This window comes from Pelodiscus sinensis, unplaced genomic scaffold (assembly GCF_049634645.1).
Source record: "Pelodiscus sinensis isolate JC-2024 unplaced genomic scaffold, ASM4963464v1 ctg155, whole genome shotgun sequence".
In the NCBI taxonomy this organism is placed as follows: Eukaryota; Metazoa; Chordata; order Testudines; family Trionychidae; genus Pelodiscus; species Pelodiscus sinensis.
The window spans coordinates 1,208-68,690 of NW_027465812.1; the positions used below are offsets into that span (position 1 = coordinate 1,208).

At 72.1% G+C, this 67,483-nt stretch overlaps 2 protein-coding genes across 2 annotated transcripts; one reads left to right on the forward strand and one right to left on the reverse strand.

The window, feature by feature from the left end:
* Nucleotides 1-5,842: 5,842 nt before the first annotated feature.
* On the forward strand, nt 5,843-36,513 carry LOC142823433 (obscurin-like protein 1; the record flags this gene model as incomplete). The annotated part of the gene is given in 14 exon segments (XM_075914481.1): nt 5,843-6,118; nt 10,732-11,007; nt 12,617-12,892; nt 12,965-13,231; nt 15,660-15,929; nt 19,658-19,680; nt 19,682-20,285; nt 22,072-22,167; nt 22,170-22,208; nt 24,765-24,869; nt 25,595-25,694; nt 25,811-25,892; nt 25,894-26,077; nt 35,768-36,513. Coding segments are annotated over 14 exon segments (2,606 nt in total), but the record flags the coding sequence as incomplete, so codon positions are not given.
* Nucleotides 36,514-43,775: 7,262 nt separating this feature from the next.
* On the reverse strand, nt 43,776-53,389 carry LOC142823434 (transmembrane protein 198-like). The gene is given in 6 exon segments (XM_075914482.1): nt 43,776-45,225; nt 45,421-45,498; nt 45,500-45,612; nt 46,627-47,202; nt 51,094-51,339; nt 53,193-53,389. Coding segments are annotated over 5 exon segments (1,077 nt in total). The 5' UTR covers nt 51,257-51,339; nt 53,193-53,389; the 3' UTR covers nt 43,776-45,078.
* Nucleotides 53,390-67,483: the final 14,094 nt, after the last annotated feature.

Here is a 67,483-nt window from a genome sequence, read left to right on the forward strand (position 1 = left end):
GGCCCTGCGCTCCATGGGAACCCCCTTTCCCCGGCGTGCGGCGCGGCGGTCCTGGGGGCAGGCCCTGCGCTCCATGGGAACCCCCTTTCCCCGGCGTGCGGCGCGGCGGTCCTGGGGGGAGGCCCTGCGCTCCATGGGAACCCCCTTTCCCTGGCGTGCGGCGCGGCGGTCCGGGGGGGAGGCCCTGCGCTCCATGGGAACCCCCTTTCCCCGGCGTGCGGCGCGGCGGTCGTGGGGGGCAGGCCCTGCGCTCCATGGGAACCCCCTTTCTCCGGCGTGCGGCGCGGCAGTCCTGGGGGGAGGCCCTGCGCTCCATGGGAACCCCCTTTCCCCGGCGTGCGGCGCGGCGGTCCTGGGGGGAGGCCCTGCGCTCCATGGGAACCCCCTTTCCCTGGCGTGCGGCGCGGCGGTCCTGGGGGCAGGCCCTGCGCTCCATGGGAACCCCCTTTCCCCGGCGTGCGGCGCGGCGGTCCTGGGGGCAGGCCCTGCGCTCCATGGGAACCCCCTTTCCCTGGCGTGCGGCGCGGCGGTCCTGGGGGGAGGCCCTGCGCTCCATGGGAACCCCCTTTCCCCGGCGTGCGGCGCGGCGGTCCTGGGGGGCAGGCCCTGCGCTCCATGGGAACCCCCTTTCCCTGGCGTGCGGCGCGGCGGTCCTGGGGGGAGGCCCTGCGCTCCATGGGAACCCCCTTTCCCTGGCGTGCGGCGCGGCGGTCCTGGGGGGAGGGCCTGCGCTCCATGGGAACCCCCTTTCCCTGGCGTGCGGCGCGGCGGTCCTGGGGGGAGGCCCTGCGCTCCATGGGAACCCCCTTTCCCCGGCGTGCGGCGCGGCGGTCCTGGGGGGAGGCCCTGCGCTCCATGGGAACCCCCTTTCCCCGGCGTGCGGCGCGGCGGTCCTGGGGGGCAGGCCCTGCGCTCCATGGGAACCCCCTTTCCCCGGCGTGCGGCGCGGCGGTCCTGGGGGGCAGGCCCTGCGCTCCATGGGAACCCCCTTTCCCCGGCGTGCGGCGCGGCGGTCCTGGGGGGCAGGCCCTGCGCTCCATGGGAACCCCCTTTCCCCGGCGTGCGGCGCGGCGGTCCTGGGGGGAGGCCCTGCGCTCCATGGGAACCCCCTTTCCCCGGCGTGCGGCGCGGCGGTCCTGGGGGGAGGCCCTGCGCTCCATGGGAACCCCCTTTCCCCGGCGTGCGGCGCGGCAGTCCTGGGGGCAGGCCCTGCGCTCCATGGGAACCCCCTTTCCCTGGCGTGCGGCGCGGCGGTCCTGGGGGCAGGCCCTGCGCTCCATGGGAACCCCCTTTCCCCGGCGTGCGGCGCGGCGGTCCTGGGGGGAGGCCCTGCGCTCCATGGGAACCCCCTTTCCCTGGCGTGCGGCGCGGCGGTCCGGGGGGAGGCCCTGCGCTCCATGGGAACCCCCTTTCCCTGGCGTGCGGCGCGGCGGTCCTGGGGGGAGGCCCTGCGCTCCATGGGAACCCCCTTTCCCCGGCGTGCGGCGCGGCGGTCCTGGGGGGAGGCCCTGCGCTCCATGGGAACCCCCTTTCCCCGGCGTGCGGCGCGGCGGTCCTGGGGGGAGGCCCTGCGCTCCATGGGAACCCCCTTTCCCTGGCGTGCGGCGCGGCGGTCCTGGGGGGAGGCCCTGCGCTCCATGGGAACCCCCTTTCCCTGGCGTGCGGCGCGGCGGTCCTGGGGGCAGGCCCTGCGCTCCATGGGAACCCCCTTTCCCTGGCGTGCGGCGCGGCGGTCCTGGGGGGAGGCCCTGCGCTCCATGGGAACCCCCTTTCCCCGGCGTGCGGCGCGGCGGTCCTGGGGGGAGGCCCTGCGCTCCATGGGAACCCCCTTTCCCCGGCGTGCGGCGCGGCGGTCCTGGGGGGAGGCCCTGCGCTCCATGGGAACCCCCTTTCCCTGGCGTGCGGCGCGGCGGTCCTGGGGGGAGGCCCTGCGCTCCATGGGAACCCCCTTTCCCTGGCGTGCGGCGCGGCGGTCCTGGGGGCAGGCCGTGCGCTCCATGGGAACCCCCTTTCCCCGGCGTGCGGCGCGGCGGTCCTGGGGGGAGGCCCTGCGCTCCATGGGAACCCCCTTTCCCAGGCGTGCGGCGCGGCGGTCCTGGGGGGAGGCCCTGCGCTCCATGGGAACCCCCTTTCCCAGGCGTGCGGCGCGACGGTCCTGGGGGGAGGCCCTGCGCTCCATGGGAACCCCCTTTCCCTGGCGTGCGGCGCGGCGGTCCTGGGGGGAGGCCCTGCGCTCCATGGGAACCCCCTTTCCCTGGCGTGCGGCGCGGCGGTCCTGGGGGGAGGCCCTGCGCTCCATGGGAACCCCCTTTCCCCGGCGTGCGGCGCGGCGGTCCTGGGGGGAGGCCCTGCGCTCCATGGGAACCCCCTTTCCCCGGCGTGCGGCGCGGCGGTCCTGGGGGCAGGCCCTGCGCTCCATGGGAACCCCCTTTCCCCGGCGTGCGGCGCGGCGGTCCTGGGGGCAGGCCCTGCGCTCCATGGGAACCCCCTTTCTCCGGCGTGCGGCGCGGCGGTCCTGGGGGGAGGCCCTGCGCTCCATGGGAACCCCCTTTCCCTGGCGTGCGGCGCGGCGGTCCTGGGGGCAGGCCCTGCGCTCCATGGGAACCCCCTTTCCCTGGCGTGCGGCGCGGCGGTCCTGGGGGGAGGCCCTGCGCTCCATGGGAACCCCCTTTCCCCGGCGTGCGGCGCGGCGGTCCTGGGGGGAGGCCCTGCGCTCCATGGGAACCCCCTTTCCCCGGCGTGCGGCGCGGTGGTCCTGGGGGCAGGCCATGCGCTCCATGGGAACCCCCTTTCCCCGGCGTGCGGCGCGGCGGTCCTGGGGGGAGGCCCTGCGCTCCATGGGAACCCCCTTTCCCCGGCGTGCGGCGCGGCGGTCCTGGGGGGAGGCCCTGCGCTCCATGGGAACCCCCTTTCCCCGGCGTGCGGCGCGGCGGTCCTGGGGGGAGGCCCTGCGCTCCATGGGAACCCCCTTTCCCCGGCGTGCGGCGCGGCTGTCCTGGGGGGAGGCCCTGCGCTCCATGGGAACCCCCTTTCCCCGGCGTGCGGCGCGGCGGTCCTGGGGGGAGGCCCTGCGCTCCATGGGAACCCCCTTTCACCGGCGTGCGGCGCGGCGGTCCTGGGGGGCAGGCCCTGCGCTCCATGGGAACCCCCTTTCCCCGGCGTGCGGCGCGGCGGTCCTGGGGGGAGGCCCTGCGCTCCATGGGAACCCCCTTTCCCTGGCGTGCGGCGCGGCGGTCCTGGGGGGAGGCCCTGCGCTCCATGGGAACCCCCTTTCCCCGGCGTGCGGCGCGGCGGTCCTGGGGGGAGGCCCTGCGCTCCATGGGAACCCCCTTTCCCTGGCGTGCGGCGCGGCGGTCCTGGGGGGAGGCCCTGCGCTCCATGGGAACCCCCTTTCCCTGGCGTGCGGCGCGGCGGTCCTGGGGGCAGGCCCTGCGCTCCATGGGAACCCCCTTTCCCCGGCGTGCGGCGCGGCGGTCCTGGGGGGAGGCCCTGCGCTCCATGGGAACCCCCTTTCCCCGGCGTGCGGCGCGGCGGTCCTGGGGGGAGGCCCTGCGCTCCATGGGAACCCCCTTTCCCCGGCGTGCGGCGCGGCGGTCCTGGGGGGAGGCCCTGCGCTCCATGGGAACCCCCTTTCCCCGGCGTGCGGCGCGGCGGTCCTGGGGGGAGGCCCTGCGCTCCATGGGAACCCCCTTTCCCGGGCGTGCGGCGCGGCGGTCCTGGGGGGAGGCCCTGCGCTCCATGGGAACCCCCTTTCCCCGGCGTGCGGCGCGGCGGTCCTGGGGGGAGGCCCTGCGCTCCATGGGAACCCCCTTTCCCCGGCGTGCGGCGCGGCGGTCCTGGGGGGAGGCCCTGCGCTCCATGGGAACCCCCTTTCCCTGGCGTGCGGCGCGGCGGTCCTGGGGGGAGGCCCTGCGCTCCATGGGAACCCCCTTTCCCCGGCGTGCGGCGCGGCGGTCCTGGGGGGCAGGCCCTGCGCTCCATGGGAACCCCCTTTCCCTGGCGTGCGGCGCGGCGGTCCGGGGGGGAGGCCCTGCGCTCCATGGGAACCCCCTTTCCCTGGCGTGCGGCGCGGCGGTCCTGGGGGGAGGCCCTGCGCTCCATGGGAACCCCCTTTCACCGGCGTGCGGCGCGGCGGTCCTGGGGGGCAGGCCCTGCGCTCCATGGGAACCCCCTTTCCCCGGCGTGCGGCGCGGCGGTCCTGGGGGGAGGCCCTGCGCTCCATGGGAACCCCCTTTCCCTGGCGTGCGGCGCGGCGGTCCTGGGGGGAGGCCCTGCGCTCCATGGGAACCCCCTTTCCCTGGCGTGCGGCGCGGCGGTCCTGGGGGGAGGCCCTGCGCTCCATGGGAACCCCCTTTCCCCGGCGTGCGGCGCGGCGGTCCTGGGGGGAGGCCCTGCGCTCCATGGGAACCCCCTTTCCCTGGCGTGCGGCGCGGCGGTCCTGGGGGGAGGCTCTGCGCTCCATGGGAACCCCCTTTCCCTGGCGTGCGGCGCGGCGGTCCTGGGGGCAGGCCCTGCGCTCCATGGGAACCCCCTTTCCCCGGCGTGCGGCGCGGCGGTCCGGGAGGGAGGCCCTGCGCTCCATGGGAACCCCCTTTCCCCGGCGTGCGGCGCGCTGGTCGTGGGGGGAGGCCCTGCGCTCCATGGGAACCCCCTTTCCCTGGCGTGCGGCGCGGCGGTCCTGGGGGGAGGGCCTGCGCTCCATGGGAACCCCCTTTCCCTGGCGTGCGGCGCGGCGGTCCTGGGGGGAGGCCCTGCGCTCCATGGGAACCCCCTTTCCCCGGCGTGCGGCGCGGCGGTCCTGGGGGGAGGCCCTGCGCTCCATGGGAACCCCCTTTCCCTGGCGTGCGGCGCGGCGGTCCTGGGGGGAGGCCCTGCGCTCCATGGGAACCCCCTTTCCCCGGCGTGCGGCGCGGCGGTCCTGGGGGGAGGCCCTGCGCTCCATGGGAACCCCCTTTCCCTGGCGTGCGGCGCGGCGGTCCTGGGGGGAGGCCCTGCGCTCCATGGGAACCCCCTTTCCCCGGCGTGCGGCGCGGCGGTCCTGGGGGGAGGGCCTGCGCTCCATGGGAACCCCCTTTCCCCGGCGTGTGGCGCGGCGGTCCTGGGGGGAGGCCCTGCGCTCCATGGGAACCCCCTTTCCCCGGCGTGCGGCGCGGCGGTCCTGGGGGGAGGCCCTGCGCTCCATGGGAACCCCCTTTCCCTGGCGTGCGGCGCGGCGGTCCTGGGGGGAGGCCCTGCGCTCCATGGGAACCCCCTTTCCCCGGCGTGTGGCGCGGCGGTCCTGGGGGGCAGGCCCTGCGCTCCATGGGAACCCCCTTTCCCTGGCGTGCGGCGCGGCGGTCCTGGGGGGAGGCCCTGCGCTCCATGGGAACCCCCTTTCCCCGGCGTGTGGCGCGGCGGTCCTGGGGGGAGGCCCTGCGCTCCATGGGAACCCCCTTTCCCCGGCGTGCGGCGCGGCGGTCCTGGGGGGAGGCCCTGCGCTCCATGGGAACCCCCTTTCCCTGGCGTGCGGCGCGGCGGTCCTGGGGGGCAGGCCCTGCGCTCCATGGGAACCCCCTTTCCCTGGCGTGCGGCACGGCAGTCCTGGGGGGCAGGCCCTGCGCTCCATGGGAACCCCCCCCCCGGCCCAGCGGGGTCGGCCTTGTAGGACTCGCCTCCCTGCTGGCTGGGTCTTGCCAAGTCTCGCCCAGCCTGCCTGGAACGTGCGGCTCTTGCGTCCGTCGGGCAGCCGCCTGGCTGGCGTCCCGGCTGCCTGCCTGCGGTCGGCCCCTCGGGCGCGCTGGTCTGGGCGCTGGCCCTGCTGCTGCCTGGCCGCGGGTGACGCTGCCTCTCTCCGACTCCCCAGAGCCCCCGGTGTCCGTCGTGAGGAGCCGGGCGGGCCCGGAGCGGCAGGGCCTGTTGGCCGGCGAGGACTTGGTGCTGGCCTGCGAGGTGTCTCGGCCCAGTGCTGCCGTGCGCTGGCTCCGGGACGGCCAGGAGCTGGTGGCCAGCGAACGCGTCCGCATCGAGGCCCAGGGCACGCTCAGGCAGCTGACGCTCCTCGGCGCCCAGCCCGGGGACTCTGGCTCCTACGTCTGTGATGCTGCCAGCGACCGGGTGGCGACGGCTGTGGAGGTGGCAGGTGAGCCGGCAGGGCCAGCCAGGGGCGTAGCAGGACGCTGGCCGTCCCCTCGGCTCTCGTTGCCAGGCGGGGCTGACACGGGCAACCCCTGGGACGGGCCCGGGCCCCCGGTCGTGGGAGGGCCAGGGCAGTGCCCCAGGGGAGGGGCAGTTCGCCCAGTCATAGCTGAGTGCGGGCAGAGACCAGCCCCGACTCGACCATCCCAGCCAGAACTCTCCAGGGATGGAGACTGCACCCCCGCCCTCGGGAACCCCTCCTCGTGCTTCCCCACCCCGAGGGAACCCACTTTTCCCAACCATGTTCTGCTTCTAAAAAGCAAAGAGGGGAGCAGGCAAGGCCACGCTGAGTGAGAGTACAGTGTGAAAAGCAGCGTGCAGACAAGCGCAGACACAGACAGGCGGACACACACGCAGACGCACAAACACATGCACAGACGCGCACACAGACAGGTGCGCGCACACAGACGCGCAGACACAGACAGGCGGACACACATGCAGACGCACAAACACATGCACAGACGCACACACAGACAGGTGCGCACACACAGACAGGCGGACACACATGCAGACGCACAAACACATGCACAGACGCGCACACAGACAGGTGTGCACACACAGACGCGCAGACACGTGCGGAGAGGGGCACACACACAGACACACACAGGTGCATACAGAGACAGGTGCACACACACAGATGCGCAGACGTGTGCAGGCACACGCACACACACAGACTCGCAGATACATGCGCAGATGCACACACAGACACATATGCAGGCGCGCAGACACGCGCAGGGGACACAGACACAGGCGCACAGACACACAAGTGCACACACAAACACAGGTGCACAGACACTTGCGGAGAGAGGCACACAGGCGCGCAGACACACACATGTGCAGACACAGGCGCACAGACACACAAGTGCACACACAAACACAGGTGCACAGACACGTGCGGAGAGAGGCACACAGGCGCGCAGACACACACATGTGCAGACACAGGCGCACAGACACACAAGTGCACACAAACACAGGTGCACAGACACGTGCGGAGAGAGGCACACAGGAGTGCAGACACACACATGTGCAGACACAGGCGCACAGACACACAAGTGCACACACAAACACAGGTGCACAGACACGTGCAGAGAGAGGCACACAGGCGTGCAGACACACACATGTGCAGACACAGGCGCACAGACACACAAGTGCACACACAAACACAGGTGCACAGACACGTGCGGAGAGAGGCACACAGGCGCGCAGACACACATGTGCAGATACAGGCGCACAGACACGCACAGGCGCCTACACAGACACAGACGCGCACACACTGCCGATGGTTGAGACTGACTGGTGAGGAGTCAGGCCTGCAGGGCCAAAGCCAGAGGCTGAAGGCAGAAGCCCCCCGTTGGAGTCTGGGTTCGGGGTTGAGCTGCCGTCCCCTATCCCAGCATTTCCCACTTCCCCTTTGCCGGCTCTGCCAGGCTCCAGCCACGTCCCCGGTTTGCGTCTTGCTCGGCCTGTCTCCAGGACTCTGCGGTTCTGCTGGTTCCTTCAGCCTCAGAGCCCTTGTCTGCAAGGGTCCTTGTGCTTGGCCACCTGCGCATCCGTGGGGCTGTCCCCCAGCCCTGCAGACAACGGGCGACAGTCCCAGAAGGCACAGCCCAGTGTGCGTGCAGAGCAGGGCACCGCTGAGGGCGCACGGGCTGGTCATGAGAAGCCGACAGCTCATAAGCCGGTCGCTCTACAGGGCCTATCGCCTTCCTTCCGCTTACAGCCTCCAGTACCCAGCCTAGCTCTCCCCAGCAACGTGCCACGGTTGCTCCTTGTCCTGCCATCTGCCACCCCTGAGAACAGCCTCCTTGGAGCCTCCCTGCAGGGACGTGCAGGCTGCTCTCCAATCCCCCTCGCTCTGCTCTTCTGCAGACTGAACAGACCCAAGTCCCTCGGCCTCTCCTCGTAGGTCTTGTGCTCCAGCCCCCGAATCATTTTGGTCTCCTCCGCTGGACCCTCTCCAATGTGTCCACGTCCTTTCTGTAGTGGGGGGCCCAGAACTGGACAATACTCCAGATGTGGCCTCCCCAAAGCCGAATAAAGGGGAATGATGACATCTCTGGATCTGCTGGCAATGCTCCTCCTAATGCACCTAATATGCCATTAGCCTTCTTGGCGACAAGGGCCCCTGTTGACTCACGTCCAGCTTCTCATCCACTGGAACCCCCAGGGCCTTTTCTGCTGACCTGCTGCTCAGCCCGTGGGTCCCAGCCTGTACCAGTACTTGGGATTCTTCCCTCGCCAGGGCAGGACTCTGCCGGTGTCGAACCTCATCCAGTGTCTTTCGGCCCAACCCTCCGATCTGTCCAGGCCACTCTGGACCCTGTCCCTGCCCTCCAGCGTATCTACCCCTCCCCCGGCTTTGTGTCAGCTGCGAACTCGCTGAGGGGGCTATTAATGACCTGGTGGGGACGTGAAGACAAAACCGGCCCCAGAACTGTCCCTTGGGGCTCTGCGCCTGGTACCAGATGCCTTGCTCCCTGCCGGCTGGGCCCGACAACCCAGCCAGAGCAGCAGGGCGCATCCCGCTGAGCCGCACCTGGCTCCTCTGCTCGCCTGGGGTCCCCTGCTGGGCCCCGTGTCCTGGCCGGATCTCGTTCCCCTGGGGCCCCTCGGCCTCCCCTCCGACCCTTCCCATTTCTGCTCTTGAGTCTTTGTGCTGCTCTGCCCCAGCCCAGAGGCAGCCTCGGACGGTGCTGGGGTGGGGGGCTGGCTGGGCCCCTGAAGGACAGGCCCCTACACAGGACTGCCCCCCGCTCCCGGGCAGCCTGGCCTGGGAGCCCCCCTGCCCTCCAGGTCCCAGCAGGCTCTGGGCATCGGCCCCTGGGAGCAGGCGCAGGCCTGGGGGAGCAGCCGGAGCCTGCGGGGGCTGGGTCAGCGTGGCCTTGGCCGGCTCCCAGGCGCCGCGCTGGGCCCTTACCAGCCGGGGAAGAGGGCTGTGGGTGAGGGGTCTGGCTCCAGGCCAGGCTGGGATCCCGTGACGGAGCAGAGGAGCCAGGGGCTGGCTCAGCGGGATGCGTCCTCCTGCTTTGCTAGACCAGGGCCTCTGGCCCCCGCCTCAGCCATCGCGCCCGGGCGCCCAGCCGCCTGCTGAGCCAGCAGCAGCACCAGGGCAGGGGCAGCTTGCACCTGGGGCCGCTAACAGCCCCCCAGCGCCCCCTGCTGGGTGAGGCAGGGCTGGAATCACTGGAAGTGCCCCCCCCAGCCAGTGCCCTGCTCCCCCCCACATCCTGCAGTAGCGTCCGGGGCTGCGTGATCATTGTCACGTTACTGGATCTTGAGGGGAGCAGCCAGATCACTGCTGCACCCATAGGTGGGGGTGTTGGCCCCAGAAATGGTATAAAAGGGGGCCATGTGGGGTGCTGAATAGAAGCTTATTATCTGATAATCCTATGTAAGGGTATGTCTACACTACAAAGTTAATTCGAACTAACGAATGTTAGTTTGAATTAACTTTGATAGGTGCTACACTAGCGCTCCGCAAGTTCGAACGTAATTGGAGCTAGCGGAGCGCTTAGTTCGAACTAGGTAAACCTCATTGTACGAGGATTAAGCCTAGTTCGTACTTACTAGTTCGAATTAAGGGGTGTATAGCCCCTTAATTCGAACTAGTGGGAGGCTAGCCCTCCCCAGCTTTCCCTGGTGGCCACTCTGGCCCCCTCCCGGCCCCGGAGCCCTTAAAGGGGCACGGGCTGGCTACGGTGCCCATGCCAGGTGCAAGCCTGCCAGTACCCAGCCAGCAGACCCTGCACCTGGCACGGCTCGAGCCACCCACCCGATGCCCCCCAGCCCTCCCCCTCTTCCCGGGACCAGGCTGGCGGCTCTCGGAAGCCTGGCCAGGACCGCAAGAGGCGGGCACCCACCTGGGCTAGTGCGGACATCGTGGTCCACGTGGTCCACGAGGTCCTCATTCCACGAGGAGTACAGCTAGTTCAGATAGGAAGCCTAATCCCAACTAGCTACTCCGTGCCGTGTGTAGCCGCGCGGCACGGGGTCCGAACTACCCGGCATTTAAAAATGGCGCCGTCCGGCTTTATGCAAATGAAGCCTGGGAAATTCAAATCCCGGGCTTCATTTGCAACTCCGTATGACTACATTACCCTCCTAGTTCGAACTAGGGGGGTAGTGTAGACAGACCCTCACTCTCAGGCTTTTCTTTCTCGTGGTAATAAACCTTTAGATATAGATTCCAAAGGATTGGCCCAGCGTGATTTGTGGGTAAGGTCCAGAGGGGAAATTGACCAGGGATCTGTGGCTGGTTTCTTGGAACCGGACAGGACTTGTTCGGGGTAGGTGGGATTGGGTGCTAGGACCCCCCACCTGTGTATAGGCCCGGGGCCATCTGGGGCACGGATATTGCTGGGGTGTCGGAGGGGTTTTGCTCGGGAGGCTTCAGGCAGGCAGCTGGCGCGCTCTGTGGGACTGGTTTGTGGCCGGTTTGGAGAGGTCGCCAGTCGGGGGCTGTAAGGAGCCAGGATTTGAGCAATTCGCCCTGAGCAGGCGCCCTCAGCTGTGCCCAGACACGGCCCGGTCCGTCACAATCATCTCCTCTTGTTCCAGCGCCCCCGGTGCGTGTGGTGAACAAGGAGGCGGCCCAGGTGCCTGTGGAGGTCCTGGAAGGGGAGAGCGTCACACTGGTTGCCCGGATCTCCCAGGAACAGGCTCCTGTCCGATGGCTGAAGAACAAGCGGGTGCTGGGCTCCGGGGCGCGGCTCCTCCTGGGCAGCCAGGGGCCCTCACGCAGCCTCACCATCCAGCAGACGGAGCCGGGCGACAGCGGCACCTTCAGCTGTGACACGGGGGACGATGAGGTGCACTTCACCCTGCGTGTGAGGGGTGAGCCAGGCTGGGGGATCGTCAGCGCCTGTCCGGCTCCCTGCCAGCTCCTGTGGGCACCCGGCTCCCTGCATGGCTCCCTGCCAGCTCCTGTGGGCACCCGGCTCCCTGACAGCTCCTGTGGGCACCCGGCTCCCTGCCGGCTCCTGTGGGCACCCGGCTCCCTGCATGGCTCCCTGACAGCTCCTGTGGGCACCTGGCTCCCTGACAGCTCCTGTGGGCACCTGGCTCCCTGCCGGCTCCTGTGGGCACCCGGCTCCCTGACAGCTCCTGTGGGCACCCGGCTCCCTGCCGGCTCCTGTGGGCACCCGGCTCCCTGCATGGCTCCCTGCCAGCTCCTGTGGGCACCTGGCTCCCTGACAGCTCCTGTGGGCACCTGGCTCCCTGCCGGCTCCTGTGGGCACCCGGCTCCCTGCATGGCTCCCTGCCAGCTCCTGTGGGCACCCGGCTCCCTGACAGCTCCTGTGGGCACCTGGCTCCCTGGCAGCTCCTGTGGGCACCCGGCTCCCTGCACGGCTCCCTGCCAGCTCCTGTGGGCACCCGCCTCCCTGCAGGGCTCCCTGCCCACTCCTTTGCCTGGTTCTTGCCTGGCTCCCCTGCCCACACTTGGCTCCCATGCATGCCCGGCTCCTGCCCGCCTGTTCATGGTTACACAAAGGGTACGTCTAAACTACATGCCTCCGTCGACGGAGGCATGTAGATTAGCCAGATTGGCAGAGGGAAATGAAGCCGCGATTAAAATAATCGCGGCTTCATTTAAATTTAAATGGCTGCCCCGCTCTGCCGATCAGCTGTTTGTCGGCAGATCGGGGCAGTCTGGACGCGACGCGCCGACAAAGAAGCCTTTCTTGATCGGCACAGGTATGCCTCGTGAAACAGCACGGTCAGAGCCAACAGGGCCGCCCGGGCTAACCAGCCAGTAAGAGAAGCAGAGAAAGGGCAAAAGGCCATTCGAACGCTAGAAGTGAAACCCTAGTGAGGAAGAGAGAAGGGAGCGGAAACACCGTGTAAAAATAGAACTAGGAAGGCAAAAGGAGTTTGGGGAGCGGCCGGCCAAACCCTCAGGAAGTAGCAGCAGCCTATTTGGAAGAGCACCCCGAGCAGGGCGCTGCCGGGCCGGGGCCAGGCGCTGGGGGAGCTGGCGGGGCCTCCGGGCCGATGGGCTCGTGGGGAAGGGAGGTGACGTGTGCTGAGGAGACGGGGAGATTCCCGGAGCGGAGCCGTTCTCTGTAGCCGGCAGGGCTGAGGGGCGAGAGGAGAACAAACTGGTCCACACCCGGGCGGAGGTGGCCGGCCCCGGTGGCATCACCCGAGGGTCTGGGCGAACTCGGCCGGGAAGCCGCTGAGCTACCGAGCGCGGTTTGCACCCTGCCCTGACGCCAGCGCTGGGTGGGCGGCTCCGTGGGCGCCAGGCCTGGAAAAGGCTCTGGGCCCCGGCAGTGGCAGGCGGGGGGGTCCAGCAGCCGCAGGGCATGTTGGCTGCTGCCCGAGGGCAGAGCGGCACGGCCCCGTGCGGGGGGAGCCTGGCTGCTGGGCAGGCAGGACGCTGCCAGATGAGCCCGTGCCCGAGCCAGCCTGGCCGCCCCACGCTCCCCGCTCTCTCCCGCAGAGGCGCCGGTGCTGTTTGTGAACAAGCAGGCGCGGCCGGAGAAGCTGCTGGTGCTGGAGGGGGGCAGCGCGGTGCTGTCGGCCATCGTCTCCAAGGAGCAGGCCTCCGTGAGCTGGCGGGGGCCCGAGCGGCCCCTGGAAGCGGGGCCACGCTGCGAGCTGCGCCAGGAGGGCCGGGTGCACAGCCTGGTGCTGAGCAACGTGGGCAAGGCCGACGCCGGCCTCTACACCTGCCTGTCCCGCCAGGACCAGCTGCAGTTCGACCTGAGCGTCAAAGGTGAGGCCGGCCTCCGGGCAGGGGAGGGGCGGCCCTGGGGCCCTAGCGCTGACGGGCCCTGCTCTCCCCCAGAGCTGCCGGTGAAGTTTGTGCGAGGCCTGTCGGACGTGCAGGCGCACGTGGGCGAGCCGGTGCTGCTGTGGTGCGAGCTGTGCAAGCCCCGGGGCCAGGTGGTGTGGCTGAAGGACGGGCGGGAGCTGGCGCCCAGCCCTGGGCGCGAGATGAAGGCGGAGGGGCGGGAGCGCTCCCTGGCACTGAGCAGCGTGGGGCCCGAGGACGCTGGCGAGTACTCCTGCGAGTCCAAGGACGACCGCACGCTGGCCATGCTGACCGTGCAGGGTGAGGCGGGGCCGGGCGCTGACCAGGGACGACCCCCAGGCCCTGCCATGCCCTGCCTCCGGACCAGCACCAGGGACTGACCCCCAGGCCCTGCCCTGCCTCCAGACCAGCACCAGGGACTGACCCCCAGGCCCTGCCCTGCCTCCGGACCAGCACCAGGGACTGACCCCCAGGCCCTGCCCTGCCTCCAGACCAGCACCAGGGACTGACCCCCAGGCCCTGCCCTGCCTCCAGACCAGCACCAGGGACTGACCCCCAGGCCCTGCCCTGCCTCCGGACCAGCACCAGGGACTGACCCCCAGGCCCTGCCCTGCCTCCAGACCAGCACCAGGGACTGACCCCCAGGCCCTGCCCTGCCTCCAGACCAGCACCAGGGACTGACCCCCAGGCCCTGCCCTGCCTCCGGACCAGCACCAGGGACTGACCCCCAGGCCCTGCCCTGCCTCCGGACCAGCACCAGGGACTGACCCCCAGGCCCTGCCCTGCCTCCGGACCAGCACCAGGGACCGACCCCCAGGCCCTGCCCTGCCCTGCCTCCGGACCAGCGCCAGGGACTGATTCCCCCAAGATCTGGCAAAGGGGCCAGGCAGTGGCGGGATGGGCCCAAGGGGCAGGACAGTGGGGGGGTGGGGCCAAGGGGCAGGGCAGTGGGGGGGGCGAGCGGGACCAATGGTGGGAGGGGGTGTTTAGTTTTTATTCTGTTACAAAGTTTGCCTACCGGAGGCAAAACCCTCGGCCCCGGGGCCAAGAGCAGCCCCTGCCCCCAACCGTCACAGACCAGCTCTAGGCAGCTTCCAGCCCCACAGACACAGCCTCTGTGACCCCAGCCCTGCACTGGGGGAGGCGGGTGAATGAGGGTGGTGGGAGGAGAGAGATGGTTGGGGGGTGGGGGAATGCAGGTGTGTGAGCAGGGGTGGGGGAGGTAAGGCAGACAGTTAAGGGAAGGGGGGTGAGTGGGGGTGGGCATGCGAGAGGGGGAGGTGAGATGGTTAAGGGAAGGTGGGGGCAGCGGGCAAGTAGGGGCAGGGAGGTAAGGGAGACGGTTGCAGGTGGGGGAGGTGGACAAGCGGGTGAGGGCAAAGGTGGGCAAATGAGTGGGGGGAGCAGGGAGGTAAGGGAGACGGGGAGGAGGTGGGCGTGGGGGGGAGCAGGGAGGTAAGGGAGACAGGGAGGAGGTGGGCGTGGGGGGGAGCAGGGAGATAAGGGAGACAGGGAGGAGGTGGGCGTGGGGGGGAGGTCAGGGTGACGGAGGAGGTGAGCGTGGGGGGGAGGTAAGGGAGACGGAGGAGGTGGGCGTGGGGGGGAGGTCAGGGTGACGGAGGAGGTGGGCGTGGGGGGGAGGTAAGGGAGACGGGGAGGAGGTGGGCGTGGAGGGGGCGGTCAGGGAGCGGGGGGAAGTGGGCGTGGAGGGGGCGGTCAGGGAGCCGGAGGAGGTGGGCGTGGGGGGGCGGTCAGGGAGACGGAGGAGGTGGGCGTGGGGAATGGGGGGTAAGGGAGACGGGGAGGAGGTGGGCGTGGGGGGGAGGTAAGGGAGACGGGGAGGAGGTGGGCGTGGGGGGGCGGTCAGGGAGACGGAGGAGGTGGGCGTGGGGAATGGGGGGTAAGGGAGACGGGGAGGAGGTGGGCGTGGGGGGAGCGGGGAGGTAAGGGAGACGGGGAGGAGGTGGGCGTGGGGGAGGTAAGGGAGACGGGGAGGAGGTGGGCGTGGGGGAGGTCAGGGAGCCGGAGGAGGTGGGCGTGGGGGGGCGGTCAGGGAGCCGGAGGAGGTGGGCGTGAGGGGGCGGTCAGGGAGCCGGAGGAGGTGGGCGTGGGGAGTGGGGGGTAAGGGAGACGGGGAGGAGGTGGGCGTGGGGGGAGCGGGGAGGTCAGGGAGACGGGGAGGAGGTGGGCGTGGGGGAGGTCAGGGTGACGGAGGAGGTGGGCGTGGGGGGGAGGTAATGGAGACGGGGAGGAGGTGGGCGTGAGGGGGCGGTCAGGGAGCCGGAGGAGGTGGGCATGAGGGGGCGGTCAGGGAGCCGGAGGAGGTGGGCGTGGGGGAGGTCAGGGAGCCGGAGGAGGTGGGCGTGAGGGGGAGGTCAGGGAGACGGGGAGGAGGTGGGCGTGGGGGGGCGGTCAGGGAGCCGGAGGAGGTGGGTGTGGGGGGGAGGTCAGGGAGACGGGGAGGAGGTGGGCGTGGGGGGGCGGTCAGGGAGCCGGAGGAGGTGGGCGTGGGGGGGAGGTCAGGGAGACGGAGGAGGTGGGCGTGAGGGGGCGGTCAGGGAGCCGGAGGAGGTGGGCGTGGGGGAGGTCAGGGAGCCAGAGGAGGTGGGCGAGGGAGGTGGGGGGTAAGGGAGACGGTTGGGGGAAGGGGCGTCGGGGTTAAAGCGAGGTGTGGGGGGAGCGAGGCGCAGGGAGCCCAGTGCCCCCCCTCTCACCGCTCTGCCCCCAGTGCCCCGGCGGGTGGAGATCATCTCAGATCTGCACAGCCTGACGGTGCTGGAGGGGGAGGACGCCACCTTCAAGTGCCTGGTGTCTCCGGAGGACGTGGCCCTGACGTGGCAGCTGAGCGGCCGGGCCGTGGCCCCCTCGGAGCGGCTGCTGGTGTCCCGGAACGGGCTGTGCCACGCCCTGACCCTCCGGCGCTGCCAGCTGGGAGACGCAGCCACCGTGGCCGCCTGTGCCGAGGGCGTCGTGAGCACTGCCCGGCTGAGCGTGCAAGGTGAGGGCCTGGGGGGTCTGCCCGGCTGAGCGTGCAAGGTGAGGGCCTGGGGGGTCTGCCCGGCTGAGCGTGCAAGGTGAGGGCCTGGGGGGGCCTGCCCGGCTGAGCGTGCAAGGTGAGGGCCTGGGGGGGTCTGCCCGGCTGAGCGTGCAAGGTGAGGGCCTGGGGGGTCTGCCCGGCTGAGCGTGCAAGGTGAGGGCCTGGGGGGGCCTGCCCGGCTGAGCGTGCAAGGTGAGGGCCTGGGGGGTCGGCCCGGCTGAGCGTGCAAGGTGAGGGCCTGGGGGGCCTGCCCGGCTGAGCGTGCAAGGTGAGGGCCTGGGGGGGCCTGCCCGGCTGAGCGTGCAAGGTGAGGGCCTGGGGGGGCCTGCCCAGCTGAGCGTGCAAGGTGAGGGCCTGGGGGGCCTGCCCGGCTGAGCGTGCAAGGTGAGGGCCTGGGGGGCCTGCCCGGCTGAGCGTGCAAGGTGAGGGCCTGGGGGGCCTGCCCGGCTGAGCGTGCAAGGGGAGGGCCTGGGGGGGTCTGCCCGGCTGAGCGTGCAAGGGGAGGGTCTGGGGGGTCTGCCCGGCTGAGCGTGCAAGGTGAGGGCCTGGGGGGCCTGCCCGGCTGAGCGTGCAAGGGGAGGGCCTGGGGGGTCTGCCCGGCTGAGCGTGCAAGGTGAGGGCCTGGGGGGCCTGCCCGGCTGAGCGTGCAAGGGGAGGGCCTGGGGGGGTCTGCCCGGCTGAGCGTGCAAGGGGAGGGCCTGGGGGGGTCTGCCCGGCTGAGCGTGCAAGGGGAGGGCCTGGGGGGGCCTGCCCGGCTGAGCGTGCAAGGGGAGGGCCTGGGGGGCCTGCCCGGCTGAGCGTGCAAGGGGAGGGCCTGGGGGGTCTGCCCGGCTGAGCGTGCAAGGGGAGGGCCTGGGGGCCTGCCCAGCTGAGCGTGCAAGGGGAGGGCCTGGGGGGGTCTGCCCGGCTGAGCGTGCAAGGGGAGGGCCTGGGGGCCTGCCCGGCTGAGCGTGCAAGGGGAGGGCCTGGGGGGTTCTGCCCGGCTGAGCGTGCAAGGGGAGGGCCTGGGGGGTCTGCCCGGCTGAGCGTGCAAGGTGAGGGCCTGGGGGGGCCTGCCTGGCTGAGCGTGCAAGGTGAGGGCCTGGGGGGTCTGCCCGGCTGAGCGTGCAAGGGGAGGGCCTGGGGGGCCTGCCCGGCTGAGCGTGCAAGGGGAGGGCCTGGGGGGCCTGCCTGGCTGAGCGTGCAAGGTGAGGGCCTGGGGGGTCTGCCCGGCTGAGCGTGCAAGGGGAGGGCCTGGGGGGGTCTGCCCGGCTGAGCGTGCAAGGGGAGGGCCTGGGGGGCCTGCCCGGCTGAGCGTGCAAGGTGAGGGCCTGGGGGGCCTGCCCGGCTGAGCGTGCAAGGTGAGGGCCTGGGGGGCCTGCCCGGCTGAGCGTGCAAGGTGAGGGCCTGGGGGGCCTGCCCGGCTGAGCGTGCAAGGTGAGGGCCTGGGGGGCCTGCCCGGCTGAGCGTGCAAGGGGAGGGCCTGGGGGGGTCTGCCCGGCTGAGCGTGCAAGGGGAGGGTCTGGGGGGTCTGCCCGGCTGAGCGTGCAAGGTGAGGGCCTGGGGGGTCTGCCCGGCTGAGCGTGCAAGGGGAGGGCCTGGGGGGTCTGCCCGGCTGAGCGTGCAAGGTGAGGGCCTGGGGGGCCTGCCCGGCTGAGCGTGCAAGGGGAGGGCCTGGGGGGGTCTGCCCGGCTGAGCGTGCAAGGGGAGGGCCTGGGGGGGTCTGCCCGGCTGAGCGTGCAAGGGGAGGACCTGGGGGGGTCTGCCCGGCTGAGCGTGCAAGGTGAGGTCCTGGGGGGCCTGCCCGGCTGAGCGTGCAAGGTGAGGGCCTGGGGGGGTCTGCCCGGCTGAGCGTGCAAGGGGAGGGCCTGGGGGGGTCTGCCCGGCTGAGCGTGCAAGGGGAGGGCCTGGGGGGGTCTGCCCGGCTGAGCGTGCAAGGGGAGGGCCTGGGGGGGTCTGCCCGGCTGAGCGTGCAAGGGGAGGGCCTGGGGGGGTCTGCCCGGCTGAGCGTGCAAGGGGAGGGCCTGGGGGGGTCTGCCCGGCTGAGCGTGCAAGGGGAGGGCCTGGGGGGCCTGCCCGGCGGGAAGCCCCAGCCCTGCACCCCCGTCCGCTGCCAGAGTCGAAGGGTTATTGGTTCCCAGAGCCGCCGCGGGTTTGGGGTCGCTGTCGCCGCAGGGCCAGGGCAGGCAGCCTCATTCACGGGCCCTGAACCCCCCTTCCTGCTCCCAGGCTGCTCTCCTCACCCTACCCAGCCGCCTCCTCCAGTGCCCTGCCCCCCAGGTGCTCTCTGCTGTCACAGCCTCAGGAGGGGAGAGGCTGCACATACCGGCCTCCCTTTCCTCATCAGTTAGTGCTGCAGGCCCGGGGAAACTGAGGCGCGCACACACTCACACACCCGGCACTCCAGAGCAGCATAGGGCAGTAGGATCACATGGACCCCCTCAGACACACGGTGACCGGCATTGCCAAAGTGGCCTGCCCCCCACCGTGGCCCAGCGGGCAAGGGGAGGCCCTGGGGCGGGACCGGCCCGGCTGAGCATGCGAGGGAGGTGAGTCTGGGGGAGGTCTCAGGAAGGTCTCGGGGGGATCTCTCACAGGCTGTGGGGGATAGTCCCTAGGAGGTTGCCCGGGGGTCTCTTGGGACCTGGCCAGCGGGGGCAGGGTGCCCGGGGCTCTCGGGGCCTGGCCAGCAGCGGGGGGGTGCCCGGGGGGTCTCTCGGGGCCTGGCCAGCGGGGGAGGTGTCCGGGGGTCTCTCGGGGCCTGGCCAGCGGGGGAAGTGTCTGGGGGTCTCTCAGGGCCTGGCCAGCGGCGGGGGGGTGCCCGGGGGTCTCTCTCTGGGGCCTGGCCAGCGGGGGAAGTGTCTGGGGGTCTCTCAGGGCCTGGCCAGCGGCGGGTGGGTGCCCGGGGGTCTCTCTCTGGGGCCCGGCCGGCGGGCAGGGTGCCCGGGGGGGTCTCAGGGCCTGGCCAGCGGCAGGGGGGTGCCCGGGGGGTCTCAGGGCCTGGCCAGCGGCGGGGGGGTGCCCGGGGGTCTCTCGGGGCCTGGCCAGCGGCAGGGGGGTGCCCGGGGGTCTCTCGGGGCCTGGCCAGCGGCGGGGGGGTGCCCGGGGGTCTCTCGGGGCCTGGCCAGCGGCGGGGGGGTGCCCGGGGGGGTCTCAGGGCCTGGCCAGCGGTGGGGGGGTGCCCGGGGGGTCTCTCGGGGCCTGGCCAGCGGCGGGGGGGGTGCCCGGGGGGGGTCTCAGGGCCTGGCCAGCGGTGGGGGGGTGCCCGGGGGGTCTCTCGGGGCCTGGCCAGCGGTGGGGGGTGCCCGGGGGGGTCTCAGGGCCTGGCCAGCGGCGGGGGGTGCCCGGGGGGGTCTCAGGGCCTGGCCAGCGGCGGGGGGGTGCCCGGGGGGTCTCAGGGCCTGGCCAGTGGCGGGGGGGTGCCCGGGGGTCTCTCGGGGCCTGGCCAGCGGCGGGGGGGTGCCCGGGGAGTCTCAGGGCCTGGCCAGCGGCGGGGGGGTGCCCGGGGGTCTCTCGGGGCCTGGCCAGCGGCGGGGGGGTGCCCGGGGAGTCTCAGGGCCTGGCCAGCGGCGGGGGGGTGCCCGGGGGGGTCTCTCGGGGCCTGGCCAGCGGCGGGGGGGTGCCCGGGGGGTCTCAGGGCCTGGCCCGGGGGTCTCAGGGCTCCTGGTGCTGGCCGTGTGGCAGTGGCAGCTCTGGCCTGGTGCTTACAGAGGCCCAGGTGCGGTTCGTGCGGCTGGCTGCAGGACGTGCGGGCGGAGGAGCTGCAGGACGTGGAGCTGGAGGTGGAGCTGAGCTGCGAGGCGGGCGAGGTGCAGTGGCTGAAGCAGGGGGTGCTGGTCCAGCCGGGCAGCAAGTACCAGCTGCGGGAGGCCGGGCGCCGCCGGGGACTGACCATCCGCCGGCTCAGCCCCTCGGACCGCGGCACCTACCGCTGCGAGAGCCTGCACGACCGGACCCAGGCCAGGCTGAGCGTGGAGCGTAGGTGCCCTGCCCGGGCGGGGGAAGGGAGGGGTGGGACCCACAGTGGCCATGGGGAGCCGAGCAACTGCCCCGAAGCTCAGGGGCCGTCCTGGCCGCTGGAGCCGTTCCCCCCGGAGAACTGGGGGCATATGGCCAGCCCATCCCCCGCTGCCATCCCCCCGCTGCCCCCCCGCGCCGGTCCGGGTGCAATCCCACCGCTGCCCCCCCGCGCCGGTCCGGGTGCAATCCCACCGCTGCCCCCCCGCGCCGGTCCGGGTGCAATCCCACCGCTGCCCCCCCGCGCCGGTCCGGGTGCAATCCCGCCGCTGCCCCCCCGCGCCGGTCCGGGTGCAATCCCGCCGCTGCCCCCCCGCGCCGGTCCGGTGCAATCCCGCCGCTGCCCCCCCGCGCCGGTCCGGGTACCATCCCACCGCTGCCCCCCCGCGCCGGTCCGGGTGCCAATCCCACCGCTGCCCCCCCGCGCCGGTCCGGGTGCCATCCCACCGCTGACCCCCGCGCCGGTCCGGGTGCCATCCCACCGCTGCCCCCCCGCTGCCCCCCCGCGCCGGTCCGGGTGCCATCCCACCGCTGCCCCCCCGCGCCGGTCCGGGTGCCATCCCACCGCTGCCCCCCCGCGCCGGTCCGGGTGCCATCCCACCGCTGCCCCCCCCGCGCCGGTCCGGGTGCCATCCCACCGCTGCCCCCCCGCGCCGGTCCGGGTGCAATCCCACCGCTGCCCCCCCCGCGCCGGTCCGGGTGCCATCCCGCCGCTGCCCCCCCCGCGCCGGTCCGGGTGCCATCCCACCGCTGCCCCCCCCGCGCCGGTCCGGGTGCAATCCCACCGCTGCCCCCCCCTCCGCGCCGGTCCGGGTGCCATCCCACCGCTGCCCCCCCCGCGCCGGTCCGGGTGCCATCCCACCGCTGCCCCCCCGCGCCGGTCCGGGTGCCATCCGCCGCTGCCCCCCCGCGCCGGTCCGGGTGCGAATCCCGCCGCTGCCCCCCCGCGCCGGTCCGGGTGCCATCCCGCCGCTGCCCCCCCGCGCCGGTCTGGGTGCCATCCCCCCGCTGCCCTCCTGCGCCGGTCCGGGTGCCATCCCACCGCTGCCCCCCCGCGCCGGTCCGGGTGCCATCCCACCGCTGCCCCCCCGCGCCGGTCCGGGTGCAATCCCACCGCTGCCCCCCAGCATGGCTCTCTTGCAGCCCGAAAGGTGTCCGTGCGGAAGCCGCTGTCGGATGTGGAGACCTTTGAGAAGGAGACGGCCACGCTGCAGCTGGAGCTGTCCCACGCCGACGTGCCCGGGCTGTGGACACGGGATGGCATCCGGGTGAAGCCCAGCCGGACCTGCCGGGTCAGCGCCACGGGCTGCGTGCACAGCCTGACGCTGCTGGGGCTCACGCTGCAGGATTCAGGGACCATCACGTTCACTGCTGACACCTTGCGCTCCAGCGCCCGCCTGACTGTCAGAGGTGGGGCTCCGCTGTGGGTCGCGCCACGTGTCAGACCTGGGGGGCCCAGGAACACAGGCTCCCCCTCAGCCTGACGCTCTGCAGTGCCCAGCCAGGAGCTCCCTGCTGTGAGCTTCCCCACAGCAGTGTCCTGTGTCCCTCTGGTCCCCTCCTCCTGCGCTGACCCTTGGGCCTGTGTCTCTCCCCACAGAGCTGCCCGTGGCCATGGTGAAGGCCCCCCGGATGTGGGTGTCCCGGAGACGGGGCTGCCAGCTTTGAGTGCGAGCTGTCCCGGGCCCTGGCGGAGGTGAAGTGGTACAAGGTGAGGGCGGGTGCCTGGTGCCAGTCGGGCTGGGGGCTCGCGGGACGGTGCCCCAGGGGGCTGCAGGTCTCAGCCCCTCGGGCGGCCCCTGACTCCGTGTCCCTGCAGGACGGGGCAGCGCTGCGAGTGGGGCCCCGGTGCCGCATTTACTCCGTGGGCCGCCGGCGCCTGCTGCAGCTCAGCCACTGCCGCCTGGAGGACGCGGGCGAGTACGTGTGCGACGCGGGTGACTGCCGGGCCGCTTGCCAGGCTGCGGGTCTACGGTACGCGGGCAGCCTGGGGCGGGGCGGGGGGGAGACGGGGCCACCCTTAGGCCCCCAGGGCTCTGTGGCTCCGGGACTCCAGGGTTCTGTTGCTGGCCTGTCCCGTGCAGAGCGCCTGGTGCAGATCGTGCAGGAACTGGCCGACGTGCACGTGCGGAGGACGAGAACGCCGTCTTCACCTGCCAGGTGTCGCACGAGGACGTGAAGGGCGAGTGGTTCAGGGGCAGTGAGAAATCAAAGCCACAAGCACGGTGAAAATTCGGCAGGAGGGTGAGTGTCCCTGCCCCCCCCACGTGTGTCCCCGTGTCCGGCTGCTGCCCTTACACCGACGCGCTCGCCCTGCGCTGGATGGGGGGAGGAGCCCTGGCAGATCCCGGGGCTACTGGCAGGAGTGCACAGCGTGGGGCCTAGTTCAGACAGGTGTGCTGTCGGGCGCACGCACACACACACACACGCTGTGATGGGGCACACACCCACACACATCCTATTGCTCCCCCCCCCACACACACACACCCTATTGCTCCCCACACACACACACACACCCTATTGCTCCCCACACACACACACACACACACCCTATTGCTCCCCACACACACACACACACACCCTATTGCTCCCCCCCCACACACACCCTATTGCTCCCCCCCCACACACACACCCTATTGCTCCCCCCCCACACACACACCCTATTGCTCCCCACACACACACACACACACACCCTATTGCTCCCCACACACACGCACACACACCCTATTGCTCCCCACACACACGCGTGCGCGCGCACACACACACACACCCTATTGCTCCCCACACACACGCGTGCGCGCACACACACACACACACCCTATTGCTCCCCACACACACGCGCACGCGCACACACACACCCTATTGCTCCCTACACACACACACACACACACACCCTATTGCTCCCCACACATACGCGTGCGCGCACACACACACACACACCCTATTGCTCCCCACACACACGCGTGCGCGCACACACACACACACACACACACACACCCTATTGCTCCCACACACACGCGTGCGCGTGCACACACACACACACCCTATTGCTCCCCACACACACGCTGTGCGCGCACACACACACACACACCCTATTGCTCCCACACACACACGCGCACGCGCACACACACACCCTATTGCTCCCTACACACACACACACACACACACACCTATTGCTCCCACACATACGCGTGCGCGCACACACACACACACCCTATTGCTCCCCACACACACGCGTGCGCGCACACACACACACACACACACACACCCTATTGCTCCCCACACACACGCGCGCGCGCGCAGCGCACACACCCTATTGCTCCCCCCCCACACACACACCCTATTGCTCCCCACACACACACACACACACACACACCCTATTGCTCCCCACACACACACACACCCTATTGCTCCCCACACACACGCGCGCGCACACACACACACCTTATTGCTCCACACACACACACACACACACACCCTATTGCTCCCCACACACACGCACACGCACACACCCTATTGCTCCCCACACACACGCGCGCGCACACACACACACACACACACCCTATTGCTCCCCCCCACACACACCCTATTGCTCCACACACACACACACACACACACACACACACACACACACCTATTGCTCCCCACACATGCACACACACACCCATGCTGTGATGGGCACGCACTGCACGCACGCACGCACACACACACACACCCTATTGCTCCCCACACACCGCGCACACACACACCCATGCTGTGATGGGGCGCGCACACATGCACACATACACCTACGCTGTGATGGGGCACACACGCTGTGATGGGGCGCGCATGCGCACACACACACACCCTATTGCTCCCCACACGCGCACACACAAACCCATGCTGTGATGGGGCGCACACACGCTGTGATGGGGTGTGGATGCACACACACACACCCTGTTGCTCCCCACACACACACACACACACCCTGTTGCTCCCCCCCCACACACCCTATTGCTCCCCCCCCACACGCTGTGATGGGGCGTGCGCGCACACACATGCGTACACACCTTATTGCTCGCCACACACGCACTCACACACAAACACCCCCCATACACTCTATTGCTACACACAAACACCACACACACACCCTATTGCTCCCCATACACATGCGCACACACCCTATTGCTCCCCATACACACACACACAAACACCCCCCACACACTCTATTGCTACACACAAACACCACACACACACCCTATTGCTCCCCCCCACACACTCTATTGCTACACACATAAACACCACACACACACCCCTATTGCTTCCCCCCCCACACACACACAAACACCCCCCCACACCCTATTCCCCCCCCACAAACACCCCCCACACACTCTATTGCTACACACACACACAAACACCACACACACACCCTATTGCTCCACACACACACACACCCCCCCCACACTCTATTGCTCCCCCCCCCACAAAAACCCCCCCCACACTCTATTGCTACACACACACACACACACACACACACACACACCCTATTGCTCCCCACAAACACGCTGGCTGCAATTCATCCAGGGCCACGTGCTCTGCCCACTGCTCCGTGTCTCAGCCCCGCCTGGCTGACCTCCCAGCTCGGCGTCACGTCCCCAGCCAGGCCCAGACCCACCGTTAGCCCTGCCTCCGTCCCAGGCGCTTTGCTGTAGGGGTGGGGCAGGGGCCCTGCCCCGGGGAGATGCCCCTGCAGCCCCCCCAGGTTGCCCTGCAGTGGTGAGGCCGCGGCTGGGGGCGTCATGCCAGCGCCTTCCCCCACAGGCCCCCGGCACTTCCTGCTCATCTGCAGCGTGCGGCCGGAGGACGCGGGACGCATCCGCTTTGTTGCCAAGGCGGCCGCCTCGGAAGCCAGCCTGCACGTGGAGGGTAACCTTCCCGCGGCCCCGGTCGGCAGCTGGGGCAAGCGGGGGACGGGCTGGCGGGGCGGGCGGGGGGAAGCGTCTGGCGGGGGATGGGCGGGCGGGGGGGAAGCGTCTGGCGGGGGACGGGCTGGCGGGGCGGGCGGGGGGGAAGCGTCTGGCGGGGGATGGGCGGGCGGGGGGAAGCGTCTGGCGGGGGATGGGCTGGCGGGGCGGGCGGGGGGAAGCGTCTGGCGGGGGATGGGCTGGCAGGGCGGGCGGGGGGAAGCGTCTGGCGGGGGACGGGCTGGCGGGGCGGGCGCGGGTGCGGGCGGGAAGCGTCTGGCGGGGGACGGGCTGGCGGGGCGGGCGGGGGGAAGCGTCTGGCGGGGGACGGGCGGGCGAGGGGAAGCGTCTGGCGGGGGACGGGCTGGCGGGGAAGCGTCTGGCGGGGGACGGGCGGGCGAGGGGAAGCGTCTGGCGGGGTGGGCGGGGGAAGCGTCTGGCGGGGGACGGGCCGGCGGGGATGGGCCGGCGGGGGTAGGGATATTAAATGGCGTTTCATTGCTCTTTGACTAGTCGATGGAATTTCCATCCGCTAATCGGTTAGCTGACAGGGGGGAAGTGCGGGGTTGGCTCCCGGCCCCGCCGCGGCTCTGCCCTCCCCACGTCTCAAGGGCCGCCCAGCGCAGGGCCCTGGGTGCGAGCCGGGAATCAGCTGGTTCCAAGCCCCCCTCTGCCTCCCCTGCGCAGATGGCGCTGGGCGGTGGTTCGGCTGTTCACCGGGCTCCACCAGCTCCTGGTCTCCGCCCGCTTGCTGCCCCTCTCTGACGGAGTCCGATGCGCTCGCCTGGTCGCTCCCTGCCTGTGGGCGGGTGCAGGGCGTGAGGGGAGTGACCCCCGCCCCTCGCTCGGCCCCTCCCCACCCCTCCCCTGCCCGGTGGGCTCACGGGTGCCTCTCCGCGGCAGCGCTCCCATCCGGATCGTGAAGCCGCTGCGCGACAAGACGGCGCTGGCGCGGCACAAGGCCACGCTGGAGTGCACGGTGTCGCACGCCCGCGGGCGCTGTGCGCTGGTTCCGCGGAGACACCGAGATCTTCGCCAGCGACAAGTACGAGATCTGCAACCTCGACTGCTACCGGACCCTCGTCATCCACCGGGTGGGGCCGGACGACGAGGCCTCCTACACCTGCGACGCCTTCGACGACCGCTCCTCCGCGCGCCTGCTGGTGGAGGGTGAGGCGCCCGCGCGGCTCCGGGCTGGGTGTGGGGCGGTGCCCCCGCCGTGCTGGGCCATGCAGCCTGGGCAGGTGTCGGGGGGGCCGGGCTGGGTGTGGGGCGGTGCCCCCGCCGTGCTGGGCCGTGCAGCCTGGGCAGGTGTCGGGGGGGCCGGGCTGGGTGTGGGGCGGTGCCCCGCCGTGCTGGGCCGTGCAGCCTGGGCAGGTGCCGGGGGGGCCGGGCTGGGTGTGGGGCGGTGCCCCCGCCGTGCTGGGCCATGCAGCCTGGGCAGGTGTCGGGGGGGCCGGGCTGGGTGTGGGGCGGTGCCCCCGCCGTGCTGGGCCGTGCAGCCTGGGCAGGTGTCGGGGGGGCCGGGCTGGGTGTGGGGCGGTGCCCCCGCCGTGCTGGGCCGTGCAGCCTGGGCAGGTGTCGGGGGGCCGGGCCGGGTGTGGGGCGGTGCCCCCGCCGTGCTGGGCCGTGCAGCCTGGGCAGGTGCCGGGGGGGCCGGGCTGGGTGTGGGGCGGTGCCCCCGCCGTGCTGGGCCGTGCAGCCCGGGCAGGTGTCGGGGGGGGCCGGGCTGGGTGTGGGGCGGTGCCCCGCCGTGCTGGGCCGTGCAGCCTGGGCAGGTGTCGGGGGGGCCGGGCTGGGTGTGGGGCGGTGCCCCCGCCGTGCTGGGCTGTGCAGCCTGGCAGGTGTCGGGGGGGCCCGAGAGGCTGGGGCTGGGGCTGGGGCTGGGGCTGGGGCTCGGGCTGGGGCAGGTGCCGGGGGGGCCCGAGAGGCTGGGGCTGGGTGTGGGGCTGGGGCTGGGGCTGGGGCTGGGGCAGGTGCCGGGGGGGCCCGAGAGGCTGGGGCTGGGGCTGGGGCTGGGGCTGGGGCTGGGGCTGGGGCAGGTGCCGGGGGGGCCCGAGAGGCTGGGGCTGGGGCTGGGGCTGCCTGTGCTCCGGAGCAGCGGCTGCTGATGGTCTCTGCTGGCTCAGTCCCCAGGCGTGTCCCGGCCTGAGGCTCCGGGTGGGCGTCCCCAGCAGCCCAGGCAACTCGGACCCAGAGTCCTGCTCTGTCGGTCCCCCCCCCCGCCTGGGAGCCGTGGCCTTGTCCAGGCTGGGCTCTGTCCTGGTCCCCCCCCCCACCTGGGAGCCGTGGCCTTGTCCTGGCTGGGCTCAGTCCTGGGTCCCCCCCCCCCGCCTGGGAGCCGTGGCCTTGTCCTGGCTGGGCTCTGTCCTGGGTCCCCCCCCCCACCTGGGAAGCCGTGGCCTTGTCCTGGCTGGGCTCTGTCCTGGGTCCCCCCCCCCCCACCTGGGAGCCGTGGCCTTGTCCTGGCTGGGCTCTGTCCTGGGTCCCCCCCCCCCACCTGGGAGCCGTGGCCTTGTCCTGGCTGGGCTCTGTCCTGGGTCCCCCCCCCCCACCTGGGAGCCGTGGCCTTGTCCCTGGCTGGGCTCTGTCCTGGGTCCCCCCCCCCCACCTGGGAGCCGTGGCCTTGTCCTGGCTGGGCTCTGTCCTGGGTCCCCCCCCCCCACCTGGGAGCCGTGGCCTTGTCCTGGCTGGGCTCTGTCCTGGGTCCCCCCCCCCCACCTGGGAGCCGTGGCCTTGTCCTGGCTGGGCTCTGTCCTGGGTCCCCCCCCCCCACCTGGGAGCCGTGGCCTTGTCCTGGCTGGGCTCTGTCCTGGGTCCCCCCCCCCCACCTGGGAGCCGTGGCCTTGTCCTGGCTGGGCTCTGTCCTGGGTCCCCCCCCCCCCACCTGGGAGCCGTGGCCTTGTCCTGGCTGGGCTCTGTCCTGGGTCCCCCCCCCCCACCTGGGAGCCGTGGCCTTGTCCTGGCTGGGCTCTGTCCTGGGTCCCCCCCCCCCACCTGGGAGCCGTGGCCTTGTCCTGGCTGGGCTCTGTCCTGGGTCCCCCCCCCCCACCTGGGAGCCGTGGCCTTGTCCTGGCTGGGCTCTGTCCTGGGTCCCCCCCCCCACCTGGGAGCCGTGGCCTTGTCCTGGCTGGGCTCTGTCCTGGGTCCCCCCCCCCCACCTGGGAGCCGTGGCCTTGTCCTGGCTGGGCTCTGTCCTGGGTCCCCCCCCCCCACCTGGGAGCCGTGGCCTTGTCCTGGCTGGGCTCTGTCCTGGGTCCCCCCCCCCCACCTGGGAGCCGTGGCCTTGTCCTGGCTGGGCTCTGTCCTGGGTCCCCCCCCCCCCACCTGGGAGCCGTGGCCTTGTCCTGGCTGGGCTCTGTCCTGGGTCCCCCCCCCCCACCTGGGAGCCGTGGCCTTGTCCTGGCTGGGCTCTGTCCTGGGTCCCCCCCCCCCACCTGGGAGCCGTGGCCTTGTCCTGGCTGGGCTCTGTCCTGGGGTCTCCCCCCCCCCCCACCTGGGAGCCGTGGCCTTGTCCTGGCTGGGCTCTGTCCTGGGTCCCCCCCCCCCACCTGGGAGCCGTGGCCTTGTCCTGGCTGGGCTCTGTCCTGGGTCCCCCCCCCCCACCTGGGAGCCGTGGCCTTGTCCTGGCTGGGCTCTGTCCTGGGTCCCCCCCCCCCCACCTGGGAGCCGTGGCCTTGTCCTGGCTGGGCTCTGTCCTGGGTCCCCCCCCCCACCTGGGAGCCGTGGCCTTGTCCTGGCTGGGCTCTGTCCTGGGTCCCCCCCCCCCCACCTGGGAGCCGTGGCCTTGTCCTGGCTGGGCTCTGTCCTGGGTCCCCCCCCCCCACCTGGGAGCCGTGGCCTTGTCCTGGCTGGGCTCTGTCCTGGGTCCCCCCCCCCACCTGGGAGCCGTGGCCTTGTCCTGGCTGGGCTCTGTCCTGGGTCCCCCCCCCCACCTGGGAGCCGTGGCCTTGTCCTGGCTGGGCTCTGTCCTGGGTCCCCCCCCCCACCTGGGAGCCGTGGCCTTGTCCTGGCTGGGCTCTGTCCTGGGTCCCCCCCCCCACCTGGGAGCCGTGGCCTTGTCCTGGCTGGGCTCTGTCCTGGGTCCCCCCCCCCCCACCTGGGAGCCGTGGCCTTGTCCTGGCTGGGCTCTGTCCTGGGTCCCCCCCCCCACCTGGGAGCCGTGGCCTTGTCCTGGCTGGGCTCTGTCCTGAGGTCCCCCCCCCCCACCTGGGAGCCGTGGCCTTGTCCTGGCTGGGCTCTGTCCTGGGTCCCCCCCCCCACCTGGGAGCCGTGGCCTTGTCCTGGCTGGGCTCTGTCCTGGGTCCCCCCCCCCCACCTGGGAGCCGTGGCCTTGTCCTGGCTGGGCTCTGTCCTGGGTCCCCCCCCCCCACCTGGGAGCCGTGGCCTTGTCCTGGCTGGGCTCTGTCCTGGGTCCCCCCCCCCACCTGGGAGCCGTGGCCTTGTCCTGGCTGGGCTCTGTCCTGGGTCCCCCCCCCCCACCTGGGAGCCGTGGCCTTGTCCTGGCTGGGCTCTGTCCTGAGTCCCCCCCCCCACCTGGGAGCCGTGGCCTTGTCCTGGCTGGGCTCTGTCCTGAGGTCCCCCCCCCCCACCTGGGAGCCGTGGCCTTGTCCTGGCTGGGCTCTGTCCTGGGTCCCCCCCCCCACCTGGGAGCCGTGGCCTTGTCCTGGCTGGGCTCTGTCCTGGGTCCCCCCCCCCACCTGGGAGCCGTGGCCTTGTCCTGGCTGGGCTCTGTCCTGGGTCCCCCCCCCCCCCTGGGAGCCGTGGCCTTGTCCTGGCTGGGCTCTGTCCTGGGTCCCCCCCCCCACCTGGGAGCCGTGGCCTTGTCCTGGCTGGGCTCTGTCCTGGGTCCCCCCCCCCACCTGGGAGCCGTGGCCTTGTCCTGGCTGGGCTCTGTCCTGGGTCCCCCCCCCCCCCACCTGGGAGCCGTGGCCTTGTCCTGGCTGGGCTCTGTCCTGGGTCCCCCCCCCCCACCTGGGAGCCGTGGCCTTGTCCTGGCTGGGCTCTGTCCTGGGTCCCCCCCCCCCACCTGGGAGCCGTGGCCTTGTCCTGGCTGGGCTCTGTCCTGGGTCCCCCCCCCCCACCTGGGAGCCGTGGCCTTGTCCTGGCTGGGCTCTGTCCTGGGTCCCCCCCCCCCACCTGGGAGCCGTGGCCTTGTCCTGGCTGGGCTCTGTCCTGGGTCCCCCCCCCACCTGGGAGCCGTGGCCTTGTCCTGGCTGGGCTCTGTCCTGGGTCCCCCCCCCCACCTGGGAGCCGTGGCCTTGTCCTGGCTGGGCTCTGTCCTGGGTCCCCCCCCCCCTGGGAGCCGTGGCCTTGTCCTGGCTGGGCTCTGTCCTGGGTCCCCCCCCCCACCTGGGAGCCGTGGCCTTGTCCTGGCTGGGCTCTGTCCTGGGTCCACCCCCCCCCACCTGGGAGCCGTGGCCTTGTCCTGGCTGGGCTCTGTCCTGAGTCCCCCCCCCCCACCTGGGAGCCGTGGCCTTGTCCTGGCTGGGCTCTGTCCTGAGTCCCCCCCCCCCACCTGGGAGCCGTGGCCTTGTCCTGGCTGGGCTCTGTCCTGGGTCCCCCCCCCCACCTGGGAGCCGTGGCCTTGTCCTGGCTGGGCTCTGTCCTGGGTCCCCCCCCCCCACCTGGGAGCCGTGGCCTTGTCCTGGCTGGGCTCTGTCCTGGGTCCCCCCCCCCCACCTGGGAGCCGTGGCCTTGTCCTGGCTGGGCTCTGTCCTGAGTCCCCCCCCCCACCTGGGAGCCGTGGCCTTGTCCTGGCTGGGCTCTGTCCTGGGTCCACCCCCCCCCACCTGGGAGCCGTGGCCTTGTCCTGGCTGGGCTCTGTCCTGAGTCCCCCCCCCCACCTGGGAGCCGTGGCCTTGTCCTGGCTGGGCTCTGTCCTGAGTCCCCCCCCCCACCTGGGAGCCGTGGCCTTGTCCTGGCTGGGCTCTGTCCTGGGTCCCCCCCCCCACCTGGGAGCCGTGGCCTTGTCCTGGCTGGGCTCTGTCCTGGGTCCCCCCCCCCCACCTGGGAGCCGTGGCCTTGTCCTGGCTGGGCTCTGTCCTGGGTCCCCCCCCCCCACCTGGGAGCCGTGGCCTTGTCCTGGCTGGGCTCTGTCCTGGGTCCACCCCCCCCCACCTGGGAGCCGTGGCCTTGTCCTGGCTGGGCTCTGTCCTGAGTCCCCCCCCCCACCTGGGAGCCGTGGCCTTGTCCTGGCTGGGCTCTGTCCTGGGTCCCCCCCCCCCACCTGGGAGCCGTGGCCTTGTCCTGGCTGGGCTCTGTCCTGGGTCCCCCCCCCCCACCTGGGAGCCGTGGCCTTGTCCTGGCTGGGCTCTGTCCTGGGTCCCCCCCCCCCACCTGGGAGCCGTGGCCTTGTCCTGGCTGGGCTCTGTCCTGGGTCCCCCCCCCCCACCTGGGAGCCGTGGCCTTGTCCTGGCTGGGCTCTGTCCTGAGTCCCCCCCCCCCACCTGGGAGCCGTGGCCTTGTCCTGGCTGGGCTCTGTCCTGGGTCCCCCCCCCCACCTGGGAGCCGTGGCCTTGTCCTGGCTGGGCTCTGTCCTGGGTCCCCCCCCCCCCCCGCCTGGGAGCCGTGGCCTTGTCCTGGCTGGGCTCTGTCCTGGGTCCCCCCCCCCACCTGGGAGCCGTGGCCTTGTCCTGGCTGGGCTCTGTCCTGGGTCCCCCCCCCCCCACCTGGGAGCCGTGGCCTTGTCCTGGCTGGGCTCTGTCCTGGGTCCCCCCCCCCCACCTGGGAGCCGTGGCCTTGTCCTGGCTGGGCTCTGTCCTGGGTCCCCCCCCCCCCACCTGGGAGCCGTGGCCTTGTCCTGGCTGGGCTCTGTCCTGGGTCCCCCCCCCCACCTGGGAGCCGTGGCCTTGTCCTGGCTGGGCTCTGTCCTGGGTCCCCCCCCCCCACCTGGGAGCCGTGGCCTTGTCCTGGCTGGGCTCTGTCCTGGGTCCCCCCCCCACCTGGGAGCCGTGGCCTTGTCCTGGCTGGGCTCTGTCCTGGGTCCCCCCCCCACCTGGGAGCCGTGGCCTTGTCCTGGCTGGGCTCTGTCCTGGGTCCCCCCCCCCCCCTGGGAGCCGTGGCCTTGTCCTGGCTGGGCTCTGTCCTGGGTCCCCCCCCCCACCTGGGAGCCGTGGCCTTGTCCTGGCTGGGCTCTGTCCTGGGTCCACCCCCCCCCCACCTGGGAGCCGTGGCCTTGTCCTGGCTGGGCTCTGTCCTGAGTCCCCCCCCCCCACCTGGGAGCCGTGGCCTTGTCCTGGCTGGGCTCTGTCCTGAGTCCCCCCCCCCACCTGGGAGCCGTGGCCTTGTCCTGGCTGGGCTCTGTCCTGGGTCCCCCCCCCCACCTGGGAGCCGTGGCCTTGTCCTGGCTGGGCTCTGTCCTGGGTCCCCCCCCCCACCTGGGAGCCGTGGCCTTGTCCTGGCTGGGCTCTGTCCTGGGTCCCCCCCCCCCACCTGGGAGCCGTGGCCTTGTCCTGGCTGGGCTCTGTCCTGGGTCCCCCCCCCACCTGGGAGCCGTGGCCTTGTCCTGGCTGGGCTCTGTCCTGGGTCCCCCCCCCCCACCTGGGAGCCGTGGCCTTGTCCTGGCTGGGCTCTGTCCTGAGTCCCCCCCCCCCCACCTGGGAGCCGTGGCCTTGTCCTGGCTGGGCTCTGTCCTGAGTCCCCCCCCCCCACCTGGGAGCCGTGGCCTTGTCCTGGCTGGGCTCTGTCCTGGGTCCCCCCCCCCACCTGGGAGCCGTGGCCTTGTCCTGGCTGGGCTCTGTCCTGGGTCCCCCCCCCCACCTGGGAGCCGTGGCCTTGTCCTGGCTGGGCTCTGTCCTGGGTCCCCCCCCCCCCCCCTGGGAGCCGTGGCCTTGTCCTGGCTGGGCTCTGTCCTGGGTCCCCCCCCCCACCTGGGAGCCGTGGCCTTGTCCTGGCTGGGCTCTGTCCTGGGTCCCCCCCCCCACCTGGGAGCCGTGGCCTTGTCCTGGCTGGGCTCTGTCCTGGGTCCCCCCCCCCCACCTGGGAGCCGTGGCCTTGTCCTGGCTGGGCTCTGTCCTGGGTCCCCCCCCCCCACCTGGGAGCCGTGGCCTTGTCCTGGCTGGGCTCTGTCCTGGGTCCCCCCCCCCCACCTGGGAGCCGTGGCCTTGTCCTGGCTGGGCTCTGTCCTGGGTCCCCCCCCCCACCTGGGAGCCGTGGCCTTGTCCTGGCTGGGCTCTGTCCTGGGTCCCCCCCCCCCACCTGGGAGCCGTGGCCTTGTCCTGGCTGGGCTCTGTCCTGGGTCCCCCCCCCCACCTGGGAGCCGTGGCCTTGTCCTGGCTGGGCTCTGTCCTGGGTCCCCCCCCCCACCTGGGAGCCGTGGCCTTGTCCTGGCTGGGCTCTGTCCTGGGTCCCCCCCCCCCCTGGGAGCCGTGGCCTTGTCCTGGCTGGGCTCTGTCCTGGGTCCCCCCCCCCCACCTGGGAGCCGTGGCCTTGTCCTGGCTGGGCTCTGTCCTGGGTCCACCCCCCCCCACCTGGGAGCCGTGGCCTTGTCCTGGCTGGGGTCTGTCCTGAGTCCCCCCCCCCCACCTGGGAGCCGTGGCCTTGTCCTGGCTGGGCTCTGTCCTGAGTCCCCCCCCCCACCTGGGAGCCGTGGCCTTGTCCTGGCTGGGCTCTGTCCTGGGTCCCCCCCCCCCACCTGGGAGCCGTGGCCTTGTCCTGGCTGGGCTCTGTCCTGGGTCCCCCCCCCCACCTGGGAGCCGTGGCCTTGTCCTGGCTGGGCTCTGTCCTGGGTCCCCCCCCCCCCACCTGGGAGCCGTGGCCTTGTCCTGGCTGGGCTCTGTCCTGGGTCCCCCCCCCCCACCTGGGAGCCGTGGCCTTGTCCTGGCTGGGCTCTGTCCTGAGTCCCCCCCCCCCACCTGGGAGCCGTGGCCTTGTCCTGGCTGGGCTCTGTCCTGGGTCCACCCCCCCCCCACCTGGGAGCCGTGGCCTTGTCCTGGCTGGGCTCTGTCCTGAGTCCCCCCCCCCCACCTGGGAGCCGTGGCCTTGTCCTGGCTGGGCTCTGTCCTGAGTCCCCCCCCCCACCTGGGAGCCGTGGCCTTGTCCTGGCTGGGCTCTGTCCTGGGTCCCCCCCCCCCACCTGGGAGCCGTGGCCTTGTCCTGGCTGGGCTCTGTCCTGGGTCCCCCCCCCCCCACCTGGGAGCCATGGCCTTGTCCTGGCTGGGCTCTGTCCTGGGTCCACCCCCCCCCACCTGGGAGCCGTGGCCTTGTCCTGGCTGGGCTCTGTCCTGAGTCCCCCCCCCACCTGGGAGCCGTGGCCTTGTCCTGGCTGGGCTCTGTCCTGGGTCCCCCCCCCCCACCTGGGAGCCGTGGCCTTGTCCTGGCTGGGCTCTGTCCTGGGTCCCCCCCCCCCCACCTGGGAGCCGTGGCCTTGTCCTGGCTGGGCTCTGTCCTGGGTCCCCCCCCCCCCACCTGGGAGCCGTGGCCTTGTCCTGGCTGGGCTCTGTCCTGGGTCCCCCCCCCCACCTGGGAGCCGTGGCCTTGTCCTGGCTGGGCTCTGTCCTGGGTCCCCCCCCCCCACCTGGGAGCCGTGGCCTTGTCCTGGCTGGGCTCTGTCCTGGGTCCCCCCCCCCACCTGGGAGCCGTGGCCTTGTCCTGGCTGGGCTCTGTCCTGGGTCCCCCCCCCCACCTGGGAGCCGTGGCCTTGTCCTGGCTGGGCTCTGTCCTGGGTCCCCCCCCCCCACCTGGGAGCCGTGGCCTTGTCCTGGCTGGGCTCTGTCCTGGGTCCCCCCCCCCCACCTGGGAGCCGTGGCCTTGTCCTGGCTGGGCTCTGTCCTGGGTCCCCCCCCCCCCACCTGGGAGCCGTGGCCTTGTCCTGGCTGGGCTCTGTCCTGGGTTCCCCCCCCCCGCCTGGGAGCCGTGGCCTTGTCCTGGCTGGGCTCTGTCCTGGGTCCCCCCCCCCGCCTGGGAGCCGTGGCCTTGTCCTGGCTGGGCTCTGTCCTGGGTCCCCCCCCCCACCTGGGAGCCGTGGCCTTGTCCTGGCTGGGCTCTGTCCTGGGTCCCCCCCCCCCACCTGGGAGCCGTGGCCTTGTCCTGGCTGGGCTCTGTCCTGGGTCCCCCCCCCCACCTGGGAGCCGTGGCCTTGTCCTGGCTGGGCTCTGTCCTGGGTCCCCCCCCCCACCTGGGAGCCGTGGTCTTGTCCTGGCTGGGCTCTGTCCTGGGTCCCCCCCCCCCACCTGGGAGCCGTGGCCTTGTCCTGGCTGGGCTCTGTCCTGGGTCCCCCCCCCCCCCACCTGGGAGCCGTGGCCTTGTCCTGGCTGGGCTCTGTCCTGGGTCCCCCCCCCACCTGGGAGCCGTGGCCTTGTCCTGGCTGGGCTCTGTCCTGGGTTCCCCCCCCCCCGCCTGGGAGCCGTGGCCTTGTCCTGGCTGGGCTCTGTCCTGGGTCCCCCCCCCCCACCTGGGAGCCGTGGCCTTGTCCTGGCTGGGCTCTGTCCTGGGTTCCCCCCCCCCCCCGCCTGGGAGCCGTGGCCTTGTCCTGGCTGGGCTCTGTTCTGGGTCCCCCCCCACCCGTGGCTGGGCTCCGTGGCCTTGTCCTGGCTGGGCTCTGTCCTGGGTCCCCCCCCACCCGTGGCTGGGCTCCGTGGCCTTGTCCTGGCTGGGCTCTGGCCTGGGTCCCCCCCCCACCCGTGGCTGGGCTCCGTGGCCTTGTCCTGGCTGGGCTCTGTCCTGGGTCCCCCCCCACCCGTGGCTGGGCTCCGTGGCTCTGTCCCGGGGTGGCAGGTGCCCTCCTTGCCCCGCGCTCTGGTGGGGGCCTGTCCGCGCGGGGTCATGGTGCAGGGTCTGTGCATGGGCTGGGAGCTGTCCCTCGCGGGGGTGGGGTGCCTGAGCCCCCGCTGGCCCCTGAGTGGCTCCTCTCCTTCGCAGGCCACTAGCTGCCGGCGTCAGCGGAGTCCAGCGGCAGGAGGCCGGCCGGGGCCAGTGGCGCTGCGTGCTGCCCGCCGCGGGACACTGCCCCCCTGGGGGCTCCGGCGTCACCCCTCCCCCCGTTCGACCCCGCAGCGGGGCCCTGCTCGTCTGTTCCCTAGCAACAAGGGCAGCCCCCCATGACCACGGGGCTGGGGGAGCAGCCCAAGGAAGGCCAGGCTGGCTCGGGCGCCCGTGCGAGGGGGCCGTACCCCGCGGGTGCTGGGCTCCCAGGCCCATTGGCTGGGGCGGCGCCGGGCACAGAGGATCAGAACTGTGACGGGGGTCCCAGTGGGGGAGGGGCCCCATGGCCCATTCCCCAGGGACCCCGCCCCCTCCCGCCCGCCACAGACCCCGTCACTTGGCAACGCTCCCCCACTGTGACAAAGTAGGAAAGTTCTTTTCTTTGAATACCGTGTGGGCCTCAGTTTCTCCCCTAAGTACCTATGCGGTGGGGGGCTGGGTGTGCGACCCGACCCCAGGGCCCGTGTGGCTGCGACCGGCCGACACCCTGTCCTGGTGACCGGACCCGACCCCTGCAAGGGGCCAGCCGGGGGGCTGGAGAGCAGACGGGTGACCCGTTTCCCGGGGCGGTGCGGGGGAAGGTGGGTCTAAGGCTGGCTGCCGGGCGGGGTCCGTCTCTGGGTTTGGGACTGGGGGGGGGCACCTGGAGCCCCCCCAGACGGACGTTGCCGAAGATCCCGGCTCCCTGCACTCACAGGCTCCGTCCTGCGCCAGGTCCCGTCTGTGGCGGGCCTCGCTGGGGGGGTCATGGGGGTCAGAGCCAGGAGGCGCCGAAGCTGAGCAGGCTCCTTGCCCTGGTGCCCGGCGCCTGAGGGGAGACGCTGCCCAGAGTCAAGCCTGGCTGCCCCCAGCCCTGAGCCCCCCCAATCACCTGGCGGTGCCCAGCCCCCTGAGCCCCCCAATCACCTGGCGGTGCCCAGCCCCCTGAGCCCCCCCAATCACCCGGCGGTGCCCAGCCCTGAGCCCCCCAATCACCCGGCGGTGCCCAGCCCCCTGAGCCCCCCAATCACCTGGCGGTGCCCAGCCCCCTGAGCCCCCCAATCACCCGGCGGTGCCCAGCCCCCTGAGCCCCCCAATCACCCGGCGCTGCCCAGCCCCCTGAGCCCCCCAATCACCCGGCGGTGCCCAGCCCTGAGCCCCCCAATCACCCGGCGGTGCCCAGCCCCCTGAGCCCCCCAATCACCCGGCGGTGCCCAGCCCCTTGAGCCCCCCAATCACCCGGCGGTGCCCAGCCCCCTGAGCCCCCCAATCACCCGGCGCTGCCCAGCCCCCTGAGCCCCCCCCAATCACCCGGCGCTGCCCAGCCCTGAGCCCCCCAATCACCCGGCGGTACCCAGCCCCCTGAGCCCCCAATCACCCGGCGGTGCCCAGCCCCCTGAGCCCCCCAATCACCTGGCGGTGCCCAGCCCTGAGCCCCCCAATCACCCGGCGCTGCCCAGCCCCTTGAGCCCCCCAATCACCTGGCGGTGCCCAGCCCCCTGAGCCCCCCAATCACCCGGCGGTGCCCAGCCCCCTGAGCCCCCCCAATCACCCGGCGGTACCCAGCCCCCTGAGCCCCCCAATCACCCGGCGGTACCCAGCCCCTTGAGCCCCCCAATCACCCGGCGGTGCCCAGCCCCCTGAGCCCCCCCAATCACCCGGCGGTGCCCAGCCCCCTGAGCCCCCCAATCACCTGGCGGTGCCCGGCCCCCTGAGCCCCCCCAATCACCCGGCGGTGCCCAGCCCCCTGAGCCCCCCAATCACCCGGCGGTGCCCAGCCCCCCTGAGCCCCCCAATCACCCGGCGGTGCCCAGCCCCCTGAGCCCCCCAATCACCTGGCGGTGCCCAGCCCTGAGCCCCCCCAATCACCCGGCGGTGCCCAGCCCCCTGAGCCCCCCAATCACCTGGCGGTGCCCAGCCCTGAGCCCCCCAATCACCCGGCGGTGCCCGGCCCCCTGAGCCCCCCAATCACCTGGCGGTGCCCAGCCCTGAGCCCCCCAATCACCCGGCGGTGCCCAGCCCCCCCTGAGCCCCCCAATCACCCCGGCGCTGCCCAGCCCTGAGCCCCCCCAATCACCTGGCGGTGCCCAGCCCTGAGCCCCCCAATCACCCGGCGGTGCCCAGCCCCCTGAGCCCCCCAATCACCTGGCGGTGCCCAGCCCTGAGCCCCCCAATCACCCGGCGGTGCCCAGCCCCCTGAGCCCCCCAATCACCCGGCGGTGCCCAGCCCCCTGAGCCCCCCAATCACCTGGCGGTGCCCAGCCCTGAGCCCCCCAATCACCCGGCGGTGCCCAGCCCCCTGAGCCCCCCAATCACCTGGCGGTGCCCAGCCCTGAGCCCCCCAATCACCCGGCGGTGCCCGGCCCCCTGAGCCCCCCCAATCACCCGGCGGTGCCCAGCCCCCTGAGCCCCCCAATCACCTGGCGGTGCCCAGCCCCTGAGCCCCCCAATCACCTGGCGGTGCCCAGCCCCTTGAGCCCCCCAATCACCCGGCGGTGCCCAGCCCCCTGAGCCCCCCAATCACCTGGCGGTGCCCAGCCCCTTGAGCCCCCCAATCACCCGGCGGTGCCCAGCCCCCTGAGCCCCCCAATCACCTGGCGGTGCCCAGCCCTGAGCCCCCCCAATCACCCGGCGGTGCCCAGCCCCCCCTGAGCCCCCCAATCACCCGGCGGTGCCCAGCCCTGAGCCCCCCCAATCACCCGGCGCTGCCCAGCCCCCTGAGCCCCCCAATCACCCGGCGGTGCCCAGCCCCCTGAGCCCCCCAATCACCCTGGCGGTGCCCAGCCCTGAGCCCCCCAATCACCCGGCGGTGCCCGGCCCCCCTGAGCCCCCCAATCACCTGGCGGTGCCCAGCCCCCTGAGCCCCCCAATCACCCGGCGGTGCCCAGCCCTGAGCCCCCCCAATCACCTGGCGGTGCCCGGCCCCCTGAGCCCCCCAATCACCCGGCGGTGCCCAGCCCCCTGAGCCCCCCAATCACCCGGCGGTGCCCAGCCCCCCTGAGCCCCCCAATCACCTGGCGGTGCCCAGCCCTGAGCCCCCCAATCACCCGGCGGTGCCCAGCCCCCTGAGCCCCCCAATCACCCGGCGCTGCCCGGCCCCCTGAGCCCCCCAATCACCTGGCGGTGCCCAGCCCCCTGAGCCCCCCAATCACCTGGCGGTGCCCAGCCCCCTGAGCCCCCCAATCACCTGGCGGTGCCCAGCCCCCTGAGCCCCCCAATCACCTGGCGGTGCCCAGCCCCCTGAGCCCCCCAATCACCTGGCGGTGCCCAGCCCCCTGAGCCCCCCAATCACCCGGCGGTGCCCAGCCCCCTGAGCCCCCCAATCACCTGGCGGTGCCCAGCCCCCTGAGCCCCCCAATCACCCGGCGGTGCCCAGCCCCCTGAGCCCCCCAATCACCCGGCGGTGCCCAGCCCCCTGAGCCCCCCAATCACCTGGCGGTGCCCCGGCCCCCTGAGCCCCCCAATCACCTGGCGGTGCCCGGCCCCCTGAGCCCCCCCAAATCACCCGGCGGTGCCCAGCCCCCCAATCACCCGGCGCTGCCCAGCCCCCTGAGCCCCCCAATCACCTGGCGGGTGCCCAGCCCCCTGAGCCCCCCAATCACCCGGCGGTGCCCGGCCCCCTGAGCCCCCCCCAATCACCTGGCGCTGCCCGGCCCCTTGAGCCCCCCAATCACCCGGCGGTGCCCAGCCCCCAATCACCCAGCGGTGCCCAGCCCCCTTTGCCCCCCAATCACCCGGCGGTGCCCAGCCCCCCTGAGCCCCCCAATCACCCGGCGGTGCCCAGCCCCCTGAGCCCCCCAATCACCCGGCGGTGCCCAGCCCCCTGAGCCCCCCAATCACCCGGCGGTGCCCAGCCCCCTTTGCCCCCCCAATCACCCGGCGGTGCCCAGCCCCCCTGAGCCCCCCAATCACCCGGCGGTGCCCAGCCCCCTGAGCCCCCCAATCACCCGGCGGTGCCCAGCCCCCTGAGCCCCCCAATCACCTGGCGGTGCCCGGCCCCCTGAGCCCCCCCAATCACCCGGCGGTGCCCAGCCCCCTGAGCCCCCCAATCACCCGGCGGTGCCCAGCCCCCCTGAGCCCCCCAATCACCCGGCGGTGCCCAGCCCCCTGAGCCCCCCAATCACCTGGCGGTGCCCAGCCCCCTGAGCCCCCCAATCACCTGGCGGTGCCCAGCCCCTTGAGCCCCCCAATCACCCGGCGGTGCCCAGCCCCCTGAGCCCCCCAATCACCTGGCGGTGCCCAGCCCCCTGAGCCCCCCAATCACCCGGCGGTGCCCAGCCCCCTGAGCCCCCCAATCACCCGGCGGTGCCCAGCCCCCTGAGCCCCCCAATCACCCGGCGCTGCCCAGCCCCCTGAGCCCCCCAATCACCTGGCGGTGCCCAGCCCTGAGCCCCCCCAATCACCCGGCGGTGCCCAGCCCCCCTGAGCCCCCCAATCACCTGGCGGTGCCCAGCCCTGAGCCCCCCAATCACCCGGCGGTGCCCGGCCCCCTGAGCCCCCCAATCACCTGGCGGTGCCCAGCCCTGAGCCCCCCAATCACCCGGCGGTGCCCAGCCCCCTGAGCCCCCCAATCACCTGGCGGTGCCCAGCCCTGAGCCCCCCAATCACCCGGCGGTGCCCAGCCCCCTGAGCCCCCCAATCACCTGGCGGTGCCCAGCCCCTGAGCCCCCCAATCACCCGGCGGTGCCCAGCCCCCTGAGCCCCCCAATCACCTGGCGGTGCCCAGCCCTGAGCCCCCCAATCACCCGGCGGTGCCCGGCCCCCTGAGCCCCCCAATCACCCGGCGGTGCCCAGCCCCCTGAGCCCCCCAATCACCTGGCGGTGCCCAGCCCCCTGAGCCCCCCAATCACCTGGCGGTGCCCAGCCCCTTGAGCCCCCAATCACCCGGCGGTGCCCAGCCCCCTGAGCCCCCCAATCACCTGGCGGTGCCCAGCCCCTTGAGCCCCCCAATCACCCGGCGGTGCCCAGCCCCCTGAGCCCCCCAATCACCTGGCGGTGCCCAGCCCTGAGCCCCCCAATCACCCGGCGGTGCCCAGCCCCCTGAGCCCCCCAATCACCTGGCGCTGCCCAGCCCCTGAGCCCCCCAATCACCCGGCGGTGCCCAGCCCCCCTGAGCCCCCCAATCACCCGGCGGTGCCCAGCCCTGAGCCCCCCCAATCACCTGGCGGTGCCCGGCCCCCTGAGCCCCCCAATCACCCGGCGGTGCCCAGCCCCCTGAGCCCCCCAATCACCCGGCGCTGCCCAGCCCTGAGCCCCCCAATCACCCGGCGGTGCCCAGCCCCCTGAGCCCCCCAATCACCCGGCGGTGCCCAGCCCCCCCTGAGCCCCCCAATCACCTGGCGGTGCCCAGCCCTGAGCCCCCCAATCACCCGGCGGTGCCCAGCCCCCTGAGCCCCCCAATCACCCGGCGCTGCCCGGCCCCCTGAGCCCCCCAATCACCTGGCGGTGCCCAGCCCCCTGAGCCCCCCAATCACCCGGCGGTGCCCAGCCCCCTGAGCCCCCCAATCACCTGGCGGTGCCCAGCCCCCTGAGCCCCCCAATCACCTGGCGGTGCCCAGCCCCCTGAGCCCCCCAATCACCCGGCGGTGCCCAGCCCCCTGAGCCCCCCAATCACCCGGCGGTGCCCAGCCCCCTGAGCCCCCCAATCACCTGGCGGTGCCCGGCCCCCTGAGCCCCCCAATCACCTGGCGGTGCCCGGCCCCCTGAGCCCCCCAATCACCCGGCGGTGCCCAGCCCCCTGAGCCCCCCAATCACCTGGCGGTGCCCAGCCCCCCTGAGCCCCCCCAATCACCCGGCGGTGCCCGGCCCCCTGAGCCCCCCCAATCACCTGGCGCTGCCCGGCCCCTTGAGCCCCCCCAATCACCCGGCGGTGCCCAGCCCCCAATCACCCAGCGGTGCCCAGCCCCCTTTGCCCCCCAATCACCCGGCGGTGCCCAGCCCCCAATCACCCGGCGGTGCCCAGCCCCCTTTGCCCCCAATCACCCGGCGGTGCCCAGCCCCCTGAGCCCCCCAATCACCCGGCGGTGCCCAGCCCCCTGAGCCCCCCCAATCACCCGGCGGTGCCCAGCCCCCTGAGCCCCCCAATCACCCGGCGGTGCCCAGCCCTGAGCCCCCCAATCACCCGGCGGTGCCCAGCCCCCTGAGCCCCCCAATCACCCGGCGGTGCCCAGCCCTGAGCCCCCCAATCACCCGGCGGTGCCCAGCCCCCTGAGCCCCCCAATCACCCGGCGGTGCCCAGCCCCCCTGAGCCCCCCAATCACCCGGCGGTGCCCCAGCCCCCTGAGCCCCCCAATCACCCGGCGGTGCCCAGCCCTGAGCCCCCCAATCACCCGGCGGTGCCCAGCCCCCTGAGCCCCCCAATCACCCGGCGGTGCCCAGCCCCCTGAGCCCCCCAATCACCCGGCGGTGCCCAGCCCCCTGAGCCCCCCAATCACCCGGCGGTGCCCAGCCCCCTTTGCCCCCCAATCACCCGGCGGTGCCCAGCCCCCTGAGCCCCCCCAATCACCCGGCGGTGCCCAGCCCCCTGAGCCCCCCAATCACCCGGCGGTGCCCAGCCCCTTGAGCCCCCCAATCACCCGGCGCTGCCCAGCCCTGAGCCCCCCAATCACCCGGCGGTGCCCAGCCCCCTGAGCCCCCCAATCACCCGGCGGTGCCCAGCCCTGAGCCCCCCAATCACCCGGCGGTGCCCAGCCCTGAGCCCCCCAATCACCCGGCGGTGCCCAGCCCCCTGAGCCCCCCAATCACCTGGCGGTGCCCAGCCCCCTGAGCCCCCCAAATCACCCGGCGGTGCCCAGCCCCCTGAGCCCCCCAATCACCCGGCGGTGCCCAGCCCTGAGCCCCCCAATCACCCGGCGGTGCCCAGCCCCCTGAGCCCCCCAATCACCTGGCGCTGCCCAGCCCCCTGAGCCCCCCAATCACCCGGCGGTGCCCAGCCCCCTGAGCCCCCCAATCACCTGGCGGTGCCCCAGCCCCCCTGAGCCCCCCAATCACCCGGCGGTGCCCAGCCCCCTGAGCCCCCCAATCACCCGGCGGTGCCCAGCCCCCTGAGCCCCCCAATCACCCGGCGGTGCCCAGCCCTGAGCCCCCCAATCACCCGGCGGTGCCCAGCCCTGAGCCCCCCAATCATCCCCGGCGCTGCCCAGCCCCCTGAGCCCCCCCAATCACCCGGCGGTGCCCAGCCCCCTTTGCCCCCCAATCACCCGGCGGTGCCCAGCCCCCTGAGCCCCCCAATCACCCGGCGGTGCCCAGCCCCCTGAGCCCCCCAATCACCCGGCGCTGCCCAGCCCCCCTGAGCCCCCCAATCACCCGGCGCTGCCCAGCCCCCTGAGCCCCCCAATCACCCGGCGGTGCCCAGCCCCCCTGAGCCCCCCAATCACCCGGCGGTGCCCAGCCCCCTGAGCCCCCCAATCACCCGGCGGTGCCCAGCCCCCCTGAGCCCCCCAATCACCTGGCGCTGCCGCTGCCCAGCCCCCTGAGCCCCCCAATCACCCGGCGGTGCCCAGCCCCCTGAGCCCCCCAATCACCCGGCGGTGCCCAGCCCCCTGAGCCCCCCAATCACCCGGCGGTGCCCAGCCCCCTTTGCCCCCCTAATCACCCGGCGGTGCCCAGCCCCCTTTGCCCCCCTAATCACCCGGCGGTGCCCAGCCCCCAATCACCCGGCGGTGCCCAGCCCCCTTTGCCCCCCCAATCACCCGGCGGTGCCCTCTCTGCAGCAGTGCCAGTGCATAGAACCCCAATCACCTGGCACCCCCCCACCTGCACATCCCCGCCCCCTTCGCTGCACATGGGCGCCATGCGGCCACCCTCGCCCATCAGCGCTGGACAATCCCGGCTCTTGGGGGGGGGTCTGAGGCCCCCCGCTGCAGGCCCCGGCGCTCAGAGCTGGCCATGTGCAGCTGGGGAAGCTGCGCCCGGCCGAGCAGAGGGGCGCTGGCTGCGCCCGGCCCGCAGGTCACGGAGGCGCGGCTCCAAAAGGCTCTTTACTGCGCGGCCGCGGCCGGGCCGCCTTTGGCACATTTACAAAAGGGGGAAGGAAAAGGGGGACCCGGCGCAGGGCCTGGGAAACATGCAGCATCCCAGGGCTAGTGGGGGACCCCGGAGATCGGCTGGGGGGCGGGGCAGCAGCTCCTGCCCCCAGGGGGCATTCGGGGCATGCTAGGGGCGGCGCTGACGGGGAGAGGCGCACGGAGGGGAGCCGCCAGGCAGCCCCATCGCCCAGCATCAATGTACCACGGTGCCGCCTGAGTCCCGCCGGCCCCCGTGCCAGGCAGCCCGGGCAGAACAGCGCCCGGGAGGGGTCCCCCTTCGGCCCCTATCCCTGAGCTAGCCAGAGCCCCGCGCCCTGAGGGAGAGGCCTTGGCTTCATTCCTGCGCCCCTCGGGCCGCACCCGCCGCAGGCCGGCCGGGGGCCTCCTGTTCTCTGCCAGCAGAAAGGGAAGCCAGGGAGCGCAGGCCCGGGGGGGCGGGGGGGCTCTGGGGGCAAGGCAGCCAGGCAGCTGATAGAGGGAGGGGCCTGTGGGAGAAAGCAGGCCAGTCCCAGGTACGCAGGGGCCCTTGGTTCATTCGCCCTGCCACGGACTGGGCGTGGGGCGCTCAGCCTGCTCCAGCACCCGGGCGGCGCCGGGCAGAGCCCTGGGCATGCTCCGGCCCAAATGTCCCCTGCAGCCTCCCTTGCATCTGTGTCCGAGGGCCCTCCTGGGCCCGGGGCCGGTCCGCGCTGGTCCGGGTGCTGGGCCCGGGGCCCTGGCGGGCCGGGTGCTGGTCCGGGTGCTGGGCAGGTGGGGTCCTGGCGGGCCGGGTGCTGGTCCGGGTGCTGGGCAGGTGGGGTCCTGGCGGGCCGGGTGCTGGTCCGGGTGCTGGGCCCGGGGCCCTGGCGGGCCGGGTGCTGGTCCGGGTGCTGGGGCCGGGTGCTGGTCCGGGTGCTGGGCCCGGGGCCCTGGCGGGCCGGGTGCTGGTCCGGGTGCTGGGCAGGTGGGGTCCTGGCGGGCCGGGTGCTGGTCCGGGTGCTGGGCCCGGGGCCCTGGCGGGCCGGGTGCTGGTCCGGGTGCTGGGCAGGTGGGGTCCTGGCGGGCCGGGTGCTGGGCCGGGTGCTGGGCCCGGGGCCCTGGCGGGCCGGGTGCTGGTCCGGGTGCTGGGCCCGGGGCCCTGGCGGGCCGGGTGCTGGTCCGGGTGCTGGGCCCCGGGGCCCTGGCGGGCCGGGTGCTGGTCCGGGTGCTGGGCCCGGGGCCCTGGCGGGCCGGGTGCTGGTGTGGCTGGAGGCAGGGGCTGGCCTACACCCGGAGCGCTGGCCCGGAGCCCATGGTCAGGGGCACGGTGGAGCCGCAGTCATAGTCCAGCTCCACCCGGGCGCGGGTGCTCGTGATGAGGCTGCTCAGCGACGGGCCCGTCTGCCGCTCCCGGAAGCTCTGGATGTAGCTCTGCGGAGAGAGGGAGGGAGATGAGGCCCCTGCCCCCCCCCCCCCCCGCCGGGTCCGCCTCGGCCAGGGCCGGCTCGCTGCCTGCTGCAGTACGGCCCTTCCCCGGCAGGGGGCGCCGCAGGGGCGGGCGCGTCAATCCCCTGGCGCAGGCTGCTGGCCCCGGCCCAGGGACCCCCCAGCGCCGCCCGCACTCACGGGGGAGAGCACGTCGCCGTCGAAGCGCCGCACGGGGGTGGGCTTGCGCCGGTAGCTGGGCTCGGGGGCGGGGGGCCTTGTGTGGGGGGGCAGGGCGGTGAGGCGGCCGCCGCTTCCTCCTCTTCTCCTTGCGCTGCTCCCGCTGCCTGATCCGCATCAGCTGCACCCGCCGCTGCCGCCGGCTGATCACCACTGCGGGCAAGAGAGAGGGGCATGAGGGGTCTGCCCCCCCCGGCCCCCTCTGCCCCCCCAGCGCCCCCCCCGGCCCCCCCCGGCACCCGGCCCTGCACCCGCCGCTGCCGCCGGCTGATCACCACTGCGGGCAAGAGAGAGGGGCATGAGGGGTCTGCCCCCCCCGGCCCCCTCTGCCCCCCCAGCGCCCCCCCCCGGCCCCCCCCCGGCACCCGGCCCTGCACCCGCCGCTGCCGCCGGCTGATCACCACTGCGGGCAAGAGAGAGGGGCATGAGGGGTCTGCCCCCCCGGCCCCCTCTGCCCCCCCAGCGCCCCCCCCGGCCCCCGGCCCTGCACCCGCCGCTGCTGCCGGCTGATCACTGCGGGCAAGAGAGAGGGGCATGAGGGGTCTGCCCCCCGCCCCCCCCGCGTCCCCCCCCGGCACCCGGCCCTGCACCCGCTGCTGCCGCCGGCTGATCACTGCGGGCAAGAGAGAGGGGCATGAGGGGTCTGCCCCCCGCCCCCCCCCCCAGCGCCCCCCCCGGCACCCGGCCCTGCACCCGCCGCTGCCGCCGGCTGATCACCACTGCGGGCAAGAGAGAGGGGCATGAGGGGTCTGCCCCCCGCCCCCCCCCCAGCGCCCCCCCCCGGCACCCGGCCCTGCACCCGCCGCTGCCGCCGGCTGATCACCACTGCGGGCAAGAGAGAGGGGCATGAGGGGTCTGCTCCCCCAGCGCCCTCCCTGCCCCCCAGCGCCCCCCCCCCCGTCCCCCAGCGCCCAGCCCTGCACTCACCACTGCTGCCGGCTGATCACTGGGGGCAAGAGAGAGGGGCATGAGGGGTCTGCCCCCCCCGGCACCCGGACTTGCACCCCACATTGTCCCTCTAATCCTTCCCATCCCTGTGCACCAGCACGGTGGGGGCGCGCGACCCATCACCTCCGTATTGCTGCACATGGATCATGTCACTCTCCCACGACTCCCCAGGGGCTCCCGAGGCCCCGTCAGTGAGAGCCGCTGCCCCGCCCGCCTCACCTTCGGTGTGCGAGTAGCCCTCGGCCGTGACCTTCCACTGCACCAGCGCGCCCAGCAGGGCGAGCACGGGCCACACGCCCAGGATGACCCAGCTGTACCAGCAGAGGGGCCGGGCGGGCGCCACCTTGACGCGCTCGTAGACGTACTGCACCAGCAGCAGCAGCTCGATGAAGTAGTCGGCGGTGACGGTCATGATGGCGCTGCCGAAGACGGCCGTGGAGAGCGTGGTGAAGAGCTTCTGCCACTGCAGGGTGAGCACGGCGCCCAGCATGCCCACGCCCAGCAGCAGCCCGATGGGCACCCACACCGTGGGCGGGTGGTAGAACTGCTCCATGGCCACCAGCGCCGCCAGCGCCAGCAGCAGCCCCAGCAGCAGCCCCACCATGAAGAGCCCGACGCTGCGCACCAGCATGGTGACCAGCCCGCACAGCACGCCGATGCCCAGCCCGATGCCCACCGAGGCCTCCACGCTCAGCTGCGTGTCCAGCACCCGCTCCTTGTAGCACAGCATGAAGATGATGATGGAGCCGAACATCAGCCCGGTCAGGAACATGACGGCCTTGAAGCAGCGGTAGCCTGGGAGGAGACGGGGTCATAGCCAAGGGGGCTGGAGGCAGCACAGGCGGGCAGGGGGCTGCGGCTGGGGGCCTGGCACCAGGGAGACCCGGACTGTGGCTCTTGAGCCTGGGACACCCGCTGGGGACCCACCCAGGCTCTCTGGGCGGCACCAGGCCGGGAGCCAAGCTCTGGGCTCCGCACCGTGCTGAGACAGCGACCTGTCGGCCGAACGAATCCCCACTCCCGGGGCCCCTTGGTGCCTGAGCTGGGCCTGGGCCTAGGCTGAGCGCTGGCCTGGCCCTGCCCCCTGTGACGTGGGGGGAGGGGAGCTGCGCTGGGCTGTGCCCCGGTGTCCCCACCTGGCTGCGCTGGGCTGTGCCATTCCCCCTCACTCCCCCCACGTGCATTGGCCCAGCCGGGGCAGGGAACAAGGCTCTTCCCGGGGGAGACGCCACCTGGCTGGGGGCAGGGCCTGGGCTGGGCAGTCGTAGTGTGGGGAAGCACGGAGGAAGGAGACTAAACCCCAGTGTGGGGGTGCAGGGGCCTGTGAGCCCGCCCCCCAAGGGAACAGGGGCTGTCGGCCTGGCCTAGGCCCTTGTCAAACCTGCGCTGGGCTGCATCTCGGAGAAGCCATAAACCACCATCCCTGCGGCCCGGCGGAGTCCCCGCTGCGGACGGGGTGCAGGGTCGGGGGTTCCCAACGCGCCGTCACCCCCCCAGCCTCAGCCCCGTCTGGCTGGTCTCCCCAGCAGTGGGGAGGCAGGGACCCGGCTTGCTCTCCGGCATGGGCGGGCACAGGACAGTGCGCCCACGTGGGCCAAGCAGCCACGCCCGTCGGCAGGGCTCTGGGGCCACGCGCAAGGGACTGGCACCCCGGGATTGGGCTGCTTGCCAGCTGCCAGCACTTGGTGGCCGAGGCTGCCGACTTGCACGGTTCACGGGTCTGACGCTGGGGGGGCCCGCCGAGCGTTGGGAGCCTCTGGCAGGGCCTGTCCGGCGAAGCAGGAGCCGCCCGGCTGCAGGGAATGGAGCGTGGGCAGTGCCACGCCACATGGGAGCAGCTTTCCTGGGACCACTCCGCCCAGCACGGTGCCCCCGCACAACCCCCGCCGCGTGCACAGGCGGCTGCATGGTGCCACGGCCCGGGGTGGCGCAGGAACAGGCGGAGTAGCACTGCCCCCAGGCGGGTTTGCCCCAGTGCGGGAGGGGCCGGGGAGGCGCGGGAGCAGGCAGAGCAGCGCTGCCCCAGGCGGGTTTGCCCCAGTGCGGGCGGAGCCGGGGAGGCGTGGGAGCAGGCAGAGCAGCGCTGCCCCCGGGCGGGTTTGCCCCAGTGCGGGCGGGGCCGGGGAGGCGCGGGAGCAGGCAGAGCAGCGCTGCCCCCGGGCGGGTTTGCCCCAGTGCGGGCGGGGCCGGGGAGGCGCGGGAGCAGGCAGAGCAGCGCTGCCTCGGGCGGGGCCAGGGCCAGGGCGGTGCGGGAGCGCACAACGCACCGCGCACCTCGCGTTGCGCGCTGTGCGCTGTGCGATGCACGCTGCGCGAGGCGCGCTGTGCGAGGTGCGTTGTGCGCTGTGCGAGGTGTGCTGTGCGAGGTGCGTTGTGCGCTGTGCGAGGTGCGCTGTGCGCTGTGCGAGGTGTGCTGTGCGTTGTGCGTTGTGCGATGCGCGCTGTGCGCTGTGTGTTGTGCGAGGTGCGTTGTGCGCTGTGCGAGGTGCGCTGTGCGCTGTGCGAGGTGTGCTGTGCGTTGTGCGCTGTGCGATGTGCGTTGTGCGCTGTGTGTTGTGCGAGGTGCGTTGTGCGCTGTGCGTTGTGCGCTGTGCGATGCGCGATGCGCGATGTGCGATGCGCGCTGTGCGTTGTGCGCTGTGCGAGGTGCGTTGTGCGCTGTGCGTTGTGCGCTGTGCGCTGTGCGCTGTGCGATGCGCGATGTGCGCTGTGCGTTGTGCGCTGTGCGAGGTGCGTTGTGCGCTGTGCGCTGTGCGTTGTGCGCTGTGCGATGCGCGTTGTGCGCTGTGCGAGGTGCGTTGTGCGAGGTGCGCTGTGCGAGGTGCGCTGTGCGAGGTGCGTTGTGCGAGGTGCGCTGTGCGCTGTGCGCTGTGCGAGGTGTGTTGTGCGCTGTGCGCTGTGCGAGGTGCGAGGTGCGCTGTGCGAGGTGCGCTGTGCGAGGTGCGTTGTGCGTTGTGCGCTGTGCGATGCGCGCTGTGCGCTGTGCGTTGTGCGCTGTGCGAGGTGCGTTGTGCGCTGTGCGTTGTGCGCGGTGCGTTGTGCGCTGTGCGAGGTGCGTTGTGCGTTGTGCGAGGTGCGTTGTGCGAGGTGCGTTGTGCGCTGTGCGTTGTGCGCTGTGCGTTGTGCGCTGTGCGAGGTGCGCTGTGCGCTGTGCGCTGTGTGTTGTGCGAGGTGCGTTGTGCGCTGTGCGAGGTGCGTTGTGCGCTGTGCGTTGTGCGCTGTGCGATGTGCGTTGTGCGCTGTGCGTTGTGCGCTGTGCGTTGTGCGCTGTGCGAGGTGCGCTGTGCGCTGTGTGTTGTGCGAGGTGCGTTGTGCGCTGTGCGATGTGCGTTGTGCGCTGTGTGTTGTGCGAGGTGCGTTGTGCGCTGTGCGATGTGCGCTGTGCGATGTGCGTTGTGCGCTGTGCGATGCGCGCTGTGCGTTGTGCGCTGTGCGTTGTGCGATGTGCGCTGTGCGCTGCGCGTTGTGCGCTGCGCGTTGTGCGCTGTGCGAGGTGCGCTGCGCAATGGCCGGTGCTTTCTGAATTTCCGGCTGGGCACCGGACAGAAGCCTGGCGGGGGCGGGGGAGGGACTGGGCGGTGGGAGCCTGTGGTCGTGTGCAAAGGCCAGGCGGGGTGGGGGCAGTGGCGCCAGCCCCACCTCCTGCCCCCCCTTCCTCCTGGCCAGCCCCACAGCCCCCGACTCCCCCCGCCAGCCCTGCCTCCCTTCCCCCTGGCTGGTCCCTCCTCCCCCCGCCGCCACGATCAAGTGTGGCTGGTATTTGGGGGGTCTACCCGGTAACCCGAGCTCCGTCACAGGAGCTGCCCAGGCGCCCAGGAGCCAGGCCCAGCCATTAGTTCCCGCTGGCCTCCGGGCTGACCCCCAGCGTGTCTGCAGCTCGCCGGCCCCTCTCCTGGCAGCCAGCCGGCCCTGGCCCCTGCCCTGCCGCGGCTCCTTTCGGCTTCTCCCCCAGTGGATGCTGCTGCTGGGCTGCCCTCCCTTCTAAGGTCACCCGCAGGCTCCGCCGCTCTCCGGCTGCAGCTTCCTCCGCAAAGGGTCTCTGGGCTGAACGCAGCCTGCAACTGCTCTGTGACCCGCAGACTCTCATCCCCCTTTGCGGGGGCGGGCTCTGATCACTGGCCCCTCCCATGTTCCCATGCGTGTGCAGAATAAACATTGTTGCACCAAGGCATGTGCGGCTGTGCACCACCAATAGAAACACCTGCTGTGGATGCTCTACTAATCACTGGGCGGCCCCTGAATCTCTCCTGGCGGCTGCCCACGAGCTCGGCTTGCCGGGCGCACTGGCGCTGATCCAAAGCTTAACTGAGCCGATCGTGTGGCACCGAGCCAGGCCGCGCGGCTGTAGCACCGGCTGAGAGCGCCGAGCAGGGAACACTGCTCAGCCGGGACTGGTGTCGCCGCGGTCGAGCAGCGAGCAGGCCGGACGGCCAGAAGTCGCTGGGAGACCCCTCAGACGCCCCATCCCTGTGCCCTGCCAGGGAGCGGTTCCGAGTGGTTCACGCAGCCGGCCACACGGCGCGGGCGTGGCTTGCCTGGCTCAGATCTCCCTCGGGCGGGAGGGGGCCTGGGAAGGGGAGGACCCGGGCCTGTGGCTAGCAGCCTGCCCGGGAGCAGGGCCTCTGAGCCGGCTGGCCGCCCCCTTACCCCGCCCCCCGCCCGGCACACGGCCGGGGCTGCGCTCACCGAAGAAGCAGTAGATGATCCCGAAGAGGCAGCACATGGTGCACACGACCGAGGGCACCACCTGGTACCGGCGCTCAGGCTCCTGCTCGCAGCTGGGCCCCCACTCCTGCCCCGGGTCGTGCGGCAGCAGCTTGAAGCGCAGCGTCTGCATGGTGGCCGCCATGGCTCCCGGCGATCCCGGGGGGTCAGACGCCCCCGGGGCTCCCCGCTCCCCGCAGGCCGGGCTGCATCAGGAGCCCCCTGCAGCTGGCGAGAGGAGAGCCATGGGGGAAGGGTGAGCTAAGGGCCCCTGCAGCATGGCGAGGGAGGGGCTCAGCCGCCGCCCGCCCCCCCAGACAGCCGGGGGACCCTGGGATGGCCCCGGCAGGCAGGGAGCCAGCCGGAGAGGCCCTAGGATGGGCACCCAGGGGACACTTCCTGGTAGGGACCCAGCCCAGGGCTCCCAGCAATGGCACCCTAACCCCTCCGCCCCCCCCCCCCCCCCGTGCCCAGGCAGGGGCCCTGGAAGGCAGACTGCCCGATGGAGCTAAGGGCTGACACCCCTGGCATCTGGAGGAGGGCACTGGTCCGTGCAGTGTCTGCGGGGGGGGGGCGCAGATCGGCTCCCCTGCCATCTGGGGGGGCACGGAGCAGCAGGCCCGGTGTCCTTGCAGTGTCTGCGGGGGGGGGCACAGATCGGCTCCCCTGCCGTCTGGGGGGGGCACAGAGCAGCAGGCCCGGTGTCCGTGCAGTGTCTGCGGGGGGGGGGGGTGCAGATCGGCTCCCCTGCCATCTGGGGGGGCACGGAGCAGCAGGCCCGGTGTCCTTGCAGTGTCTGCGGGGGGGGGCGCAGATCGGCTCCCCTGCCATCTGGGGGGGCACGGAGCAGCAGGCCCGGTGTCCTTGCAGTGTCTGCGGGGGGGGGGGCGCAGATCGGCTCCCCTGCCGTCTGGGGGGGGGCACGGAGCAGTAGGCCCGGTGTCCTTGCAGTGTCTGCGGGGGGGGGGGGGCGCAGATCGGCTCCCCTGCCATCTGGGGGGGCACGGAGCAGCAGGCCCGGTGTCCTTGCAGTGTCTGCGGGGGGGGGGGCGCAGATCGGCTCCCCTGCCGTCTGGGGGGGGGCACGGAGCAGTAGGCCCGGTGTCCTTGCAGTGTCTGCGGGGGGGGGGGGCGCAGATCGGCTCCCCTGCCGTCTGGGGGGGGGCACGGAGCAGTAGGCCCGGTGTCCTTGCAGTGTCTGCGGGGGGGGGGCGCAGATCGGCTCCCCTGCCGTCTGGGGGGGGCACAGAGCAGCAGGCCCGGTGTCCTTGCAGTGTCTGCGGGGGGGGGGGGCGCAGATCGGCTCCCCTGCCGTCTGGGGGGGGCACGGAGCAGCAGGCCCGGTGTCCTTGCAGTGTCTGCGGGGGGGGGGGGCGCAGATCGGCTCCCCTGCCGTCTGGGGGGGGCACGGAGCAGCAGGCCCGGTGTCCTTGCAGTGTCTGCGGGGGGGGGGCGCAGATCGGCTCCCCTGCCGTCTGGGGGGGGCACAGAGCAGCAGGCCCGGTGTCCTTGCAGTGTCTGCGGGGGGGGGCGCAGATCGGCTCCCCTGCCGTCTGGGGGGGGGCACGGAGCAGCAGGCCCGGTGTCCTTGCAGTGTCTGCGGGGGGGGGGCGCAGATCGGCTCCCCTGCCGTCTGGGGGGGCACGGAGCAGCAGGCCCGGTGTCCTTGCAGTGTCTGCGGGGGGGGGGGGGGGGGGGGGGCGCAGATCGGCTCCCCTGCCGTCTGGGGGGGGGCACGGAGCAGCAGGCCCGGTGTCCTTGCAGTGTCTGCGGGGGGGGGCGCAGATCGGCTCCCCTGCCGTCTGGGCATGTCTGGGCCAGGTTCTGGGTTGCCAGCTGGCTGGGGGTGAGGGGCGCCAGGGGGTGGCGGGTGGGGGGGCAGAGCGCTGGGGGGGGGGGCTGCACTGGGGACACGCAGCATGGTTGCGGGTGCAGCACTCGGGGGGGGGGGCTGGGCAGCTGTGGCAGGGCCCCTGGGCACCCCCCCCCCCGCTCGCACCCGAATGGCCCCCGGCTGCAGGGCCCTGTCGCCCCAGGGGGAGCTCCCCTGCCCACCCGCTGCCGCCCCATTGGCCACTCACTGTTGCTAGGCAGCCAAGGCGCTTGTGGATTGGCTGCAGGGAAATTAGCCGTCTGCTGCCTCCTCTGCTACAGCCTCTCCCTCCATCCATCCAATGGGGCGCTGCCCCCCGGCCCCCCGGCCCCCATCCTCCCAGCCCTGCCCCCTGGTCCCCGGCCCCCATCCTCCCAGCCCTGCCCTCTGGTCCCCCATCCTCTTCCCAGCCCTGCCCCCCAGCCCTCCGGCCTCCATCCTCCTCCAGCCCTGCCCCCTGGTCCCCCGGCCCCCATCCTCCCAGCCCTGCCCCCTGGTCCCCCGGCCCCCATCCTCCTCCCAGCCCTGCCCTCTGGTCCCCCGGCCCCCATCCTCCTCCCAGCCCTGCCCTCTGGTCCCCCATCCTCTTCCCAGCCCTGCCCCCTGGTCCCCCATCCTCCTCCCAGCCCTGCCCCCTGGTCCCCATCCTCCTCCCAGCCCGGCCCCCCCGGCCCCCATCCTCCTCCCAGCCCTGCCCCCTGGTCCCCCATCCTCCTCCCAGCCCTGCCCCCTGGTCCCCCATCCTCCTCCCAGCCCTGCCCCCTGGTCCCCATCCTCCTCCGAGCCCTGCCCCCTGGTCCCCCATCCTCCTCCCAGCCCTGCCCCCTGGTCCCCCATCCTCCTCCCAGCCCTGCCCCCTGGTCCCCATCCTCCTCCGAGCCCTGCCCCCTGGGTCCCCATCCTCCTCCCAGCCCTGCCCCCTGGTCCCCATCCTCCTCCCAGCCCTGCCCCCTGGTCCCCCCATCCTCCTCCCAGCCCTGCCTCTGGTCCCCCATCCTCCTCCCAGCCCGGCCCCCTGGTCCCCATCCTCCTCCCAGCCCTGCCCCCTGGTCCCCCATCCTCCTCCCAGCCCTGCCTCCTGGTCCCCCATCCTCCTCCCAGCCCGGCCCCCTGGTCCCCCATCCTCCTCCCAGCCCTGCCTCCTGGTCCCCATCCTCCTCCCAGCCCGGCCCCCTGGTCCCCATCCTCCTCCCAGCCCTGCCCCCTGGTCCCCATCCTCCTCCCAGCCCTGCCTCCTGGTCCCCCATCCTCCTCCCAGCCCGGCCCCCTGGTCCCATCCTCCTCCCAGCCCTGCCCCCTGGTCCCCCATCCTCCTCCCAGCCCTGCCTCCTGGTCCCCCAATCCTCCTCCCAGCCCGGCCCCCTGGTCCCCATCCTCCTCCCAGCCCTGCCCCCTGGTCCCCCATCCTCCTCCCAGCCCTGCCTCCTGGTCCCCCATCCTCCTCCCAGCCCGGCCCCTGGTCCCCCATCCTCCTCCCAGCCCTGCCTCCTGGTCCCCATCCTCCTCCCAGCCCGGCCCCCTGGTCCCATCCTCCTCCCAGCCCTGCCCCCTGGTCCCCCATCCTCCTCCCAGCCCTGCCTCCTGGTCCCCCATCCTCCTCCCAGCCCTGCCCCCTGGTCCCCATCCTCCTTCCAGCCCGGCCCCCTGGCCCCCATCCTCCTCCCAGCCCTGCCTCCTGGTCCCCCATCCTCTCCCAGCCCTGCCCTCTGGTCCCCATCCTCCTCCCAGCCCTGCCCCCCGGCCCCCATCCTCCTCCCAGCCCTGCCCCCTGGTCCCCCCATCCTCCTCCAGCGCTGCCTCCTGGTCCCCCATCCTCCTCCCAGCCCTGCCCCCTGGTCCCCCATCCTCCTCCCAGCGCTGCCTCCTGGTCCCCATCCTCCTCCCAGCGCTGCCCTCTGGTCCCCCATCCTCCTCCCAGCGCTGCCCCCTGGTCCCCCATCCTCCTCCCAGCGCTGCCCCCTGGTCCCCATCCTCCTCCCAGCCCGGCCCCCTGGTCCCCATCCTCCTCCCAGCCCGGCCCCCTGGTCCCCCATCCTCCTCCCAGCCCGGCCCCCTGGTCCCCCATCCTCCTCCCAGCCCTGCCCTCTGGTCCCCCATCCTCCTCCCAGCCCGGCCCCCTGGCCTGCATCCTCCTCCCAGCCCGGCCCCCTGGCCTGCATCCTCCTCCCAGCCCGGCCCCCTGGTCCCCCATCCTCCTCCCAGCGCTGCCTCCTGGTCCCCATCCTCCTCCCAGCGCTGCCCCCTGGTCCCCATCCTCCTCCCAGCGCTGCCCCCTGGTCCCCCATCCTCCTCCCAGCGCTGCCCCCTGGTCCCCATCCTCCTCCCAGCGCTGCCCCCTGGTCCCCCATCCTCCTCCCAGCCCTGCCTCCTGGTCCCCATCCTCCTCCCAGCCCTGCCCCCTGGTCCCCCATCCTCCTCCCAGCCCTGCCTCCTGGTCCCCATCCTCCTCCCAGCCCGGCCCCCCCGGCCCCCATCCTCCTCCCAGCCCTGCCCCCTGGTCCCCATCCTCCTCCCAGCCCTGCCCCCTGGTCCCCCATCCTCCTCCCAGCCCTGCCCTCTGGTCCCCATCCTCCTCCCAGCCCTGCCCCCTGGTCCCCATCCTCCTCCCAGCCCTGCCCCCTGGTCCCCCATCCTCCTCCCAGCCCGGCCCCCTGGTCCCCCATCCTCCTCCCAGCCCCTGCCCCCTGGTCCCCATCCTCCTCCCAGCCCTGCCTCCTGGTCCCCATCCTCCTCCCAGCCCGGCCCCCTGGTCCCCATCCTCCTCGCAGCCCGGCCCCCTGGTCCCCCATCCTCCTCCCAGCGCTGACCCCCGGCCCCCATCCTCCTCCCAGCCCTGCCCCCCGGTCCCCATCCTCCTCCCAGCCCTGCCCCCTGACCCTTCCCATCCTCCTCCCAGCCCTGCCCCCTGGTCCCCATCCTCCTCCCAGCCCTGCCCCCTGACCCTTCCCATCTTCCTCCCAGCGCTACCGCCCAGCACACCTTGCCCCCATCCTCCTTCCCTCCGGCTCTCTGTCCCCCCCCCAGAGCTGCCCTCTGCCCCCCTCCGACATACCTCCCCGTGCTCCCCTCTGGCTCTCTGTCCCGCCCCCCCCCCCGAGCTGCCTTCTGCCCCCCCTCCAACATCCCTCCCCGTGCTCCCCTCTGGCTCTCTGTCCCCCCCCCCCCCAGAGCTGCCTTCTGCCCCCCGGGGTCGGGCTGTTTGCTCCCAGCATCCCAGTGCCCGGCATGCGAAGGGAAGCGTGGGGAGGATGCGGTTGCTAGGATACGGGCTGCCAGCCAGCAGCGGCTCCTGCTCTGTCTGCGCCCCGCGGGCGCGGGGTCTCTGGAGGAGGCCTGGTCCCGCCAGGGGGTCCCCAGCTCCAGGACCTGGCACAGGCAGCTCGCTGGGGCTGGCGTGGGCAGAGGGAGTGGGGGCCCAGCCCAGGGGCACCGGCTGCCCATGGCCCTGCCTGCCCCAGCCCCTGCACCAGGAACCCCCCTCCGTGGGGCAGAGGGGAGCTGGTCCCTGCCCGCAGCCCCCTGTCCTAGGGGCGATGCAGCCCTGCCTGTTCCTGGGGCCACGGGCCTACGCAGAGTGCAACGTTACGGAGAGGGTGACCAGGCCCCACGGGCCAGCCTCGCACCAGGCCAGCGAACAGCTGGGATGGGAGCCAGTGTACCCCACGGGCAGCCCCCATCCAACCGCTCCCACCTGGGGCTCAGGCTGAGCTCCCGCTGCCCCCAGACCTTCGAGACGTCCCAGTGCAAGGCGAGAGCCCGCTCCACAGGTCTTTCGCAGGCCTGGCCTGGCGCCCAGGGCCTGACAGAGCCGGCAGCCTCACCAGGCTCCCTGAACCCCCAAAACTCAACGGGCTGTTGAGGTGCCAGTGTAACCAGCAGGCGGATTTGAACCTGGGCCCTCTGGAGCAGGGTATAGGAGCCTCTACCCTCTGAGCTGAAAGCCAGCGGGCTCCCAGCCCCTGCTGGAGAGGTCTCTTGGTCTTTACTTGGTGCTGTGGTCTAGGTACCACTTGCATGGCTCAGAAACCACACTAGGGGTGTGGGTTACACCAGCAAGCCGGTCCCTGCTCCTCCTCCGGCTGGGGGCAGGTGCTGGACCGGGAGCACTGGTGCGGCCCTGTCTGGTGCACACCGCACCGTGGGCCGTGCGAGGGCCTGAGGAGAGTGGGCCGCGGGGCTGGTTCTGTTTGCGCCCGTCGCGTGTGCGGCTCGTGCCTGGGCTGGCGGCTCTGAGCGTGGGGCTGGGCGTGGGGCACAGGGCTGGCCCTGGGAGACCCCCTGCCGGTGGTTGGGCCAGGCCCGGGAATGGACGAGCCTGGCTGACCGTGGGCCTAGGGTGGGGCCAAGCCGTGTGGGGTGAGCCCCCGGGCATGCTCAGAGCAGCAGGGCAGCCCCAGCCGCTGCCTGCCATGACCTGGTGGTGCCCTGGGTGGGAGCGGCTGTTCCCACAGAGCAGTGGCAGGCTCAGCTGGGCGGATCTGTGCTGAGAACTGACGCGTCCCACCCAGGACGGAGGACCCCCACCGACAGGCCGGGCCCTAGGCTGAGGGAGCCCCGCAGGGTGCTCCCCTCGGCACCCTCCCGCACCACCAGCCCTGCCATGGGAGAGGTGGCGGATTCCTAGGGGGTCAAAGCAGCTGCCTGCAGGGGGAGGGGGGATTGCTGCTCAGGGCCCAGCCCAGAACTGGTGCCCTGATGCCTGGCAGATCCAGCTCGGAGGGCAGGGCCAAGTCTGCTGGGGGGGGGAAGGGGCGGGGGGGAGAGGTGACCAGGGGGCTCAGGCAACATCATTACCTGGCTACAGACACAGGCCAGGGGAGGGGCTGCTGGGGGGGTGGGAGGCTGGGCTGGAGGGAGGGCTGCGAGATGGGGCGGGGGGGTGGGGGGCAGGCAGAGCCCCCTGGCTGCAGGGGACACAGACGAGCCGGGCTGGGGGGGGAAGGGGGCCCAGGCCGACTGGCCTGAGGGTCCCTGGCTGGGTTCCAAGCTCCATAGCCCCCCTGCATGACGCTGGCTGGGAGTCGCTCCGGCCGGAGACCATGGTGCTCTAGTCCCGGGGGAGGGGGCTCCCCGAGGGGCTCGCGGCGGAGCAGGGGCTGGGGGTCGGAGGGGCGGGGCCAGGCGAGGGGGCTCCCCGAGGGCCTCGCGGCGGAGCAGGGGCTGGGGGTCGGAGGGGCGGGGCCAGGCGAGGGGGCTCCCCGAGGGGGAGGGGCGGGGCCAGGCGAGGGGGCTCCCGAGGGGCTCGCGGCGGAGCAGGGGCTGGGGGTCGGAGGGGCGGGGCCAGGCGAGGGGGCTCCCCGAGGGGGAGGGGCTGAGCCCCGAGAGGGCCCCCGGGAAGGGGCCGTGGCTGCAGGGGATGACTGTGGCCGTCACACACGGGTTTGTATTTGAGTCGTGTAACAATTTAAACTTTTCTTTCTTTCTTACCAGTGAGCACTCTGGGTGTGGAGCGAGGTGCAAATCGCCCTGGGACGGGGACTGGTCCTTTGGGACGGGGAGAACCTGTGGGAGGTGGGGGATGGGTTAGAACCTCTCCCTTGTGTGAGCGGGCTGGGGGGGGGGCACTGGGGGTGTCTGAGGGGAGGTGGGGGATGGGTTAGAACCTCTCCCTTGTGTGAGGGGGGCTGGGGGGGCACTGGGGTGTCTGAGGGGAGGTGGGGGATGGGTTAGAACCTCTCCCTTGTGTGAGGGGGCTGGGGGGGGCACTGGGGTGTCTGAGGGGAGGTGGGGGATGGGTTAGAACCTCTCCCTTGTGTGAGGGGGCTGGGGGGGGCACTGGGGTGTCTGAGGGGAGGTGGGGGATGGGTTAGAACCTCTCCCTTGTGTGAGGGGGGCTGGGGGGGCACTGGGGTGTCTGAGGGGAGGTGGGGGATGGGTTAGAACCTCTCCTTGTGTGAGGGGGGCTGGGGGGGCACTGGGGTGTCTGAGGGGAGGTGGGGGATGGGTTAGAACCTCTCCCTTGTGTGAGCGGGCTGGGGGCGGGCACTGGGGTGTCTGAGGGGAGGTGGGGGATGGGTTAGAACCTCTCCCTTGTGTGAGGGGGCTGGGGGGGGGCACTGGGGTGTCTGAGGGGAGGTGGGGGATGGGTTAGAACCTCTCCCTTGTGTGAGGGGGCTGGGGGGGGCACTGGGGTGTCTGAGGGGAGGTGGGGGATGGGTTAGAACCTCTCCCTTGTGTGAGGGGGGCTGGGGGGGCACTGGGGTGTCTGAGGGGAGGTGGAGGATGGGTTAGAACCTCTCCCTTGTGTGAGCGGGCTGGGGGGGGGGCATTGTGTGAGCGGGCTGGGGGGGGGGCACTGGGGTGTCTGAGGGGAGGTGGGGGATGGGTTAGAACCTCTCCCTTGTGTGAGGGGGCTGGGGGGGGGCACTGGGGTGTCTGAGGGGAGGTGGGGATGGGTTAGAACCTCTCCCTTGTGTGAGGGGGCTGGGGGGGCACTGGGGTGTCTGAGGGGAGGTGGGGGATGGGTTAGAACCTCTCCCTTGTGTGAGGGGGGCTGGGGGCGGGCACTGGGGTGTCTGAGGGGAGGTGGGGGATGGGTTAGAACCTCTCCCTTGTGTGAGGGGGGCTGGGGGCGGGCACTGGGGTGTCTGAGGGGAGGTGGGGGATGGGTTAGAACCTCTCCCTTGTGTGAGGGGGCTGGGGGGGGCACTGGGGTGTCTGAGGGGAGGTGGGGGATGGGTTAGAACCTCTCCCTTGTGTGAGGGGGCTGGGGGGGCACTGGGGTGTCTGAGGGGAGGTGGGGGATGGGTTAGAACCTCTCCCTTGTGTGAGGGGGGCTGGGGGGGCACTGGGGTGTCTGAGGGGAGGTGGGGGATGGGTTAGAACCTCTCCCTTGTGTGAGGGGGCTGGGGGGGCACTGGGGTGTCTGAGGGGAGGTGGAGGATGGGTTAGAACCTCTCCCTTGTGTGAGCGGGCTGGGGGGGGGCACTGGGGTGTCTGAGGGGAGGTGGGGGATGGGTTAGAACCTCTCCCTTGTGTGAGGGGGTTGGGGGGGCACTGGGGTGTCTGAGGGGAGGTGGAGGATGGGTTAGAACCTCTCCCTTGTGTGAGGGGGCTGGGGGGGCACTGGGGTGTCTGAGGGAGGTGGAGGATGGGTTAGAACCTCTCCCTTGTGTGAGGGGGCTGGGGGGGCACTGGGGTGTCTGAGGGGAGGTGGAGGATGGGTTAGAACCTCTCCCTTGTGTGAGGGGCTGGGGGGGGCACTGGGGTGTCTGAGGGGAGGTGGGGGATGGGTTAGAACCTCTCCCTTGTGTGAGGGGCTGGGGGGGGCACTGGGGTGTCTGAGGGGAGGTGGGGATGGGTTAGAACCTCTCCCTTGTGTGAGGGGGGCTGGGGGGGCACTGGGGTGTCTGAGGGGAGGTGGGGGATGGGTTAGAACCTCTCCCTTGTGTGAGCGGGCTGGGGGCGGGCACTGGGGTGTCTGAGGGGAGGTGGGGGATGGGTTAGAACCTCTCCCTTGTGTGAGGGGCTGGGGGCGGGCACTGGGGTGTCTGAGGGGAGGTGGGGATGGGTTAGAACCTCTCCCTTGTGTGAGGGGCTGGGGGGGCACTGGGGTGTCTGAGGGGAGGTGGAGGATGGGTTAGAACCTCTCCCTTGTGTGAGCGGGCTGGGGGGGGCACTGGGGTGTCTGAGGGGAGGTGGGGGATGGGTTAGAACCTCTCCCCTGTGTAAGGGGGCTGGGGGGGGCACAGGGAGCACTGGGGTGTGTGAGGGGAGGTGGGGGGATGGGTTAGAACCTCTCCCCTGTGTAAGGAGGGTTTGGGGGGCACAGGGAGCACTGGGGTGTCTGAGGGGAGGGGGGAGGGGTTATAACCTCTCCCCTGTGTAAGGGGGCTGGGGGGCACAGGGAGCACTGGGGTGTCTGAGGGGAGGGGGGGATGGGTTAGAACCTCTCCCCTGTGTAAGGGGGCTGGGGGGCACAGGGAGCACTAGGGTGTGTGAGGGGAGGTGGGGGATGGGTTATAACCTCTCCCCTGTGTAAGGGGGGCTGGGGGGCACAGGGAGCACTGGGGTGTCTGAGGGGAGGTGGGGGATGGGTTAGAACCTCTCCCCTGTGTAAGGGAGCTGGGGGGCACAGGGAGCACTGGGTGTGTGAGGGGAGGTGGGGATGGGTTAGAACCTCTCCCCTGTGTAAGGGAGCTGGGGGGGCACAGGGAGCACTGGGGTGTGTGAGGGGAGGTGGGGGGATGGGTTATAACCTCTCCCTGTGTGAGGAGGGTTTGGGGGGGCACAGGGAGCACTGGGGTGTCTGAGGGGAGGGGGGGAGGGGTTATAACCTCTCCCCTGTGTAAGGGGGCTGGGGGGGCACAGGGAGCACTGGGTGTCTGAGGGGAGGGGGGATGGGTTATAACCTCTCCCCTGTGTAAGGGGGGGTGGGGGGGCACAGGGAGCATTGGGTGTCTGAGAGGAGGTGGGGGATGGGTTATAACCTCTCCCCTGTGTGAGGGGGCTGGGGGGCACAGGGAACACTGGGGTGTCTGAGGGGAGGTGGGGATGGGTTAGAACCTCTCCCCTGTGTGAGGGGGGCTGGGGGGCACAGGGAGCATTGGGGTGTCTGAGGGGAGGGGGGGATGGGGTAGGACCTCTCCCCTGTGTGAGGGGGGGGCTGGGGGGCACAGGGAGCATTGAGGTGTCTGAGGGGAGGGGGGATGGGGTAGAACCTCTCCCCTGTGTACGGTGGGATGTGGGGGGGGAGGGAAGGCTGGCGTGTCTGGGGGGACGCGATGGGGGGGGGTCCTTGCTGGCCAGAGGGGCAGCTGAGGTTCTCGGTGCGGCTGGTTTGGTGCCGGGTAGCGGAGGACCCCTCCCGGGCTGTGAGTAGCCCTGTCGCTAGGCAACGCACCTCAATTTGATCCCCTCAGTGGTAACCCCAGAAACCTTCTGTAGAACCTACCCCCGCCCATCCTCACAGACAACAGCTCGCTCCCCCCCGCCACTTACCCCTCCACCCCCCCAGCTCAACTACCCCGCCATCCTCCACAGACAACAGCTCGCTCCCCCCTGCCACTTACCCTCCACCCCCCAGCTCAACTACCCCGCCCATCCTCCACAGACAACAGCTCGCTCCCCCCCGCCACTTACCCCTCCACCCCCCCAGCTCAACTACCCCGCCCATCCTCCACAGACAACAGCTCGCTCCCCCCCGCCACTTACCCCTCCACCCCCCCAGCTCAACTACCCCGCCCATCCTCCACAGACAACAGCTCGCTCCCCCCGCCACTTACCCCTCCACCCCCCCAGCTCAACTACCCCGCCCATCCTCCACAGACAACAGCTCGCTCCCCCCGCCACTTACCCTCCACCCCCCAGCTCAACTACCCCGCCCATCCTCCACAGACAACAGCTCGCTCCCCGCCCACCCCTTACCCTCCACCCCCCAGCTCAACTACCCCGCCCATCCTCCACAGACAACAGCTCGCTCCCCCCGCCACTTACCCCTCCACCCCCCAGCTCAACTACCCCGCCCATCCTCCACAGACAACAGCTCGCTCCCCCTGCCACTTACCCTCCACCCCCCCAGCTCAACTACCCCGCCCATCCTCCACAGACAACAGCTCGCTCCCCCCCCGCCACTTACCCCTCCACCCCCCCAGCTCAACTACCCGCCCATCCTCCACAGACAACAGCTCGCTCCCCCCCGCCACTTACCCCTCCACCCCCCCAGCTCAACTACCCCGCCCATCCTCCACAGACAACAGCTCGCTCCCCCCCGCCACTTACCCCTCCACCCCCCCAGCTCAACTACCCCGCCCATCCTCCACAGACAACAGCTCGCTCCCCCCCGCCACTTACCCCTCCACCCCCCAGCTCAACTACCCCGCCCATCCTCCACAGACAACAGCTCGCTCCCCCCCGCCACTTACCCCTCCACCCCCCAGCTCAACTACCCCGCCCATCCTCCACAGACAACAGCTCGCTCCCCCCCGCCACTTACCCCTCCACCCCCCAGCTCAACTACCCCGCCCATCCTCCACAGACAACAGCTCGCTCCCCCCCGCCACTTACCCCTCCACCCCCCAGCTCAACTACCCCGCCCATCCTCCACAGACAACAGCTCGCTCCCCCCCGCCACTTACCCCTCCACTCCCCAGCTCAACTACCCCGTCCACCCCGCCCCCTCCCAGCTCAACTACCCCGTCCACCCCCCAGCTCAACTACCCCGTCCACCCCGCCCCCTCCCAGCTCAACTACCCCATCCACCCCCCCAGCTCAACTACCCCGTCCACCCCGCCCCCTCCCAGCTCAGCTACCCCGTCCAACCCCCCAGCTCAACTACCCTGTCCACGCCGCCCCCTCCCAGCTCAGCTACCCCGTCCACCCCCCAGCTCAACTACCCCATCCACCCCCAGCTCAACTACCCCATCCACCCCGCCCCCTACCAGCTCATCTACCCCGTCCACCCCCAGCTCATCTACCCCGTCCACCCCCAGCTCAACTACCCCATCCACCCCGCCCCCTACCAGCTCATCTACCCCATCCACTCCCAGCTCAACTACCCCATCCACCCCATCCCTTCCCAGCTCATCTACCCCGCCCCCTCCCAGCTCAACTACCCCGTCCACCCCCCCAGCTAAACTACCCCATCCACCCCATCCCTTCCCAGCTCAACTACCCCGTCCACCCCACCCCCTCCCAGCTCATCTACCCCGTCCACCCCCCCAGCTCAACTACCCCATCCACCCCGCCCCCTCCCAGCTCAACTACCCGGTCCACCCCGCCCCCTCCCAGCTCAACTACCCCGTCCACCACCGCCCCCTTCCAGCTCAACTACCCCATCCACCCCACCCCTGCCCCGTCCCAGCTCAACTACCCCATCCACCTCTGCCCCGTCCCAGCACAACTACCCCATCCAACCCTGCCCTGTCCCAACAGAACTACCCCATCCACCCCCGCCCTGTCCCAGCACAACTACCCCATCCACCCCTGCCCCGTCCCAGCACAACTACCCCATCCACCCCCGCCCTGTCCCAGCACAACTACCCCATCCACCCCCGCCCTGTCCCAGCACAACTACCCCATCCACCCCTGCCCCGTCCCAGCACAACTACCCCATCCACCCCCGCCCTGTCCCAGCACAACTACCCCATCCACCCCCGCCCTGTCCCAGCACAACTACCCCATCCACCCCCGCCCTGTCCCAGCACAACTACCCCATCCACCCCTGCCCTGTCCCAGCACAACTACCCCATCCACCCCTGCCCCGTCCCAGCACAACTACCCCATCCACCCCCGCCCTGTCCCAGCACAACTACCCCATCCACCCCTGCCCTGTCCCAGCACAACTACCCCATCCACCCCTGCCCCGTCCCAGCACAACTACCCCATCCACCCCTGCCCCGTCCCAGCACAACTACCCCATCTGTCCTAGGGCCGGTGCTTCTGCAGTTCCCAACCGTGGGGCTTGAGGCCATTCCTGTCGCTCTTGCAAATTGGTGGGGCCAGTCCCTGGCACAGGGAGGTGGAAACACCCATGGGGCTGCCCCCTGGATCCTCCACATCTGCCCCACCTTATGGACCCCTTTGCTATTCCTCCATCCACTGCTGCCCCATATGCACCTCCCCTGCTTCTCCCCCCACTGCTCCCCCACCCGCCCCTTCCAAACCCATTGCTGCCCCATATACACATCCCCCGCCTCTCCCCCCACTGCTCCCCCACCCGCCCCTTCCCAACCCACTGCTGCCCCATATGCACCTTCCCCGCCTCTCCCCCCGCTGCTGCCCCACCCGCCCTTTCCCAACCCACTGCTGCCCCATATGCACCTCCCCCGCCTCTCCCCCCACTGCTCCCCCACCCGCCCCTTCTAAACCCACTGCTGCCCCATATGCACCTCCCCGCCTCTCCCCCCACTGCTCCCCCACTCGCCCCTTCCCAACCCACAGCTGCCCCATATGCACCTCCCCCGCCTCTCCCCCCACTGCTCCCCCACCCGCCCCTTCCAAACCCACTGCTGCCCCATATGCACCTCCCCCGCCTCTCCCCCCGCTGCTGCCCCACCCGCCCCTTCCCAACCCACAGCTGCCCCATATGCACCTCCCCCACCTCTCCCCCCACTGCTCCCCTACCCGCCCCTTCCCAACCCACTGCTGCCCCATATGCACCTCCCCCGCCTCTCCCCCCACTGCTCCCCCACCCGCCCCTTCCCAACCCACTGCTGCCCCATATGCACCTCCCCCGCCTCTCCCCCGCTGCTCCCCCACCCGCCCCTTCCCAACCCACTGCTGCCCCATATGCACCTCCCCCGCCTCTCCCCCGCTGCTCCCCCACCCGCCCCTTCCCAACCCACTGCTGCCCCATATGCACCTCCCCCGCCTCTCCCCCCACTGCTGCCCCACCCGCCTCTTCCCAACCCACTGCTGCCCCATATGCACCTCCCCCGCCTCTCCCCCCACTGCTCCCCCACCCGCCCCTTCCCAACCCACTGCTGCCCCATATGCACCTCCCCCGCCTCTCCCCCCGCTGCTCCCCCACCCGCCCCTTCCCAACCCACTGCTGCCCCATATGCACCTCCCCCGCCTCTCCCCCCACTGCTCCCCTACCCGCCCCTTCCAAACCCACTGCTGCCCCATATGCACCTCCCCCCACTGCTCCCCCACTCGCCCCTTCCCAACCCACTGCTGCCCCATATGCACCTCCCCCGCCTTTCCCCCCGCTGCTGCCCCACCCGCATCAGGTCTCCCGCGGTCTGTCTCCCCCGGACCCTCCTTCTCTCGCGCTTCCGCCCCCCCCCCCCCCCAGCTCCTACCTGCGCTCCCCGCCCGGCCCCGGCGCATGGCCCCGGCCCGGCCCGCGGTGCTGAGCGGACAGCTCCGCCTGACGTCACCGCGCGTCACGGGGCGGGGCGGGGCCAGGCCGCACGCCCGGAAGTGGGGCGGGGGTAGGAGGGGGCGGGGGTTAGGGGCTGGCTGGAGGGGCAGGAGCTGAGGGCAGGGGGAGGAGCTGGGGGCAGGGGGCAGGAGGGGTGAGGGGCAGGAGCTGAGGGTAGGGGCAGGAGGGGTGAGGGGCAGGAGCTGGGGGTAGGAGGGGCTGAGGGGCAGAAGGGGCTGAGAGGCAGGAGCTGGGGGCTGGAGGCAGAAGGGTCTGAGGGGCAGAAGCTGGGGGCAGGAGGGGCTATGGGGAAGGAGGTGGGGGTAGGGGCAGGAGGGGCTATGGGGCAGGAGGGGCTGAGGGGCAGAAGGGGCTGAGAGGCAGGAGCTGGGGGCTGGAGGCAGAAGGGTCTGAGGGGCAGAAGCTGGGGGCAGGAGGGGCTATGGGGAAGGAGATGGGGGTAGGGGCAGGAGGGGCTGGGGGCAGAAGGGGCTGAGAGGCAGGAGCTGGGGGCTGGAGGCAGAAGGGTCTGAGGGGCAGAAGCTGGGGGCAGGAGGGGGTATGGGGCAGGATCTGGGGGCAGGGGACAGGGCTGATGCTGCTATTAGGCTTCGGGGGTTTCAGCTGCAGGCTGAGAAGCCCTTAGAGACCCTAATGGCTGCCGGGGGTCTCGCAGCCCCCTTCCCAGGGCCCTGCTTCCATAGGAGCCCCCTGCCTCATGTGAGATCTGCAGGCACCGGGAGGGGCCCGTCCCCGGCTCCCCAGAGCAGGCTCTGGACATGGCCACGAGGGCGCAGCTCCTGCAGGTGGAGAGAGCCGTGGGGGGCTAGCGCTGGCCCTGGCCCCAGACCGGTCCCCGATGCTGACGGGGGCTGACAGGGAGCAGCCGTCAGTGAGGAGTCGGGCTGCAGCCAAGGGGTGTTTTTCTGCCTGAGTTGGGCACAGGTGAAACCTGGGGTACGCACACAGGTCAGCCCCTGATGGGGGCCCAGGAGCCTGGGCAGCCTGGAGCCACTGCAATAGAGACCTCCGCCAAGGAGAGAGGTCCTGGGGACTCCGCCTGCTTGGCACTGCCCTGCAGCAGGGGCCATAGAACGTGACTGAAGTGCCTGCAGCCTCTGGCAGGGCCGGAGGGCAGGGAGAGCTGGCAAAGGAGCCAGAGTCCAGGCCCTTGGGCTGGGCCAGCTGGCTTGGAGTTGTGTGTGGTTGGGCAGGTGCTGAGGCAGGCTGTGCTTGCAGCCTAGGGGTGGAGCCAGGCGGCCCTGAACAGAGTGTGATGGCGCGCTGGGGTCCCCTGACTCCTGCACCCCGGAGTGGCACGAACAGACCCCACCAGCCAGTAGAACAGAGGGAGTTTATTGCTTCTCCAGGGTACAGCCCAGCACAGATGGAATCTGGTTCCAGGGCAGGCCTAGGGTGCCTCAGCCCCCTTGAGATGGGGGAGCCTGGGCCCCTAAATCCCAGCCCCTTGCTCAGGCTGCTTCCTCCATGATACCAGCCAGAAACTCAAACTCTCCTCCAGCCCTGCCCCCAGCCAGGCGCTGGCCTCCCCCCCTCCCTTTGTCTCTCCCTGGGTGTCTGGGTGAATCCACGTTGGGAGAGTCAGTGAGAATCTCCCCTCCCAGCACAGGGGCCCCGGTCACAGAGCAGACAGCCCCCCACTATGTCACACAGGGGCCCTACCACTTCTCAAA